Source organism: Artibeus jamaicensis, unplaced genomic scaffold (genome assembly GCF_021234435.1).
Source record: "Artibeus jamaicensis isolate MK-2021 breed Jamaican fruit bat unplaced genomic scaffold, CSHL_Jam_final contig_781, whole genome shotgun sequence".
Classification (NCBI taxonomy): Eukaryota; Metazoa; Chordata; class Mammalia; order Chiroptera; family Phyllostomidae; genus Artibeus; species Artibeus jamaicensis.
The window spans coordinates 471,208-543,296 of record NW_026521968.1 but is presented as its reverse complement, the minus strand read 5'-3'; the positions used below and the strand labels follow the sequence as shown (position 1 = coordinate 543,296).

At 42.6% G+C, this 72,089-nt stretch overlaps 1 protein-coding gene across 3 annotated transcripts; it reads right to left on the bottom strand.

Moving 5' to 3' along the window:
* Positions 1–35,713: 35,713 nt before the first annotated feature.
* PMP22 (peripheral myelin protein 22) lies at positions 35,714–65,897 on the bottom strand. Of its 3 annotated transcripts, none has more exons than XM_037154700.2 (5): positions 65,759–65,897; positions 61,336–61,447; positions 59,966–60,065; positions 44,009–44,149; positions 35,714–37,039 (listed from the first exon to the last, which is right to left on the bottom strand). In XM_037154700.2, the coding sequence occupies exons 2-5, from the start codon at positions 61,411–61,413 to the stop codon at positions 36,876–36,878; spliced, it is 483 nt and encodes a 160-aa protein (XP_037010595.1). In that variant the 5' UTR covers positions 61,414–61,447; positions 65,759–65,897; the 3' UTR covers positions 35,714–36,875. The 3 variants fall into 3 exon arrangements, with proteins under 3 accessions (XP_037010595.1, XP_037010593.1, XP_037010594.1); XM_037154698.2 differs by lacking the exon at positions 65,759–65,897 and adding an exon at positions 63,155–63,330; XM_037154699.2 differs by lacking the exon at positions 65,759–65,897 and adding an exon at positions 61,840–62,041.
* Between the last annotated feature and the right edge of the window lie 6,192 nt (positions 65,898–72,089).

The window sequence follows — 72,089 nt, the reverse complement described above, 5'->3', positions numbered from 1 at the left end:
CCAGTGCATCGAGCACAGAGCACAGACCTGCCCCCGTTCTATGGGAAAGCTCCAGGTCCTCTGCCCAACCTCGGTTCACTGCCAGGCTGGGTGTGGTGCCCACCGGGCAGTTGTGTCTATTGGATTCAGAACCCCACACTGTACCTATCAGATCTCCAGGGCTGGCAAGCACAGAGCCCTCAGCACCGTCTCTGAACTGTAGCAAACAAGTTTCTCCTGGCACCTAACCTTGCTTGGCCAGAAAGGGAGGGAGTTGAGGATCTCAACTCTTTCCCTAGGACCCCCTGGCAGGCCCATGGCTTCCAGATAGTCTTAGGGAGATGAACTGAAAGCTGAGAGCCAATCTGAGGGCTGGGCGCCTGTGAAACACTGTGCGCACGCAGATCCAGGTGCGCTGCAGGTTGTGTACTGATCCCCCGAACTGTGTGCCGGCTGAAGTCCCTTTTGCTCCTGTCTTTGTTTGGGTCCCTGGCAGGCCAGGCCACAAAATCCTAGGGAGGGAGCAGGATGGGGGAATGGGGGACTGTCCTGGGTGCTGAACGTTGGCCCAAGCGCACCCGGCAATCGCCCAGACACACTGCACACCAGGCACTGGACCCCCGACCTGTGCCTTGGCTGAAATCCCTTCTGCCCCTGTCTTTATTTGGGTCCCTTGGCAGGCCCTGGCGGAAAAATCCTAGGGAGGGAGCAGCTTGACTGACACAAGCGTGCCAGCAATCGCCCAGATACACTGCTCACTGGCGCTGGCCCCCCAACCATGCACCAGCTGAAATCTCTTCAGCTCCTGTCTTTGTTTAGGGAGGCAGCAGCCTCCAGACAATCCAAAATAGGGGTTTGCACGGGTCACTGTTCCAGAACACTGGGCGCTCTTCAAGGGGTTCCATGCACCAAGCACTGGTCCCTGGACTGTGCACCCCCCCCCCGAATTCCCTGCTGTTTCTCTCTTTGCTCCCTCCCGAGACTCTACTGTACCGCTGGTGTCTCCCTACCATCTGGTTCCTCCGTGACCCTCGAGATTTCTGGTCCCTTATTTTTTTTTCATAATTAATTTTATTTAGTTATTTTTCAAGTACAGTTTTTTGTCTATTTTTCCCATCCCAGCCTCCTCCACCCCTTGCTCCCCACCTCCCTCCCATTTCCACCCCCCTTAGTTCTGGTCCCTGTGTCCTTCCTATTTGTTCCTCCAAATCCCTCCCCCTTTTTCCCCTTAACTTACCTTCCTTCTCCCCTCTGGTCACTATCCCCTTGTTCTCTGTTTCAGTGTCTTTGTGTTTTTTTCTGTTTGCTTGTTTGTTTTGTTGTTTAGCTTCCTGTTAAAGGTGAGATCATATGGTATTTGTCTTTCAGCACCTGGCCTATTTCACTCAGCATAATGCTTTCCAGTTCCATCCATGTTGTTGGTCCCTTATTTTCATATATGCTGGGCAACTGCTGGCTTGCTGGCTTCTCCGCCGCCCACAGGTTTCTCTCCCTTGTGTACAAAGAACTGGAATCTGCTCCGTCCTACTCTGTCGCCATCTTGTCTCCTGTATCTCCTCTCTGTTTTTTTCTTTATAAGTCTGGTTAATTGTTTGTCAATCTGGTTTATTTTCAAAGAACTACCACTTGATTTCATTGATCTTTTCTTAGACTCCATTTCATTTATTTCTGCTTGTATCTTTACTATTCCTTTTTTTAAACACACTTTCAGCTTTGTTCTTTTCAAGTTCCTTAAGTGTAAAGTTAAATTGCTTTTTTTGAGATTTTCTTGTTTTTGTTTTTGAGGTGGGCCTGTAAGGCTATGAATTTCCCTGTTAGGACAGCTTTTGCTGTGTTTCATAGATTTTAGGTTGCTGTGTTCTCATTTTCATTTGTTTCCAGGTATCTTTTGATATTTTCTTTGATATCATCATTAATGCATTCATTGTTTAGTAACACTTTATTTAGCTTCCATGTGTTTCTGTGTTTTTCCCTTGTTTTCTTGTGATTGATTTTTAGTTTCATACCATTATGATTAGAGAAAATTCCTGATATGATTTCAATCTTCTTAAAATTAGTAAGACTTGTTTTGTGTCCTAATATGTGTTCCATCCTATAAAATATTCTATGTGCACTTGGAAAGAATATATATTCTACTGTTTTGTGGTGAAATGCTTGAAGTTATCAATTAAACTAATTTAATCTAGAGTATCATTTAAGGTCATCATTTCTTTGTTGATTTTCTGTCTGATAGATCTATTCATTGATGTGAGTGCAGTTTGAAAATCCCCTACTATGACTGTATATACTATCAATATGTCCCTTTATGCCTTTTAAGATTTGGTTACATATTTAGGTGCTCTTATTTTGGATGCATTTACAAGGGTTATATACTCTTGTGGATTGCTCCCTGTGTCATTATGTGGCCCTTTATCTCTTATTGTAGCTTGAGATTAAAGTCCATATTTTGTAAGTATTGCTACCCCAGATTTCTTTCCATTTGTGTGAAATATCTTTCTATATCCCTTTACTTTTAGTCTGTGTGTATCTTTCATTCCAAGGTAGGTCTTTTGTGGACCTATATGGGTCTTTTTCCTTATCTATTTAGCTACTTTGTCTTTTGATTGGAGCACTGAAGCCATTAACATGTAAAGTGATTATTGATTGGTACATATTTGTTGCCACTTTATTATTTTAACTATGTTCCCTTGTTGTTGTTTTTTATTTTTCTTCTTAAATCTTACTCTTTAGCATTTCTTATAATGCTGGTTAGGTATTAACAAAATTCTTTAGCTTTTTCTTCTCTGGCAAACTATTTGTCCTTCAATTTTAAATGATAGCTTTGTTAGGTAAAGTAGACTTGTTTAAGTCCTTTTTTTTTTAATCAGTTTGGATATTTCATGCCAATCCCTTTGGCCTGAAATGCTTTCGTTAAGAAATCAGCTAACACTATTATAAGAGCTTCCTTGTAGGTAACTCACTGCTTTTCTCTAGCTGCTTTTAAAATTCTTCTTTTGTCTCTAACCTTTGCCATTTTAAATTTGATGGCTTGGCATGGGCCTTTCGGATTCATCATGTTTAGTATGCACTGCTCTTTGTGGACTTGTGTGTCTTTTTCCTTCAGGTTAGGGGAGTTTGGTCATGATCTCTTCAAATAATCCATTGTTCTCTCTCTTATCATTCTGGTACCACTATGATGCAGATGTTGTTATACTTCCTATTGTCCCAAAGGTCCCTTAAACTATCCTTTTTTTAAATTATTTTTTTTCTTTTTGCTGTTCTGATTGTGTTTTTTTTTCTACTTTGTCTTCCCAATCTCTGATTTGATTCTTTGCTTCACCCAGCCTGCTATTTCTTCCTTCCAGTGTATTCTTTATTTCAGATATTGTATTCTTCATTTCTGATTGGCACTTTTTTGTGATCTCTCTGTCTTTTTTTTTTTCATGCTGTTAAGAATCCATGTAACCATTACTCTGAGGTCTATATCTGATAAATTGCTTGCCTCTGTTTTATTTTGCTCTTTCTGGAGATTTCTTCCATTTTTTCATTTTGGGCCCTTTTTGGTCTCCATATTTTGGCTGCCTGTTTGTATTTGTTTCTATGTTTTAAGAGAGCTCTGCTATGACTCCAAGTCTTTGTAGGATAACCTTATATATTCAGTGTCCTCTGGTGTCCATGGTGCAGTGTCTTTGATCACCTGATCTAGGTGCTCCAGGAATGTTCCTTGCGTGGGCTATGTTGCCCTTCTGGTTGTATTTGAGTTGTGATTGATATTGGCCTATTTGTGCCTGGGATTGAACCTCAGGCACAACCACAGCTCAACCACAACCACAGCATGTGATCTGGTGTGCAGGTGCTGATCACACAGAATAGAATTCACCTCAGCAGAGTTTGATGCCTGCTGAGATTTCCTTTTGGTAATGCTGCTAATGAACCTTATTGAATCCTGCCCTGATGTCTGAAGCTGGCGACTGTCTATATGGGTTTCTTTCTTTCTTTCTTTCTTTTTCTTTCTTTCTTTCTTTCTTTCTTTCTTTCTTTCTTTCTTTCTTTCTTTCTCTCTCTCTCTCTCTCTCTCTCTCTCTCTCTCTCTCTCTCTCTCTTTCTTTCTTTCTTTTTTTTGTCATTGGGATGGACTCTGACGCAAGCCAGTGTCAGACACTGACTATGACTGGTCCTGGGCAACCTATTTGGAGCTACAAAATGATCTACAGTTTGTGGTTGCCTTTTCTGGGCCTGGGTGTGTGTGGGAAGGACCAAGCTGTTGACCATGGCCTGCTTTTACAATTACCAGGCCAGAGGTAGATCAGCAAATGTCCCAATGCTCTCCGAGATCCACCTCCACTTGCTTCTACCTGCCAGCTACCTGTTAGGCTCAGTCACTGAAAGAGCTTCTACTGGTACTTGATTTGCATAAGGTAAGTTCACATTCAGTCACCAGGTAGGGGTGAGTGGTTGTTCTATGAGTAAGAGATGCTTGTTAGGTTTTGGGGAAGGTGTGATGTGTTTTCCCCCTCCCAGAACCACATGACTCAGTCTGTTCTAAATTTTGATTCAATCTTGGCAGCAAGTAACCATTAGAAATTAGGTGGGTGGGAACCCAGAGTGTGGAGGGTGTATCTGCCAGAAGCCCAAAGGGTGGTTCTAGTGGATCTCCTGTGGAGGGGAAGTACCAATCAGTTTCACAGGAAAGTGAGGAAATTACCCCCATTCCAAAGTCACTCAACTCAGTCAATGACATTTTGTGTTTTCCCAGACCTTTACAAATTGACTAAGAAGCTGACTCCTAGCAGGTTGTAAGATCTGCAGTGTGGGGCACAAGAAAGTCTGGAGTGTGAGGCTATTACTTTCCCAAGGCTGATGTCATAGGTGGAGGTGTGCTCCACCCAAGAAGGTATCTGCACTATGGGAGGGTGACTCAGCACAGGGATCCTGATAGCTGTCCTTTCAGCCCTCTCCCCAGAACCACAAACCCCAGACTTTCACAGCTCTAGTCTTCTGAATCTTCCCTTCGCCAAAGCCCAGCATGAGTAGCTGCAAACAAAATTTTGTGTGTTGGCCCTGTAAGAGGTAATCCATGTCTCTTGCAGACTCCTGTCTCTCCCTGGTGGACATAAACCCTGCTACTTTTTCACAGCCAGACATTATGTATCTATTCCTGGCTCTAGTGTTGTGAGCTGGGGAGCCCAGCTTGGAGTTGAGACCTCATGTGCTTCTCAGGGGAACCCCACAGCTCAGATATCTCTCTGGAACTTCAGCTGCTTTGTGTAGGTGTGGGGCCAGCCCTTTTTGCATTTCCACCCTTTCTATCAGTCTTGATGTGGCTTTTTCCATAAATCTTTGGTCATAAGGCTTTTCTTCAACTAGTCTTTGTTGGGATCATTCTGCCTGGTTTCAGAAGCTGTAATCCCACCAACCAGTGAAAAGGCCTCATGGCTAAGGACCTTGGGACCATAAGCCACTAAGGAGACAAAACTTATCCTACCATCAGAAGCACAGCCTCTGCTCCCTTTACTTCACCCTGCTTGACCCCTGAAGGATGGCTAGATAGTTAATGATGGGAAAGATTCCTCAAGGGACGAATAAACTAAGACAGGAACAGTCATGAAGGGACCATCAGGGAAGGACTTAGGGGACTATAGAAAAGGGGTGATGGACCTTTACCCCTTGGCTTTGTTATAACCTGAGTCCTCATTCTATCTGTAAGAAGTCTCCTAATTTCTTGGCTGCCTTGCTTCCCCCACCTGATTCAGGCCTGAAACAATGTTAAAGAGAGATGCAGCCCTGTGCCAGAACCAGCGGTTCCTGGCAGGGGCAGGAGGTGGGCAATCATGCCTAAGAAAGAATGCATAAAGTCCTATGAAACCTGCTTTGCTAAGAATGTTCCCAATTTAAATGTTAAGGGTCCAAGCACAAAATAAGTTTGTTTTCCAGGGGTTTACAGCTGATTGGCATCACCTTGTCTACCAGACCCTAACTCAAAAAGGACCCCCACGATCCCAGAAATGTTATCTATAAACCCTACCTCCTTTCTTTGATATGCATCCCTATGCAAGCTAAACTCAATAAAAGCCCATTGAAAGAGAGTCTCAAGAACTTTCTCCTCTGAGAGACTGGTCAGCCTTTCCTCCCCAAGCAGATCATGTCTTGGTAGACTTATTCTCATCTTCAGAAGCCAGGGGAGCTCTGCTGGAAAAAAGCTCCTCCACAAGTCTTCAGTTGGTTAATTAGGGTGATTGTCCTATAATTTAGTTGTAATTCCAGTTTGGTCCTGGGAGGAGGTGAGTATAGCTTCCACCTACTTCTCTGCCATCTTGGATTCTAGCTGAATAGCTATGTCTTCTCAAATCATCGTGATTTGTGTCAGTTTTTTCCAACCTGTCAAAGAGTGTTGACCTAGTATTTGGAATAGATATATTTTTTCCATGGATTTTCTTTGAAATATTTAATTCTTCCCTGAGAAAGCAACTGTTTAAATTTACTTTACTGTCACTTTGTCAGGTCAGAGACCCAACAGTGTGGAAAGAATAAGGGAATTTATCCCTTCGTTATGGAATTCCTCTTTTAATTTCTTGTGACCAGTGGGAAGTTACCTGGCCAGCAATCCCAAACTCTCAAAAATACATCTTTTTGTTAGGACCAATTTGTGATATCACCCCTGCTTTATGTTAACCAAGACCATCTGCACCCATTGCATGGCAGGAGTGAACACCACAAAAAAATTTCACTAGATGATTTTCCTAGGGGTGCAGGTAATATTTTCATTCCAACTCATCCTCCATGACCACAACGCCAATGCTCACCTTCTTTGCCAGCCATCTCTGATCTAAATTAGAAGGTATAAAAGGATGTTTGCACCTATTTCTTCAATGAACTGCTCCTCACATTTAAAATATATATCAGTGGAATATTCTCTTAGAGCAATTAGATATTGAACAAATGTACTTTGCAGTCTCTATTATGTGGTTTCATGCTAACTAGATATACACAATTTTAAGTAAATTTGAAAATCCAAGAAATTGAGACTTAAAGATACACATAAAAATGAAATATGTGTGACCAAGCCACCATCTTTGCTCAGTTATGATCTATAGTGCACATGTGATTTTGTCTGACCTCTTAGTCAGGAAACCACTCCTTCATTCTTTTTCTTTATCCTCTCCTGAGCGTATGTATATTGATTTTGGAGAGAGAGGGAGAGAGAGAAAAAGAAACATTGATCAGTTGCTTCCTGTACATGGCTCTACCAGGGGTCAAACCCTCAACCTGTGTATGTGCCCTGATTGAGGATTGAACCCACACCCTTTTGGTGTACTGGATGATGCTCAAACCAACTGAGTCACAAGGCCAGGGCCACTTCTTTATTTTTTATCCATGTAGTTTAGTGCAGCTAACTTCATTCCCACTAATACAGAAGTGAATACATGGTTCAGGCCTGGCCAATTAGTTTTTTCAGTCCCAACCCACACTGCTTTAGAGATAAACACATAATCCAAGCTTGGCCAAACATAGTCCTCCACAGATCTTGGCCTTGTAAGAGTTATCAAAAAGGATGATCCTCTTTTTCTGGGGTCAGGGGCTCTATGGACCATATGGACTGGAAGATGCCAGAGTCTATCTTGTCACCATGTGGAGGAAATCTATCTGAGAAAGTATCCAGTTATGGGCAAGAAGTTCCAGGAGATGAAGAGAAAGAGAGACGAAGAGAAAGAGAGACAGATATTGCTGATGTTGTTAAAGCTCCATTACCATATGTGCTTATGTTGAAAAAAACTTCAGTCTTTCCTTATGTGTGTCCTTTACTCTCTCGTTACCACAACAATAACAACACTTATAAAACCACATGTGTGGGAGTTTCCCACACCCAGCAGTCTTCTGTGACACCAGCTGGGTGTCCTACACTTTAACTCAAGTCTGATAGTATCTAACTGGAGAGAGCATCAGATCCTGCAGGTTAAGGCCCAAGTATTACCAGATTGTCCCTGGCTTCAGATGACACTTGCAAATTTTAGGTCCCCACATGACTCACAACTTTAATCTGACTTGGCTACAAATCAGAGTGTCCCATGACTCCTGCTTCAGGTTCAATTAATTTACTGGAGCAGCTCACACAACTCAGGGAAATGCTTACATTTACCAGTTTATTAGGCTCCATAATAAAGGACATAGATGAACAGATAAGGAGGTACATAGGGCAAGGTCTGAGAAGGTCCCGAGCAAGCACAGGGGCTTCTGTCTCCATGGAGTTGGGGTGCATCACTTCCCCAACATGGATGTGTTCACTGATCTGGAAGCTCTCTGAACACTCAATTGGGATTTTATGGAGGCTTTCTCATGTAGGCATGAGTAATCATTAACTCCATTTCCAACCCATCTCCTGTCTCTGGAGAATATGCAGTGGGGCTGTAAGTGGGGCCTGGTCCTTCCTGTGACCACCTTTCATCGAGGAACCTACCTAGAGTTGACTCATTAGAACAATAGATCTTTGTATCACCCAGGAAACTACAAAGGTTTTAGGAGCTCTGTGTCAGGAACTAGGGGCAGAAAAAAAATTTTTTTTTCATTACCTCACAGTTCCTGATGCCAGATCTGCTTTGTGGACTTTCCAGTTACAAATGCTAATAGATTTCCAGTTTTATTTAAGCTATGATTAATCTAGTTTTCTAACATTCATAGTCAAAGTAGTCTGACCATTATATAAGCTGACCTGTCTACTTCAAATTTTTCCTATCATTGCTAAACATTTTATTTTTTATTATAAACATTTTTTAAAAAATTTTATTTATTTATCTTTAGAGGGGAAGAGAAGGAGAGAGGGAGAGAAATATCAATGTATGGTTGCCTCTTGTGCATCCCCTGCTGGGAAATGGCCTGCAACCCAGGCATGTGCCCTGACTGGGAATCAAACCGCAGTTTTTTGACTTGCAGGCCCGTGCTCAATCCACTGAGCTGCACCAGCCATGGACATTGCTAAACATTTTCATAAAATAACCTTTTATACATTGTCTGAGTTGTGTGGATGATATTCTGTACTCCGTATTTCCTATTTTTTATCTCTCAATCACTATGAATAATTAGTAAGACTATGAGAAGTGGAGAGCTGAATGAAATTAATATTTACTAAGCACATATTATGTGTCAGGACCCATACCAAGCCCTTTATATCAGGAATATAATTAAATTTTTGCAACCATTTTTCACTATTACATTTAATCCTCACAGTGACTCTTAAGGTTGATATTATTTTTACTGTGTTACAGATAAAGACTCCTACCCCAGAGTCTCTAAAATGAATTCTAAAGCCCTTTAACCACCATCACTTGCCCCCTTCTCTCTCTCCTCCACCATTTACTTTACATCACAGGAATGAGAATAGAGTGAAGTCAGATTAACACAACAGGGTGAAAAACACTGCACCACCACCTCTGGGTATCATGAAAATCCCTGACTTTCATAACATTTTAATACAGATTTTCTTTAACATATTTTTTTTGCATTTCAAAACTTTTATAATTGTACTCTACCATTGATGTCACATTTAATGAACAAATTTATTTTTCTTGAGAAGTTTTTATTAAAGAAATAGCACAACCTACATTAAAGGCATGTGAAAATTAAAGAAACAAGGTAATAAATTTCCCTCTACTTCAGCCAGACTATGTCATTTGTTTATTTCTAGAGTGTTAGTTTATTTGATGGGTTTCACAGCTTGCAGTCAATTGAGGCTAGTCACAGGAGGCTTGGGAGAGAAGGAGAAGTGAGAGTAACAGACTTGCCACCTCAAAATAGACCATGATGACATACTGATTGTTTTGACATGGAGACACTTAAAAAAAAACAAAAATACAGGGAGAAGACTTTTCTGAACCTTTTTTTTTATCTGCCTAAAGACAGATCCTCCAACAAGAACTCAGTTGTCATAGATCCCCTCCCCAGAATTTCATCACCAGGGAGGATTGGCTCATCAGAAAAGAGGAGGCTGGAACTTTAACTCACTCTATCACAAACTGTCATGCCTCCCTCCTATTCTTCCAAGGGCCCATTCGTGTTTCCTAAAGATAATTTACTTTCTCCTGAGAAGCCTACATTTCTTTCCCCTTTCCCTATTAAGATGATGTTTAGGTCTAAATTCTAAGCCACCTCAGAGAGTTATTCTTTTCTTCCTGGGTTTTCCCCATGTATACATAAGGTATCCATGTTAATGAACTTCAGCTTGTTTTTTCTTGTTAATCTGTCTTTTGTTGCAGGAGTTTCAGCTAAAAACTGAGAAGAATTAGAAAAAAAATATTTTTCTTCTCCTACAAGAGTGATGCATCCCCTAGCCAGATCATTGTCAAAGAAATTATGGCATAGAGTCCCCTGAAAGTGTCAGGATACTGAGAACTCAGAAGATGGAGAAGGCAGAGGGATCTAGAAAGTGAACAAAAGTGCTAGAAAGGCAGAGAAAAACAGAAGATGATGTACCTACTAGATCAGCATGACTCAAGGGCAGCCCTGCCTCCAATTTCTTTTCTTGCATGCTACCTGATATTCTCAGGAAAAGAGACAGGATCTGGGGCTTACAGCACCTCAACCTTCTTTCATATACAGCATTGACCATCATTTACAGACTCAGGCTTCTAAAAAGGAATAAAACATTAAATCTGATAAATTAATGTAAAGACCATTTTTGTTGCTCTCCAGTTTTATTACATAGAGTTACCAAGAGATGCTTCTGCTTCTTGGGCATAGTGCATTGCAGAATGCCATGGCCTTATATCACCATTGACTCATTGACTCTTAAATCAACATATAATACTACTTTAAAATAATGTGCTTTCACATATCTCATTTGCTTCTTACTGTTCTGTTGTGAGATACAGAAGGCAAATTTGATTATTCCCCTTTCTCAGCTGAATCCCCTAGAGTAGATCCTTAATAAGTATTTATTGAATAGATAAAAATGAGGACATCATGATTCACAGAGTGTATGTGTATGTATACGATTTGCCCTCAGTCATCAGAAGCAGAATTCAAGGTTTCTCGTGTCTAGCCAGGATATTTTACCTGAGTCTTCCTGGCAAAGCATCAAAGTGAACCCCAGATATGACCAGGGATAATTCCAAAGTGAGAGTTTTAGCAATTCAGTGGAGGAGCTAGTATGTTCTTTTAGATCCCTGGGCCCTTGAGGTAAAGTCCTACCTTGGGCCAGCCTGTGACCTGGGTAATGACTCTCAAGCAGATCACCAAGCAGATAAGCCAAAGGGCCAGAGGAGCCTTCTCTCTGGAGAGCATGATCACTTGATCTTCTGGGAGATAATACTTTTAATTTTCATCAGCACAAGACTACATTCCAAACCAGAAGGGGTTTGCCTAATTCATTATGCTCCCTGGCCACACAATGGGACCCCTGACAGGCAGAACATTGGGGAATAAGAGAAATGGACATCATGAATGCTCATGAATTGCAAATGCTTCTTCATTAAAGGATGCTATCTTGCTTAAGACCATCTGCTTGGTATAACTGGGCCTAGGTCCTCAGGCTAGAAACATCTGCTGCTTTAATAATTTTACCTCTTAATTAAAGCACCACCAAAAGGAGGCCAAACATAGCTATGACCCTGGACATATCAGATTTTAGCCACACAGAGTGGAGAACACATCTGCCTTGGTTAGGCATCAATAGGAACACATAGGTATGCAGTTCATCCAATAGATGTGATAAAGCAAATTTGGGCAAATGAATCCTTTTTCCCCACTGACTTTGTGCATCATTTCAAAGATACTTTGTCTTCAAATTTAATTGATCTTCCACTGGTAGGGCCACCTGACCAGTTGTCTTTTCCTTGCTCTGCCCTGAGGCATCTTGGTCAAGCAGTTAATGATCTATAAATAAACACTTTAATACACTCAGGGAGTAGCTATTTAAAGGAACCCTACACTAATCCTTTTGTACCACAAAGAATTCTTTTGTAATACAGATAGTCACCCTTTAATTGACCTGTTTTGTAAGTTCAGATTTTCATATCAATTTCACATGCATCATCAAAGAAACTATGTGTGGCAATGCTCCCATGCTACACAAGAAAACACTACCTAAACAGTAGGTGACACTTTTATTTCTCACTTTGGGATGCAACCACATCCTTTTGAACTTTGGTCAAATTGTAAGTATGCCACAGAGATTTGGGTATACATCCTGCATCTGTCTACCCCCACCCTATTAGTCTGTAATCTCCTAAGAGCCTAGACATTTCTATTTCTTCTCTGTTTTTCATATTTGCCTTTATACTGAGTTCTGTACTCCAATAGTGGATGCTGCCAATGTGATTAAATGAGAAACAGGTCACATCATATGTTTATCATTCACTCACTCAACAAATATCTATTAAGCATCATTTTATGTCCTTAGAATATTGCCATAAATAGAAAAAGGTGATGACTTTATTGAGCTTTGTTTATTATTTATATAATAAATACAGAGTACTCAGTAAAAGTCAGCAATAAAGGTTATCAATGAAACAGATGGAGTCACTATTTTAAATAGTTTTTATTACAGAAACTTGCTTAGGAGGTGACACGGCATGCAGCTGAGAAGAATGCTGGGGCCTGCCACCAAACATGTGGATGGAACAGCAAGTCAAGCAGCCCTGAGGCAGAAGTGCGTGTTATATTTGGGGGAAACAGTAATACCACAGGACAGAAGGAGTAAGAGAGGTGGTACTGGAAAGTGATGTGTAAGAGGCGCAAGGCCCAGACCACATACAGCCTTGTATGGATAGTAAAGTCCTAGTCCTCAGAGGTGTTTGTACAGTAGAGAAAGGATGAATGTCATGTTGCTTTGGAGAGCTTGTTATATTCTGTTTCACTCTTTCTCCTCTGGAGGCGGAGAATGAAGTAGAATATTATGAAAAGCATAACCACATTAAGAGCCTCTAAAAATCCACTAAAACCTCTAAGACTCTTCAAAGTTTCTAAAATCACAACTGTGTCCATGAGGACCTGAAAGGCCCAAGATCCTTATGTGACAGTTATGACCTAAATAAATTCTGGCATTCTCTATGATCCAGGCCCAAGAAAAAGTCTAGCAACCAAGAGTAGTTAAAAAGTTGTTCAAATATTTATTTGGAGAGCTGTAAGGTACATGAAATGTACAATTGACACAAGATTGTACCTCTTCTTTTCTCTCACACTCCATTGCTGCTTTATTACAGTTTCTCCTTTCCTGGTTCTCTCAGCTTTCTCCACACAAATCTCACAGATATCCTTAATTTGCAGGCTCAATTCCTTCGTCCTTCACTTATATATCTCACACTACCCCTCAACTAGGAGCAACTCCTGATCCCAAAAAGTACTTTTGCCCCCACCTGCCAGCTGCCTAATGTCATAATAGCCCAAAGGACCCTTGAGTCCCACACCTCAATCCTCCTTTGCACGGCACTTCCTAGAGAATGTAGCTCTTTTCTCATTCCATCTGATTTTCTCAGGAGAATACCTTTCAGAGGACTTCTGGTCTGGCTCACCATTTACATATATATTGAAGTAGCTTGTCTGATGATCAAGACTAAAATGCTCCTGTACGTTTAATGTAGCAAAGCACAAAAAACAGGATGGATGAAAAACAACAGATATGTCAGAATCTATGCTAGGCATTTACACAGGCATTGTCTCATTTAGTCTCCACAGAGAAAATTTAGGCTCAGAAAGAATCATTTTATATTCCCATGACACCCTGCTATCATGTCCAGAGCCTGGATTTGAAGAGCCTGGATTCGAAGCCATGTGTACTGAGTTCTAATCAAGTTCTTTCATTTGGATTTCTACCATATTTTGCCATGTATAATGCACACCCACATTTTTGTGCACATTATACAGGGGATTATTATGCCCATTATTATACCCATTGTATATACTCACTGCACCCATGTATAATGCACATCCTTATTTTTCCCTCAAAAATTTGGCACAAAAGGTGTGCATTATACAAAGGGGAAATGTGAAAATTTCAAACCCCGTAGGCTCTCTCAACAGAGACAAAAAAAATGGCATTCACCATCTTCAAGTTTTAAACAAACTGAAAAATTGCTCATTTTTTTCTTTTGAGGACAGAATTTGAGGAATTAGAAGCAATTATCTTCTTTGTGCACCACTCATGTTACATAGTTTTTGTGTGTTTGGAATTGTTCCTTCAAATAAGCAGTTCAGGCAGGTACAATATTCAAAGAGTGTGAAAGGGCCAAGGCAAAATGTCAGCATCCCTTCTCACCCTACAGTTATCTAGGCTCCCTACTATGCATTTTCCTAGAAATGTCCTGTGCATTTACAAACAGTAGACTGATATGCCAATGCTACACTACTAAACTGATGTTCATGGTGTTGTCCCACAAACCACATACTATTTCACATGCCATGTTATATATAATAGCATATCTCAACTCCATTTTTAGGTTAGTACACCAAGATCTTTCTCATGCTTTATTAGGACGAAAGAGTATACAATTGTGTGAATGGACCATGACTTATTTAAAGTCCTCTACATTGATGGGCATATATACTACTGTCACTCTTCACTGTTACACACCAGGCTGCCACATTTAATTTTACAACATTGCTCATATGTTTTATTGTATCTAGTATAGTCAAGTAATTTTACATAACTTGAAATTACTGTATCAAGTTGACATACATAGAACCTGTAGCAACATATACAGCAATTAGTAAAGTATGAGCAGGTAATAATATTTTTATCCTTTATTAAAAATCTCTTTACTCTAGGACACCAAATTATCTTATTAGCCAAGTGCAGAAGAGCTGATTTCAGGTTAAGCCTTAGAAAAACCTAATCATTTTGGCTAATCTTCTAAAAAAATAAACAAAAACATAAGCACTTTTCTTTATAAAACATTGTAATTATAAAAAATGACAAGTGCAGTACTATCTAATTTCTAAGGAACTCATCAATTCTAGAATTTTAAGAGATGACAGACATTAATAGATAATATTACCTCTTCCTAATGAAATAAGACTGAAATTTTTTAACTTTGATGATGACTATAAAGCCACAAATCCAAGAATCTCAATAAATTCAAGAACAATATAAAGTAGACAAAACTGAAAATTATAACATAATGAAGTTGCTCAAAACCAGTGAGAAAGAGAATACCTTAATAAGCAGCTGGGGATGGGGTGGGCATAGACATGTGTCCTACAGAGAACAAAAATAAGGCTGACAGCAGAATTCTTATCGGATACGATGAAAGTGCAAAGATAATGAAGCAATGTCTTTAAAGCGACAAAAGAAATTGTTAACTTAGAATTCTGTACACAGGATAATTGTCTTTCAGAACAAAAATGAAATGAAAAATTATGAAGAAATGGAAAGTTGAAAGAATTCATCTCCAGCTATAGAAAATATTATCAGAAGTCCTTAGTCAGAAAAAATTTATACTAGATAGAAGACAAATTGAGAAAAAAATGAAGAGTACTAGTAAGTACATAAATAACATACAGGATGGGACAAAAGCAAGTTTACAGTTATGACTACAGAAAAAAGGTTTATTTTTACATCATTACTTATTAATTATTGTATTTTTTCCATTTGAAAAACTGTAAACCCACTTTTGCCCCACCGTATACAAATACAATAATTAAAATATTTTCTTATAATTTAAATATCTTTAGAAGGTAATTCATGGTTTCCTTTCTAGACAAAATGGCATAGATTGTGTCTTTTCCTGTTCCTTCTTGCTAATCACAATGATAATATAAATGCTGGTAGTAATACAAAAGACAACAAAAGGAGAATTCTGACAGGTAGAAAGAAAGGCATACTAGTTTGGAGCTTAAAGACTAGAGGGACAGAAGTTCTGGCCAATATGGAGGCATTGGTAGAAACCCTTCACTTCCTTACACAAGCAAAAGGAGGATAACGACCAATCTAAAATCAATAAACAACCAGAAGTGCCAGAAAATCAAACTGCATGGAACTCCAACAACCAAGGAATTAAAGGAAAAATCAACCAGAATAACTAGACTGGTAAGAACCTGTGATGAGGCGGGGGACCATGTGGGCAGGGCTGGCTGAAGGCGAAACTGAGACTCAGAGGTGACTGTGGACTACGGCACTTGCTGCAGTGAGAGAAACTCAAGAGTTTGTTGGAAAGTGGGCTAGAGAGGAGCAGGCAAGCTGTACTGTTCCCTCTCTGGCCCTTGCCCCACAGGCAGCATCAATGCCCAGCAAAGAGGTTTGCCCCGCTCTGGTGAATACCTAAGGCCCTGCCCCCTTACAACTTAACAGGGGCCCCAAACAAGGAAATAGGGCCAAAATGAAAGTACAGAGCAAAGCCACAGAAAGAAAGCTAAGCAATGAAGAGATAGCCAACCTGTCTGATGGAGAGTTTAAAGCCCTGCTAATCAAACTGCCCACAGAACTGATTGAGCTTGGCCAAAAAATAAAAATAAACAAATGAAAGATACCCAAAATGAAATAAAGCAAAATATTCAGGGAACTAACAGTGACAGGGAAAAAACAGGACTCCAATCAACAACTTAGAACAAAAGGAAGAAATGAACATCCAGCCAGAACAGAATGAAGAAAAAAGAATTTAAAAAAGTGAAGTGAGTCTTACAAACCTCTGAGACAACCTGAAATGCTCCAATATCTGAATCATAGGGGTGCCAGAAGGAGAAGAACAAACAGCAAGAAATTGAAAACATATTTAAACAAATAATGAAGGAAAACTTCCCCAACCTGGCAAAAGAAATAGACTTTCAGGAAGTCCAGGAAGCCCAGAGAGTCCTGAAGAAGTTGAACCCAAGGAGGAACACACCAAGGCACATCATCATTAAATTACCCAAGATTAAAGACAAGAAGAGAATCTTAAAAGCAGCAAGAGAAAAGGAGAGACAGTTACCTACAAAGGAGCACCCATTAGACTATCAACTGATTTCTCAAAAGAAACCTTGCAGGCAAGAAGGAGCTGGAAGGAAGTATTTGAAGTCATGAAAGGCAAGGACCTATGTCCAAGATGACTCTATCCAGCAAAGCTATCATTTAAAATGGAAGGACAGATAAAGTGCTTCCCAGATAATGTCAAGTTAAAGGAGTTCATCATCACCAAGCCAATATTATATGAAATGTTAAAGGGACTTATTTAAGAAAAGGAAGATAAAAAATATGAACAGTAAAATGACAACAAACTCACAACTATCAACAAATGAACCTAAAATATAAAATAAAGAAAAACAATGAAAACAAAAACTAAGCAAACAACTAGAACAGGAACAGAATCAGAGAAATGGATCTCACATGGAGGGTTTTCAGTGGAGAGGGAGAGGGGAGGAATGGGGGGAAAGGTACAGGGAAAAAGAAGCATAATTGGTAGGCATGAAATAGACCAGGAGAGGTCAAAAATGGTATAGGAAACAGAGGACTCAAAGAATTTCTATGTACAACCTATGGACATGAACTAAGGGGAACATGCTGGAGGTTTGGGGGTTACAAGTGCAAGGGGAATAAGAAGCATAAATTAGGAAAACTATAATAACATAATCAATAAAATATGTTTTAAAACGTTTTCTTATGGTTGGTAATTGTATTATCATATTGCTTGTTTTAATGATTTACAAATAACTTGTTTTAAAATAAATGATGGGTAAGCACATCACTAAAAAAAAGAAGACTAGAAGAACAGTGTAGTGCAGGGTGTCATATGACCCTTCCTCCCCAAAGTGCTGCACACAACAGAATAAAAACACAGCATTTCACAGTCATCAACCTGGATCCCTAAATCCCAGGTAGATTATATTTTTCCCCCAGATCAGAAGGGAATCCCAACAACAATGCCAGGATATAGCCTGGCAGAACTGGGAGGAGAACCAATCAGAAGTCCCTACACCCCCAATAATGAGCAGCCAGTGTGGGGGCCCTTCTTCCCTGCTGGATCTGAGACTATTCCCTCATCCAAAGACACTGTGCAACTGGAAACACCAACAAAGGGGAAAGTGCACTTCAAATTGCCCAGTTCAAGAAGCACTCTCCTTCCATACCAGACCTGAGACTCCCTGCACCAAGTGATGTGGCATGGCCAGGGGATAGAGTGAAAGGAATCCCACCACAATAAGCACCCAGCCTCTGAAGTGCTTTGTGGGCCCAAAGGTCAGAGTGTCCCACTTAGACACCCCTAGAGGCCTGGTCTGGGGAACCCCTTTTGCCTCCTCAGGCAGTACCAGCAGTGACCAGTGGGAGCCATAGCAGCATCAGATAAACAGAGCAGACAAAGATAGCACCACAAAGCCTTTTACAACTAAATAGGCTACAAAATAAGCCTGGATGTGTTTGTTAACCTTAAACGGTGTGGTGGCAACTTTGCCTGCAAAGTCCCACCGTTCGCCATGGATGAAAGTAAACACTACCAAGACCTGATCTGCTTGGGGAAGAAAGATGGCCGATCCCTCAAAGGGGAAGAGCCAAGAGCCCATGGCTCAAGAGGCTTTTATTGGGTTCATTTGCACAAAAATGCAGGTAAGGATCAAATAATAGATACCATTCAAAGAACTATGAGGGCTTATTCTCAGTCAGGGTCAGATAGCTAACAAGCCATAAAACTTTGAGGAACAAACTTTTGCTTGGACCCTTATCATTTAAATGAGAGCATTCTAAACAAAGCAGGTTTCACAGGATTTTTACATATTCTTTCTTATGCCTGATTTACCCTGGATACCTGCCCTTTCCAGCACAGGGCTGCACCGCCTTCCCCATCATCAGTTTTTAGGCTTAAGTAGATTAGAGCTAGGCAGTGCTTCTCCCAGATGGAAACGGGGACTCCGATTATGTCACAATAGCCAGGGGGACAAGGGTCCATCGTTCCATCTTTGTCATAGTCCCCCGAGTCCTTCCATGATGGCCTCCCAAGTGATCATGTCTGGCCTAGGTTGCCCATCTCGGAGGAGTCATACCCACCATGTACATCAACCATGCTTTGGGGGCAGGGGAAGAAGCAGAAGCAGCACTCGCTGCCAGAGACAAGCTTTGTCTCCTGTGGCCCACATTCCACAGGTCCCTCACTTAGCCATGGGAGGCAGTTACAATTTCTGAAACCAGGCAGGGTGGTTCCCAACACCAAGGCATGCCTTTCCGACATAATTTAAGCAGTTAGAGATTCTCCTAACTTAATGGCCAACATGTCTAATAATTCAAAAATTCCTGTCATAGCAAGAGCCAGGAAAATCACAATTTGAATGAGAAAAGACAGTCAACACCAATGTGAAGCTTAGTTGGTTGTTGGAATTATCTAACCAGGATTTCAAAACAGCCATTATAAAAATGTTTCAACAAGTGAGTACAAATTCTTTTATAACAAATGAGAAAAGAAAATCTTATTAAAGAAATAAAAATGTTAAAAGAACCCAAATTATAGAGCTGAAACATAATATCAGAAATCAAAAACTTGATGATAGGCTCAGTAATAGAGTGAAAATGATAGAGAATAAAATCATTAAGCTTGAAGACAAAATAACATAACCAACATCATCACCATCTGAACAATATAAAGAAAATAGACCATGAAAGAATAATCAACCTCAGGGACCTGTGGAGCAATAGCAAAAAAAATCCAACATTTGTATCATTGCAGTCCTAAAAGGAGAGGAGAAAGAGAGTGGACTGAAAAACTTAAAAAAAGAATGGGAGAAAACTTCCCAAATTTGACAAAAGACCTAAGCCTTCAGATTCAAGAAGCTAAACAAACCGCAAATAGAATTAATCCAAAGAAATTCATGCCAAGATACATAATTATTATTCTTTAAATATATTTTATTGATTATGCTATTACAGTTGCCCCATTTCCCCCTCTTTATTCTCCTCCACCCTGCAAACTCCCTCCCACCTGCACTCCTCGCCTTTAGTTCATGTTCATGTGTCGTACATATAAGTTTTTTGGCTTCTCCATTTCCCACACTATTCTTAACCTTCCCCTGTCCATTTTGTACCTACCATTTATGCTACTTATTCTTTCTACTTTTCCTCATCTCTCCCCCTCCCCCTTCCTTAGATTCAACCAACTGAAGACTAAAAACAATATTTTTTATCTGTGATTGGGAGTCCACGGCTGTGGAGGGCGACTATATGCATTGTTCTATGTCATTTTATATAAGGGGCTTGAGTATCCTAAGAATTTGTTTTCCTGGGGTCTTGGAACCAATCCCGTGTGGTCAGATACTGAGGGACAACTGTAGTTGAGTTTTCCGGGAGTTAAAACTTATATAGGAATTTTGACTGTGTGGGGGATGTTTGGGAGGGTGAATGGAGTGGGGTCAGCACCCCAATCCTTGCACTGTTCAAGGTTCAACTGTATTTAATTTTTGTTTTCAAAATAAAAGGGTTTTCTTAACTATAGGGTATAGCAAATAAATTCTTCTGAGAACTATCAGAAAATCTGGATAAAAATTTTTCAGGGGATGCTGGGAAGATGGCAACGGAGTAAGATGGAGCTGATACTAGCTCCTGTACTCATGGGTGAAAATCCTGGCAGATCTACAGAGAAACAGCACAATAAACCATCGGTTACCCAGCATTTATGAAATTAAAAGACCAGAGATTGTGACCGACACTGAAACACCAGACGGCGGCAGAGTCAGCTACTGGAGCTGGGTCTCACGCGGCCCCTGTGCTGCCACCAGAGCAACAGGCCTGGGAGCCGGGGAGTCAGGTACGGAAGCCGGACACTCCAAGCCCCTGTGACGGTCCTGGGAGACAGAGGAGTCAGGAACCGGAGCGGGGACACCCTTGTGCCGATGCCTTAGCTACCGGCCTGGGCAACGGAAGGGTCAGTTGCAGGAGCTGGGACACCAAAGGCCCCTGTGACACCACCATAGAGACAGGCCTGGACCCTGAGGAGCAAGCTACGGGAGCCGGGACGTTCGCGCACTGCCATAGCAACGGGACTGGACACCAGGGAGTTGGGTACGGAAGCCGGGACTGTCCAAACCCCTGTGACGCAGCGGAGGAGCCAGCTACGGGAGCCCGGAGGCTCTCATATCCTGTGCCGCTGCCACAGCGACGGGACTGGACACCAGGGAGTCAGGTACGGAAGCCTGGACACTCCAAACCCCTGAGACAGCCCTGGGTGGCAGAGGATCCCTCTACGGGAACTGGGACTGTCTCAGCCCCTGTTCTGCTGCCATAGCGAAGGGACTGGACACTGGGGAATCAGGTACGGGAGTTGGGACTTTCTAAGCCTCTGTGCCACTGCCATAGAGACAGGACTAGACGCCGGGGAGTCAGGTACGGAAACCGGGACACTCCAAGCCCCTGTGACGGCCCTGGGCAGCAGAGAGAGCCAGATACGGGAGCCGGGGCATTCCCAGACTCTGTGCCACTGCCGTAGTAACGGGCCTGGGTGCTTGAGGAGGCGGCTACTAGAGCCAGGACATTCAGCAGTGGTAGGGGACCAACGCAGGGACCAGCGCGAGAACCAGCGTGAGTGTAGGTGGAGAAGAAGAACATCAAGAAACTTCAAGGAGTCTGCACCACTGAACTTCACAAGGATCATACCACAGAAGTTTACACCATAAAACCAGTGTTTCAGAACAGATCAATTTTGGAAGCAGAGACTAACAAGAAGAGTCTCAAACAATGGGAAGACAAAGAAACAATCCCCAAATGAAAGAAAAAGCAGAAACTTCAGAAAGAATGTTAGATGAAATAGACGCTGATCAACTATCAGACAGTGAATTCAAAGCACTGGTTATTACGAACTTCAAAGAGCTCACAGTGAACTACCAGAAACTACAGGGGAACTATAATGATCTCTCTGCAAACTACAGCAACATCAAAAAGGAAATGGAAATTATCAGCAAGAGACAAGAGGAAATGAAGAATACAATTTCCGAATTGAAGTACACAGTAGAAAGTTTCCAAAGTAGGATAGATGAAGCAGAGGATAGGATTAGTGAGTTGGAGGACAAGGTAGAAAGCATCTCACAGAAAGAGCAAGAAAATGAAAAGAGGCTCAGAAAGAATGAAGAGGGATTAAGAAAAATGCAAGACAATATGAAACGTAATAATATCCGAATAATAGGAATACCAGAAGGAGAAGAAGAACAAGGGATAGAAAACATATTTGAAAGAGTAATGAGAGAAAATTTTCCTAATTTGATAAGAGAAAAAGTCTCACAAATCCAGGAATCACAGAGAGTCCCAACCAAGAGGAACCCAAGGAGGCCCACTTCAAGACACATCATCATCAAAATGGCAAAATTCCAAGACAAAGAGAGAATCTTAAAGGCAGCAAGGGAGAAAAAAGAAATAACATACAAGGGAGCCCCAATAAGGTTAGCTACTGACTTCTCAATGGAAACACTTCAAGCAAGAAGAGAATGGCAAGAAATATTTCAAGTAATGAGAACCAGAGGCCTACAACCAAGGCTACTTTACCCAGCAAGGCTCTCAATCAAGATAGAAGAGCAAATAAAGAGCTTCCAAGACAAAAGAAGTCTAAAAGAATATGCCTCCACCAAACCAGCTCTACAAGAAATACTAAAAGGACTGCTTTAAAGGAAGGAAGGATAAGAGGGAGACAGAGAGGAACACAGGTACAAAAATGGCAATGAATAAGTACCTATCAATAATAACCTTAAACGTAAATGGATTAAATTCTCCAATCAAAAGACACAGAATAGCTCAATGGATAAGAAAGCATGACCCACACATATGCTGCCTACAAGAGACTCACCTCAGGACAAAAGACCATCACAGACTAAAAGTGAAAGGCTGGAAACAAGTTTTCCAAGAAAATGGACAAGAAAAAAAGCTGGGGTAGCAATTCTCATATCAGACAAAATAGACTTCAAAAAAAAGGCTATAAAGAGAGACCAAGAAGGTCATTTCATTATACTCAAGGGAAGAATCCACCAAGAAGATATTAACATTGTAAACATATATGCACCAAACATAGGGGCACCCAAATATATCAAGAAAATCTTAGAGGACTTCAAGAAAGATATTGACAGCAACACAATCATAGTAGGGGATTTGAACACCCCACTATCAAAAATGGACAGATCTTCCAAACAAATTACCAACAAAGATATTGTGGCATTAAACAACACCCTAGATGAAATGGACTTAACTGATATATATAGAGCCCTTCATCCCAAAGAACCTAAATACACATTCTTTTCAAATGCACATGGAACAGAGATAGACCACATGATAGGACACAAAACGAGCCTCAAAAAATTCAAGAAAATTGAAATCATACCAAGCATCTTCTCTGACCACAAGGGACTGAAATTAGAAACCGACCCCAAAGAAAAAAACCCAAAGCACCCAAAAACATGGAGACTGAATGGTATGCTATTAAACAACGAATGGGTCAAGAATGAAATTAGGGAACAAATCAAAAAGTTTTTTGGAAACAAATGAAAATGATCTCACAACAACCCAAAACTTATGGGACACAGCGAAGGCAGTCCTGAGAGGGAAGTTTATAGCAATACAGGCCTACCTAAAGAAAATAGAATCATTTCAAACAAACAACCTAACCCTACGCCTGCAAGAACTCGAGGAACAACAACAAAGACCGCCCAGAGCAAGCAGAAGGAAGGAAATAACCAAGATCAGAGCAGAATTAAATGACATAGAAACTAAAAGCACAATTTTACGGATCAGTGAATCCAGGAGTTGGTTCTTTGAGAAGATAAACAAAATAGACAAGCCTTTAAGTAAGCTCATCAAGAAAAGAAGAGAGAGGACACAAATAAACACAATCAGAAATGAAAAAGGAGAGATAACAACTGATACCACAGAAATAGAAGAGATTGTAAGAAATTACTATGAAGAACTGTATGCCAAGAAATTTGAAAACCTAGGGGAAATGGACACATTTCTGGAAAAATACAATCTTCCAAAACTCAGTGAAAAAGAAGCAGAAAATCTAAATATACCAATAACAGCGAAAGAAATTGAAGCAGTAATCAAAAAACTCCCATCACACAAAAGCCCTGGACCAGATGGTTTCACAGGAGAATTGTATAAAGCATTTAAGGAAGAGTTAACCCCTATTCTCCACAGACTATTTCAAAAAATGCAGAAGGATGGAAAACTCCCATATTCTTTTTATGAAGCCAGCATCATCTTAATTCCAAAACCAGATAGAGACACAACAAAGAAAGAAAACTTCAGGCCAATATCGCTGATGAACATAGATGCTAAAATCCTCAACAAAATATTGGCAAATCGCATCCAACAATATATCAAAAAGATCATACACCATTATCAAGTAGGATTCATCCCAGGGATGCAAGGATGGTTCAATATTCGCAAATCAGTAAATGTAATACATCACATAAACAAAAGCAAAGACAAAAATCACATGATCATATCAGTAGATGCAGAAAAAGCTTTCGATAAGGTACAACATCCATTTATGATAAAAACACTCAGCAAAGTGGGAATACAGGGAGCATTTCTCAAAATAATAAAGGCCATATATGAGAGACCTACAGCCAATGTCATACTCAATGGGAAAAAACTAAAAGCTTTTCCACTAAGATCAGGAACAAGACAAGGATGTCCACTTTCACCACTTCTATTCAATATAGTATTGGAAGTTTTAGCCACAGCGATCAGGCAAGAAAAGGAAATAAAAGGCATCCAAATAGGAAAGGAGGAAGCAAAACTGTCACTGTTTGCAGATGACATGATAGTGTACATGGAAAATCCTATAGATTCGACCCCAAAACTGCTCCACCTAATAAATGAATTTGGCAAAACAGCAGGATACAAAGTCAATATTCAGACATCGAAGGCATTTTTTAATACTAACAATGAATCAGCAGAAGCAGAAATCAAGAAAAAAATACCATTCAATATAGCAAAAAGAAAAATAAAATATCTGGGAATAAACCTAACCAATGAGGTAAAAGACCTATATGCAGAAAACTACACAGTACTGAAGAAAGAAATCAGGGAAGACACAAACAAATGGAAACATACCTTGTTCATAGATTGGAAGAATTAACATCATCAAAATGTCCATACTACCCAAAGCAAAATACACATTCAATGCAATACCTATTAAAGTACCAATGGCATATTTCACAGACATAGAACAAACACTTCGAAAATTTATGTGGAACCATAAACGAGCCCGAATAGCAGCTGCTCTTTTGAGAAAGAAGAACAAAGTAGGGGGGATCACAATACCTGATATCAAACTGTATTACAAGGTCACTGTAATCAAAACAGCCTGGTACTGGCATAAAAACAGGCACATAGACCAATGGAACAGAACAGAGAGCCCAGAAATCAACCCAACTCTCTACAGTCAATTAATATTCGACAAAGGGGGCAGTAACATAAAATGGAGTAAAGATAGCCTCTTCAACAAATGGTGTTGGGAGAACTGGACAGCTACATGCAAAAAAATGAAACTTGAGCACAGACTTACACCATACACCAAAATAAATTCAAGGTGGATAAAAGACTTAAATGTAAGTCAAAACACCATTAAAGTCGTAGAGGAGAACATTGGCAAGAAAATCTCAGATATTTCACGCAGCAACTTCTTTACTGATATGTCCCCTAGAGTAAGGAATGTAAAGGAAAGAATAAACAAATGGGATCTCATCAAAATAAAAAGCTTCTGCATGGCTAAAGAAAACAGTATTAAATTAGCAAGACAACCAACTGTATGGGAAAACATATTTGCCAATGATACCTCAGACAAAGGTTTAATCTCTAAAATATACAAAGAACTTACACGACTCCACTCTAAGAAGACACCCAACCCAATTAGAAAATGGGAAAAGGACTTGAGCAAATACTTCTCCAAGGAGGACATACAGAACATTCAGAGACACATGAAGAGATGCTCAATATCATTAGCTATCAGAGAGATGCAAATTAAAACCACAATGAGATACCACTTTACACCAGTCAGGATGGTTATCATAAACAAAGCAACAAACAACAAATGTTGGAGGGGTTGTGGGGAAAAGGGGTCCTTAGTTCACTGTTGGTGGGATTGCAGACTGGTACAACCATTATGGAAAACAGTATGGAATTTTCTCAGAAAAATAAAAATCGACCTGCCTTTTGACCCAGCAATTCCACTGCTGGGATTATATCCTAAGAATCCTAAAACATCAATATCAAAGAACCTATGCACCACAATGTTCATAGCAGCACAATTTACAATAGCCAAGAGTTGGAAGCAACCTAGGTGCCCATCAGTAAATGAATGGATCCAAAAATTGTGGTACATATACACAATGGAATTCTATGCTGCAGAGAGAAAGAAGGAGCTACTACCCTTTGCAACAACATGGATGGAACTGGAAAGCATTATGTTGAGTGAAATAGTCCAGGTGTTGAAAGACAAATACCATATGATCTCACCTTTAACAGGAAGCTAAACAACAAAACAAACAAACAAGCAGAAAAAAAAAAAAAAACAAAGACACTGAAATAGAGAATAAGGGATAGTGACCAGAGGGGAGAAGGAAGGGAAGTTAAGGGGAAAATGGGGGAGGGATTTGGAGGAACAAATAGGAAGGACACAGGGACGAGAACTAAGGGGGGTGGAAATGGGAGGGAGGTGGGGAACAAGGGGCGGGGGAGGCTGGGATGGGAAAAATAGACAAAAAACTGTACTTGAAAAATAACTAAATAAAATTTAAAAAAAATTTCAAAAGTTGTTTGAAAGCATCAAGAGATGCCAAAGCCACCAAAACTTGAGGAGCCAGCAAATCAGAGAGAAAGAAACCCTTTGAGGTGAGCCCAACACTAACTCTAAGTTTCCCCTTAAGGAATTTGCCAATTAATAATACATCAGACCAAGAAGTTGAAAGTTTGTCCAGAAAGCAGATGTGAGGTGCAGAAAGGTTGAGGCTTGAAGAGCTGGGGAGACATAAGAGTTCAGTTACTAAGGCATGAGGGTGCAAGATCTGGTGAGAAGAGAAACACAAAGAAGCAGGCCTGATGCCTGAGCTGCTATTCCCCATGGCTGTGAGCAGAGAGCACAGGCCCGAGTCTGAACTCAGAGCAGACAGCAGCTGCTAAGAGGGCAACTTCTAATCAAAACTCCATTTCTATAAATTTCTGATGTTGAACTATTTTTCAGAAGAGCCCTAGGACAAGAAACAAATGTTATCAAACTAATCCCCTGGGAAAACTCCAGCTTCTGTTAATGAAAAAAGAAATATGTTAATTGTTCATCTACAATACCTTTCTTGTTTTGCTTTGTATTGCTCAGAAGGAGAAAATCCTCCTCCTCAAAACTAATGAAAACCACAAAAATAAAAGGTGCATTACTTTTCAAAAAGAAATAATATATTTAGTGAGAGAATAAGAAGAAACTGGCTCAAACAGCTTCTTAAGAGCTTTACTGTGAAATAATTCTCATACTATACAATTGACTCACTTAATGTATATAATTTTTTAGTATATTTACATCTATGACAGTATGTGCAACCATGACCACAGCGGATTTGAGGACATTTTCATCACCTCAATAGGAAACGTTGAACCCATTAGCTACTACAGCCCTAGTCCCATAGCCCTTCCCCAATCCTAAATAACCTCTAAGTTATTTTTGGTCCCTAGACATTTCCCTGCTCTGAACTGTCATAGAAATTGGATCATAATATATAGACTTTCATTTAGCACAAATTTTCAAGGTTTATTCATGTTGTAGTATAGAGTAGTATGTCATTTCTTTTTATGGACAAATAATATTGTAGCACATGAATCAACTACATTCTGCTTCTCTGTTTTATCAGTTGGTAGACATTTGGGTTGTATGAAATGTTGGCTACAATGAATAATTCTTCTACAAACATTGATGTGTAGGTTTCTATGTGGACATATGTGTTCATGTCTAGTGAGTATATACCTGGGAGAGGAATTGCCCCATTAGATGGTCTTAGCACCCTTGTCAAAAATAAGTTGGCCACAGTTATGTGGGTTTATTTCTGGGCTTTCAGTGTTTATTTTTGTGTATTGATACTGTACCCCACTACTTTGCTAAATTCATTTATTAATTCTAATATGTTTTAGTGGATTCTGTAGGATTTTCTATATACAAAAATCACATTTTCTATTAATAAATATAGTTTTAGTCTTTCTTTTCAATATTAATTTCTTCTATTTCTTTTCTTGGCCTAATTCTCTGACTAGAACCTTTAGTATAATATGAAATAGAGGTGGTAAGAACAGACATCCTTGTCTTCCTTCCTATCATCAGGGGAAGTCAGCAGTAATTTACCAGTAAATATAGTGTTGAGTGTGGGTTTTTATTAGGTTGTGGATGATCTTTTTTTTTCCCTAGTTTGTTAAGTGTTTTTATCATGAAAGAGTTGCATTTTGCCAAATGTGTTTTGTTTCTGAGTCTATTGAACTGTCTGTCATGTGCTTTTGGGTTTTTTAAAAGATTTTATTTATTTATTTTTAGAGAAAGTCGGGGAAAGAGGAAGAGAGAAAGGGAGAGAAACATCGATGTGCGAGAGAAATATCAATCAGCAATCGCTTGCACATGACCCCAACTGGGGATGACACCAGCAACCCAGGCATGTGCCTTGACCAAGAATTGAACCAGAGACATTTTACTTTGTGGGACAATGTTCAACAAACTGAACCACACTGGTCAGGGTATGATTTTTATTTTCTATTCAGTAGATGTGATGTATGACATTGATTTTCAGATGTTGACCCAATCTTGTGTTTCTAGGATAAATCCCACTAGTTTGTGACACATAATGTTTTCTTTTAATGTAGCTAGGCTTGCTTTGCTAGTATCTTTGAGAATATTTTAGTTCATATTCATAAGATTTATTGGTCTGTAGTTTTCATTTCTTGTAATGCTTTTGGTTTTGGTATGAGGGTAACATTGGTCTCATATAAAGAGTTGGGAAGCATTCTTTCATTCTTCATTTTTTTGAAAGAGCTTGTGAAAAATTGGTATTAATACTTTTAAAAATATTTGGTAGAATTTGAAGCCATCTTGGCTGGGCCTTTATTTTTGTGAGTAGATGTTTCTTTAAATAACTACTTGAATCTCTTCACTTGTTATAAATCTGTTCAGATTATTTCTTTTTGAGTCAGTTTAAGTAATTGTATCTTTCTAGGAGTTTACCATTTCATCTAATTTATTTAATTATTGACATACAAATTTTCATGGTATTCCTTCACAATCTCTTTTCTTTTTAAAATTTATTTAGGGCCAGTGTATTATTCCTCTATCATTTCTGTGATTTGGGTCTTACTTTTTTATTGGTGTGTGTGTGTGTGTCATTAAGGGAAAACTATTTTTCTATTCACAAATTACAACATTTCTGACATCAAGTGCCTAAATGCATAGGGTTTTCCAAACCAAGAAATTCTCCAGTTCTATGCAGATGCCAATGGGAAACCCTACAATTTAATTCAGTTCTGACATTAACTACCCAGAATTAGTGCAAACCCCACAGGTTAATTAAAGGCTGTCCCACAGGATTGTTGCCACTTCAGATGACTGTTGCAAGTAGTGAATCCCCAGGTTACTTATGCTTTTGTCCAACTTGGATCCAAGTCAGAAGTTCCCATGACACCCTCCTCAGATTCACTAGTTTGCTTTATTTTTTTAATTATTTTTACTGATTATACTATTATACTTGTCCTAATTTTTGCCCCTTTGTCTCCCTCCACCCAGCAACCCCCACTCCTTCAACCCATCCCCACACAATTATTCATATATGCATGCATCATGCATATAGGTTTTTTGGCTTCTCCATTTCCTATACTGTATTTTATATCCCCATTGCTATTTTGTAACTACCTATTTGTACTTAAGCCCCTTACCTCTTCACCCATTCCCCTATACCCAGCTACCATCTGGCAACCATCAAAACTCTCCATATCCATGATTTTACCTCTGTTTTTGTATGCTTAGTTTGTTTTTTAGATTCAGTTGTTGATAGATATGTATTTATTGCCATTTAATTATTCATAGTTTTTATCTTCTTTTTCTTAAATAAGTCCCTTTAACATTTTGTATAATAGTGGTTTGGTGATGATGAACTTCTTTAGTTTTTTTTTTTCCTCTGGGAAGCACCTTATTTGCCCTTTGATTCTAAATGATAGCTTTGCTGGATAAAGCAATATTGGCTGTAGGTCTCTGCTTTTCATGACTTTGAATATTTCTTCCTAATTTCTTCTATCCTGGAAATTTTCTTTTGAAATATCAGCTGACAATCTTATGGGGACACCCCGTAGATAACTAACTGCTTTTCTCCTACTGAATTTAAGATTCTCTCTCTATCACTAATGTTTGGCATTTTAATGATGATGTTTCTTGGAGTGGGCCTCTTTGCATCCATCCTGTTTGGGACTATGCTTTCTGGACTTGCATGTTTATTTCCTCATCAAATTAGAGAAGTTTCCTTTCACTATTTTTTTCAGATAGGCTTCTAATTTCTTGCTCTTTCTCTTTTCCTTCTGGTACCCCTATGATACAAATGTTGGAATGCTTGAAGTTGTCCCAGAGGCTGCTCACACTATTCTCATTTTGGGGGGTTCTTTTTCCTTCTCTTGGTTCTGATTTTTTTGTTTGTTTGTTTCTCATGTTCCAAATCATTGATTTGATTGAGTTTTATCCACTCTATTGTTGTTTTCCTGTAGGTCATGCTTCCAAGACAGGGAGTCATAGCAGCTTTACCTAATACATAGAAACAAATGCAGGGAAGCTACCAAAATGAGCAGACAAAAAACATGGCCCAAAGGAAGAATAGATCAAAACTCCAAAAGAAAAAGAGCTAACCAAAATGGTGATAAGCAATATATCACATGCAGAGTTAAAAACACTGGTTGTAGGGATACTCAAGGAACTTAGTATTAGTCCCTTGAGGAATACTCAACAGCATTAAAAAGATCTAGTCAGAAATGAAGGATACATCAGTTGAAATAAAGAATAATTTATAGGGAAAAGCACTAATTTGATTTAATGGCTCACAGAAATCCAGAAAACACTTTCCTCACACTGGTTTATCATAAAGGATATGATAAGGATACTGGTGAACAGCCAGATGAAGAGGTACATGGGGTGAGGTCTGGGATAGTCCCAAGTGCAGGAGCTTCTGTCCTCCCTGTATGGAGTATATGGAGTTTGAAGTCATCACCCTCCCTGCACGTGAATGTGTCCACCAACCTGGAAGCTCTCTAGGTCTCCTTTATTAGGGTTTTTGTAGAGATTACTACATAGGCATGACTGATAGATCATTGGCCAAGGTGATTAACTAAATCTCCAGCACTTCTCCCCTGTCTGAAAATCAGGTGGTGGGGCTGAAGTTCCAACTCTCCAGTTGCATAGTTGATTCCTCTGGCAACCAGCTCTCATCCTCCAAACATCACCTCATTGGCCTGAACCTAGTGTGATTGAAAGGGTCATATTATGAACAACAAAAAGTCTTCACACACTCTCTTCACTAAGGAAATTACAAGGATTTTAGAAGTTCTGTGCCTTGAATCAAGGAGAAAGATGTTATGTAATTTCTTATTATGTCACAATATCACAATAAATCTAGCTAAAGTTTTGTCAATTTTGTTCTTTTTAAAAAATAGTTTTTGGTTTCATTGCTTTTCTGTATTTTTTCTACTTTCCATTTTATTTATTTCTGCCTTGATCTTTATTGTTTTCTTCCTTCTACATGCTATAGGTTTGATACGCTTTGCTTTTTCAGTGTTGTAAGGTGGAAGACTAGATTGTTAATATGAGATCTTTCTTAATATAGGCATGTGCAGCTATAAATTTCACTTTAACCACTGCTTTTGCTTCATCACCTAAGTTTTGATATGTTATGTCTTTATTTTCATCCATCTCAAAATATTTTCTCATTTTTATTTTGATTATTTTCTTTAACCCACTGGTTATTTAGCAGTGTGTTGTTTAATTTCCACGTTTCTTTTTTTAAGTATGTTTAATTGATTATGCTATTACAGTTTTCCCAATTTTCAACTTTTACCCCCTCTACCCTGCACCTCCAAACCCTCCAGCATATCCCCCTTAGTTCATGTCCATAGGTTGTACATAGAAATTCTTTGAGTCCTCTGTTTCCTATACCATTTTTGACCTCTCCTGGTCTATTTCATGCCTACCAATTATGCTTCTTTTTCCCTGTACCTTTCCCCCCATTCCTCCCCTCTCCCTCTCCACTGAAAACCCTCCATGTGAGATCCATTTCTCTGATTCTGTTCCTGTTCTAGTTGTTTGCTTAGTTTTTGTTTTCATTGTTTTTCTTTATTTTATATTTTAGGTTCATTTGTTGATAGTTGTGAGTTTGTTGTCATTTTACTGTTCATATTTTTTATCTTCCTTTTCTTAAATAAGTCCCTTTAACATTTCATATAATATTGGCTTGGTGATGATGAACTCCTTTAACTTGACATTATCTGGGAAGCACTTTATCTGTCCTTCCATTTTAAATGATAGCTTTGCTGGATAGAGTCATCTTGGACATAGGTCCTTGCCTTTCATGACTTCAAATACTTCCTTCCAGCTCCTTCTTGCCTGCAAGGTTTCTTTTGAGAAATCAGTTGATAGTCTAATGGGTGCTCCTTTGTAGGTAACTGTCTCTCCTTTTCTCTTGCTGCTTTTAAGATTCTCTTCTTGTCTTTAATCTTGGGTAATTTAATGATGATGTGCCTTGGTGTGTTCCTCCTTGGGTTCAACTTCTTCAGGACTCTCTGGGCTTCCTGGACTTCCTGAAAGTCTATTTCTTTTGCCAGGTTGGGGAAGTTTTCCTTCATTATTTGTTTAAATATGTTTTCAATTTCTTGCTGTTTGTTCTTCTCCTTCTGGCACCCCTATGATTCAGATATTGGAGCATTTCAGGTTGTCTCAGAGGTTTGTAAGACTCACTTCACTTTTTTAAATTCTTTTTTCTTCATTCTGTTCTGGCTGGATGTTCATTTCTTCCTTTTGTTCTAAGTTGTTGATTGGAGTCCTGTTTTTTCCCTGTCACTGTTAGTTCCCTGAATATTTTGCTTTATTTCATTTTGGGTATCTTTCATTTGTTTATTTTTATTTTTTGGCCAAGCTCAATCAGTTCTGTGGGCAGTTTGATTAGCAGGGCTTTAAACTCTCCATCAGACAGGTTGGCTATCTCTTCATTGCTTAGCTTTCTTTCTGTGGCTTTGCTCTGTACTTTCATTTTGGCCCTATTTCCTTGTTTGGGGCCCCTGTTAAGTTGTAAGGGGGCAGGGCCTTAGGTATTCACCAGAGCGGGGCAAACCTCTTTGCTGGGCATTGATGCTGCCTGTGGGGCAAGGGCCAGAGAGGGAACAGTACAGCTTGCCTGCTCCTCTCTAGCCCACTTTCCAACAAACTCTTGAGTTTCTCTCACTGCAGCAAGTGCCGTAGTCCACAGTCACCTCTGAGTCTCAGTTTCGCCTTCAGCCAGCCCTGCCCACATGGTCCCCCGCCTCATCACAGGTTCTTACCAGTCTAGTTATTCTGGTTGATTTTTCCTTTAATTCCTTGGTTGTTGGAGTTCCATGCAGTTTGATTTTCTGGCACTTCTGGTTGTTTATTGATTTTAGATTGGTCGTTATCCTCCTTTTGCTTGTGTAAGGAAGTGAAGGGTTTCTACCAATGCCTCCATCTTGGCTGGAACTCTAATTTCCACATGTTTGTTAATTTTTTCTTGCTATTGATTCCTATTTTTATTCTATTGTGGTCAAAGAACATACTTTGTGTTATTTTTATTTTTTTAAATTTATTGAGATTTATTTTATGACCTTGCATATGAGATATCTTGGAGGCTGCAAATGTGTGCACTTGAGAAGATGTATATTTTGTTGTTATGTGGAATGTTCTATAGGTTTCCCTTAGGCCTAGGTGGTTTATAGGGTTTTTCAAGTATTTTATTTCTTTGTTGATTTTCTGTTCAGTTGTCTTATCAATGATTGAAAGTGGGCATTATTACTATTTAATTACCTATTTTTGCTTCATTTTTGCCAGCTTTTGCTTCATATACTATGGTGCTCTAATATTAGGTGCATATTTGTTTATAAGTGTTTTACCTTCCTGGCATATTGACCCATTTATCATTATAAAGTGTTCCTCTTTATCTCTAGTATTGTTTGTATTAATTTTCAATTTTTAATTAAAATTATAAAAGAAAGTTTATGAAATACAAGTGTAGGCAGACATAACTTTATTGAACTTCCTTTTATTGCATTTCACAGATGTTGTGTTTTTTACAAATTGAAGTCAAAAGCCTCTGCCAGCAGAAGGGTTGTGACTTCAGTTATGGAAGTGGTCTGGAGCTGACTCAGAATATCTCTGAAGTTTGCCTGTACAAGCTTGTGAATTCAAGTTCCCACTTTCTTCAGTGACCTGTGTCTCATGTGTACTTCATGACCACTTGTGCCACCCTGACCAGGGGATCCGAGTTGGAGGCAGAGTAAACTGGCCACTCTTGAAAACCTCAGAAGTAAGAAGCCCTTTGATCATAGATGTCCGAAGGCACCAAGCATGAGGAGTCTGAAGAGTGTCTTTATTCTAGGTCCTCATTACTCTAGGTCCTTGCTACTCAAGGTGTGAACAGCAGCACCAATGTCATTCAGGCACTAACCAGAAATATAGAACCCAAATATCCAGCCCAGGAGCCAGAGTCTGGATCTTACAGGTGATACATTAAAATTTAATAAGCAATGGAAAGTTCCAAGGCTGTCAGCCCTGGTTGTGCACTGTATTCTCCAGTAGCATTCTTTATACCCACCAAGGCAGGTGGGTCCCACCACAGACACAAGAAATCCAAATCTTGGGTGGCCCTGGCATAGGAGATTCTAGTGTGCAGTCTGTATGTCCTTGAGATTCCCCAGGACAATTAGTATCTCCTTCTACTACACCTCTGTCCTATCATTTGTGATAAACACTATTTTATAGAATGCTTCCTATGCCAACCATTTTACACTTATCTCCTTTTTACCTCTTAAATATCATAAATGTGGCATTGGCATCTTCATCTTGCAGAAGAGGAAACTGAAGCTTCCTTGAAGTTCAAGTACATGTCCAATCTCATAGAGCCCTCCTCCTCTGTTGGGACTGTGTTAAGAGCTCAGTTGATGCCAACCGATCTTTAATCTGAAAGTCTGACGTCAAATCGCCATCATGCACATTTTGCACCATAGCATATCTCCATTCTCTCTTCTTTAAAAAATTATTTATTTATTTATTTATTTATTTATTTATTTTTAGAGAGAGGAAGGGAGGGAGAAACAGGAGAGAAACATCAATGTGTGGTTGCCTCTCATGCACCCCTCACCTCAACTGAGGATCTGGCCTGCAATCCAGGCACGTGCCCTGACTTGGAATTGAACTGGCAACCCTTTGGTTCACAGGTCAGCAACAATCCACTGAGCCACACCAGCCAGGAAAAACTCCCTTCCTTCTGAAGGTTAGGGATCTGTGCTGCTCATGCTAACATTCCCCATGTATTAGGTGGCTGCATTGATACTTCTGTGGTTCCTCATGCCAGTCAGTGGAAAGCAGAGCACAAGAAGAGGCCCTTTCTGGTCCATTTACAATTTCCATTTCAGCTTCAGTTCTTGGGCCCTTCCAGCTAGTGGACATTGCAGACTTCTCAAAGGCCTGCGCAAAATCTAGGCTTGTGCTCCCTTCACACCAAACTGTAAACCAGATCATCCATTCAATCTGGCTTCCCATGGAAGTGCTCCCCTCTACTTGGACACATACCTCACCCTCACACCCAGGTCCCCTCAAAAACCCAACAGAGATCAGTGAGTTACTCTGATGTTTATTTTGATGCATCTTAGTCCACACAGTTGGTATAAAATCAGGAAAAGTGAAGCACACACACAAATAAAAAGGTCTGGAGTCTTAGCATCAGAAGGGCACCATATATACATCTACAGTTGGTGGCCAATACAAGTCATTGCCAGACAGTCCTTGGAGACAGAGAACAGCCTAGACCCAAGTGAGCCCTGGAAACTCATGGCCCCAGGGGGTCTAGAGACTCATCCTGATGCTCCGACCACAAGAAGAATATGGGAGCGCTAAAGGCTGTGTTTATTATTTATTTATCATAGTGATAATAGCAGCCTAGCTGGGTACAAAAGCAGTTATAAACCATTTATATTACACAGAATTATTCAGGTCTCCATTCTACTTCATGGTATAAAACTGTTAACTGAATTTCCAGTGAGTAGTTTAGAAGATTAGTGATAATAAGGAATGGTAAATACATAGCACCATTTCACAGGCTTTTTTTTTTTGTCACCAATTTCTCATCTAGATCCGTGACCAGGTCACCTACCCTCAAGGGCAAGTGGTCAAAGCCACAAGCTGTGATTTTTTGCCAAGGGCTCCAGTTTTAGGGTTTTGCCTATGCATGAACAAGGCTTCCCATGGGCTGTGGGCAGTGAATGTCCCTGTGAGAACACTAAGTCACCCACAATAAGAGCTTTTAGCCAGTTGGGGTTGCTACCCACACTTCAGTTTTCTAAATGAGGTGGAGTAGGAGGGAGGTATCTTCTTTCAGATGAAGGGGAAGGGGCAAGATGGAGTTATTTTATTTCTGGGGAAAAATGAAAAACAAAACAAAAATACCAAGCTTGATTATATAGTTAGGATGTAAAGTTCCTTAGCTATTTCTTTAAGGTTTCAACACAAAGGCTGATGGTCAACATACAAAGCAAACAATACTATGTACATATATGTAAAAAGTGTTATAAATAGGCTTTATAAACCATAGATATTATATACATCTTCAATCAATACTAACCCCAACCCCCAACTACTTTCTGTTTGGTTTGGTTTGAGTTTGGGTTTTTTGGCTAGCTTTTAGGGGTTTCCGTGGGTTTTTTAAACTCTGTTTTCAGGTTTCCTTCCTCTCTTCCCTGTGTCTGCTCAGAGCCTCAGACAGACTGTCTGGGCCCCTCATTCGCGTTTTCGCAAGATCACATAGATGACACCACTGAGGAGAGCCAGTGGGAAGGCCACCCAGGCCAGGATGTAGGCAAATCCATAGGAGTAATCAGAGTTGAGGTGCCATTCTGAGTGTCTCACGGTGTAGATGGATGCTGCGCTCATCACACACAGACCTGGGGAAAAAGAGGGACAATCTGAGTGAGGGAGAGATCACAGTGGGGACCCCTCCCCAACACCCCCAGGGCAGGATCCACAGGACCCTGGGTGCCTGCTCACATCACCTGCTGCTTCAGACCACACACCCCCAAGCTGCCCAGGAGGGATGTAGGGAGGGCAGACCATGCTGTGTGAGAAGAGCATGGATAGCTTTGCAAGGAGTCTGCTGACAGATCAGAATCAAGAGAAGGAGACATGAAGATACAGGAATACTACACTTCCAATCCATGTGACCCCAAGCATCATCTCTGCCATCTTTTCTGTCCCATTTCTCTTGCTTTAACTGTCACCAATTCCCACTTGACACAAGGTAGTCAGTGAGAATTCGGATTGCAAGAGAAACCTTCCTATCTCTTTACAAGAATGACTGGGTGTGGGAGCTCCCCAATACCTGTGAGCCACTATGCAGACACATGAGGGACTATCTAGAGCCAGTGAAGATGAAATGGCCCTTTACTACCATCAGAGTGGTGTCATGGGCACAGTGCTGGGCTCCAGGCAGAACACAGGGACAGACACCCCCATGAGTCTCCTTAGCAGGATGGCCACATAGAAGACAGAGCAGGAAATGCTGACAGGCACTCCCAGGCAGACAGCAGGACACACAGAGATGAACAAGTGAGCAGGAAGCCAGGACAAAGGCTGGAGTCTGAGTGGGATGCAAAGCTTCAGAGGAAGGAGACCACTAGGGCAAGCTCATAGCATGTAGTCCCTTTCAACAGTTCTTGGTGCCCCCAAGGTTGGATTCAGAGCTCAAAGAGGGGTAGAACAATAGCATATACACAGGTAGGATAGGCCACGCTCCCTTGCCCTCCATGGCAGCTCTTTGATGTGAGAAGAAAAATCTCTGCTTTGGTCCCTGTGAAGCAGACACGTTCAAGCATGACAGTCCATGCCCACCATGACCATCAGAATCCCCTGCAGTGGTAGTGGGGGGGTCTGGTGGTGTCAGCACCCAGCCTGCAGCTGCACAAAGCCTGCTCTGTTCCCTCCTGAAAGTAGCATCTTTGAAAGGCTCTGAGTGACTCTATTATGAAACCAGAAGGCCTTGTGGGATTCCTGTGGTACCCACGCTCCCGATGATCTGGACCACCTACAGCTAACCTCACTGCTATTCAGGCTGCTATTTGCCAGGACACTGCAACTTTGTTTGAATAAAGTGCAGAATTGGAATGTCACATTCACTCCTCTGATAAGATTGTCCTTCTGCAAATCAGAGCAGAAAACTCCTACTCAACCGGCCCCTCCTCAGAAAGCAACACAATAGTCTTAGAACTGCAGTGGGACCAGATCCAGAACCCTGCTACTTACAGAAAGTCAGAGAGACAGTGAAGACATCTGTGTCAGAAGGAAAACTGCAGCTGGCCAGCCTTTGTTTGAGAAATATAGTTTTGATCTGCTATAAACACACTCAATTTGTCTGGTGGTCCATGATCCCCAGTGGTCTCCCCCATAGCACATGGCTCCCCTCTCAGAAGTGCTCATCCTTATCTTTAAGAAACCTTGACATGGTCTCTTGGGCTATATCTGAGCTAAAGGAAAGAGGTAGGTATAAAGGCTAAAAGGCCAGGACAATACCTCTTGTGTATGTGAGGGCTTCCAAATGGGATGTGTCTAACCGGCAATGGCATGAAAAATGCCGTTGTAGCCACAGAGGCCAGCTGTGCCCAGATTTCACCAGTGAAGAAAATATCAGAGAAAAACTTCCCATCTTTGACCAAGATGGGCAGAGGGATCAGAATGCACAGTGCCCTGGAGAAGCCTGACTAGGAGACAGTGCTTGGCCCAAGACAAAAGGTGTGCAAGAGTTAGCCAGGTGAAAAAAAGGTTCCCAGGAAGGGAATCTAGGTAGAAGGAAGAATACAACCAAGGCAAGGAAAACCGAGAACTTGGTGGAAACCACCAGCAGGTCATGGTAAGAGTGTCTGGTGACCCAGGGCAAGCAGCATACAATGAAGCTGAGAGCTCACTCAGGCCAGGAAAGAGTGGGTCTTAATGCATGTTGTAGAAGCTGTGGGGGAAGTACAGCTTCAGCAGAGGAGAAAGCAGGATCAGATGTATGTTTTAGAAAGATCATCCTGGTCTATGGCCATACCACCCTGAGTACACCCAATCTGGTCTAGAAAGATCATCCCAACAGCAGTGTAGGAATCACATTTAGGAGTGGGGACAAGGCAGGGAACAGAAAGGCACATGAGTTGGCTTTGCACAGCTATAATGCTATCAGTGAGTAAAAGAAAAGAAATGGATTCAATGTCTCTGCAGGAGGCTGGACAATGGCAGGACTGGTGGACTACATATGGGAGGTGAGAGGGGAAAAATGGTAAAATTTGGAAGCTGAGGAAATAAACAGTTTCAATTACTGGATAGTCAACAGTATTGAGAGGAGTGGAAGAATTCAGCAAATGACTTAAATGTAGACCTTGGTAACCAAGCAGTGCCTCCAAGAGCCTGCAGCAGAATCCAGAGTGAAGTTGACAGTGAGTGACCACCAGGAAAGACCACTGGGCAAGCCCATGGGAGGTGCCTAGGTGCCACTGGTGTGATGAGTGAGAGAATATCTTTGTCTCCCCCACCTCATTTTTGGAGTGGTAAGAGGGGGCGGGAAGAGGCTTTAAGGTCTGTTATCCTGAAAGTACTGGGCTCTACATCTATGAGACACACAGCCTTCTTCTCTGTCATGCTGGCCAGTTTCCATTTTCAGCATCCAAATGACCCTTCAGCCTAGAAAAGTCACCCACAACATTCAAGATTCTGACCTGACCTGGGTGTGGCCAGGGCAATATCTGGAATGACTCTCATGAGAGGGTTTCCAAATGTGGCATCCAACTGAGGGTGCCCCTAAAGTATTCCATACAGGGAAGGCACTATGCTTTTATTTAGCCCCCCAACTTACTTTATTCTAAAGTTCCATTATCTATAGCTAAATAAATCTGTTTGACAAAAGAAATGGAAACAGTAAAACGCACTTAGGCATCTCTTTCTCCCATGTTTCCTGTCCTTAATTACAATGAACAATAACTACACATGGGCCCTAAGTTTGATGCTGCTGAGAGAACATGATTCCACAACCATTTGACAAGTGGGTGGCCTAGGGCCTTCTCTTACGTGGCACACACAGAGCTCGCTGCCAGGTGTCAGTAGGGAAATAAATCAAACATGCATAGTTTTCTCTTACATCTGCATCTATTAGAATTTCTCAATGTTTTCCCATCTAGTACAACCCAACCCAACCTATCCCAACCCAACAGAGTGAGGGCAAGGTAACTGCTGTCTGGGGATAGGTGTCTACAGGCTCTGACCATAGAAACCCAATAGGATTGGGATAGCTCTTCCCTGGGAAGGGAACTGAGGAGAATCGATGGCTCAAGAATAGGATGAGCAGCCTGTGGAGAAATGTCCTAGAACTGATGGTGGGATTGGGGGCAGTTTAAGGGCTACACCAGTGGTTCCCGACCTGGAATGGATCAGAGCCAGCCAGGGAGTGGCCCCACCGAAGAGCTCAGAAGCAGGACTCTCCAGGGGTGAAGGCGGAGCATTTGGCCTTTTTAAAAAGCACCCTATCTTTTGAAAAGTAATTGTGATGCACAGCTAAGATCAAAAAGCACTTAACTAGATGAAGCCATCTCTTAATATGTCTTCAGGAAGCAGCCAACCTACGAAGTATGGAATTAAGGAAAGATAATTCTTAAATGTGAGACTTGAGGCTTATGATGAAATGGAGAAGAGATGACTCAGCAAAGTAGGTGGGCCTATAACCACATGCAGAGCTGTAATTTGGAGCAAGGCAGAGACAGATCCTACATCTCTAGTTAGTCCCAAGAGCTCCATCCCTCCCTCAACCTTTCACCTGCCTTTCCTCCACCCCTAGGTGTAAGATCTGCAAAGGTCACAGCTAGGTCCCCCAAAGAAAAACTATCCCTGCCACTGTCACTGGGAAGACTCAGAGGAGATTCTGATGGCTTCTACTTCAAGTGCTTTAGGCTCTGAGGATGCTCCAACCCTTCATGGACCCTCTCTGCATGGACCCTTTTGGCAGGAACACTTACATTTTACATCCCATGATTGTGGAGCTGCTTTCTTCTTCTTTCTGCCCGCTCTCCCTCCCCCCTCCATTCCTTTCATCTTTTTGTTTTTTGTTTGTTGCTTTCCTGATTTGTTCCTCAATGTGAAGCTGTAACATCTCAGGCTGTCACCAGTTCTCAACTCCAGCAACCTTTCCCTAACTTTATCTCTAGTTACTGGCTTCTTAATGGGTTGTGACCTGGGAAACACATATGACAAATTTGATTTAGAACTGTCAGCTGTTAAGAGTCAGGAAACCTGTAAGTCAAATTCCTAACCCTTCTAGTTCTCAATTTTAATGGAAAAGACTCTATAGCAAGTTCAAATGCAACACTGCAGAGACCTGAGGTTTCTAGAATTAACATACTGACTGGAATTAACAATTAAGAGCAGAACATTCTTAGGACTAACAAATTACAACTGCTATTTTGGCTCAACAGTTCTTATCCAAGATAAAGTCCTGTTCAAATATGAACAGTTAAACTGACACACTGATAATGGAAAAGTAGGTCTTGTGAGAGATAAGCAGCTAGATTTGAAGGGCATAAAGGAAGAACAACTTATGTGCTTTTAAATTCAGAGGTTTTTATAGCAGAGTTCTAAAAGGCTTGTATTGAGTTCAGAGAGGAATCAAAACAGTGAAATGAACATGGAGAGGAAATGTCAACACCTAAGAGTTTGTTGTTGAACAAAATACTTTAACACATGATACAGTGACAACATGGCATTTGTGACTCAATGGTTCTTATCTCTGGACTTTGGGTTTTGACTTAAAATGATGTTGTTAAAGAGGCATTGTTATAGGATTTAATGCTGAAATATCTAGTGGGGAAAATGAGGAGGAAAGTGCTGTCTGCTCCAGGAGCCCTTTCAATAGTAACTTAGCTCTTTTCAGTCCACTACTTTCAGTTCAGTTTTAATGGTGCAGGCTCTTATTCCTCACAGTTGTGTGGGAACTTAGGGATGATATAATGAGGCAGACTGGCATTGAGCTTGCACTGTAAGTCAGATTCAATGAAAAATAATACAAAAATCAGAGTTTCTACCTTGGGTCTTCCATTCCTTAAAGATTTGGGTGTGTTTTGTATCTTTAAGTATAAAGAGGTACCTAGCTGGGCTGAGTGCCTGTGCGGTGAGAGGGCATGGAAGCATTCAGTTTTTCGCTGTGTGACCTTACGCATTCAATTCATTCTTTCCCAATGCCAGTTTATTTATCAGTAAGGTAACAAGCTCATAAAAATCAAATATAAATATTTCATGAAACTCTGCTTCCTAAGTCTATATTACTTTATCTTGGGGATACATCTATTGATACCATAGATATGATCATCTGCATTTATATCAAACTTCAATGATGAGCCAAAGAAACCCCAGAATACATTTTAGTTTTTATATTACTCTGCTTGAAAATGGAGTGAATAATGATAACTCTGCTTCTAACAAACCTAGCAATGATCTCTTACTGCATAATTAGCAATTTAACAAAGCTCATGACAACCCACAAGCTGGGTTTGGTATAATAAAACTATGCAAGGAGTGAAGCACTATTTTGTTTTGAAATTCTAAAACTGTGCATATTGAAATGTTATATTTAAGCATTTAATGAAAAAAATGGGTCTCCAGGTTACTTCTTTTTCCCAAGAAAGGTAACACTCTGGCTTCTACAGAAGGTTATCAACATCCAACCTCAGGCTGCATCTTTATGATATAGCCCTGTGTAAGCCATTATATCCACCATCCCTCCATCTACCCATCCATCTACCCATCCACCCATCCATCCATCCAGGACACATCACATGAGCTATTTTCAACCCTCCAAATGACTGTTACTAAGCATAAGATGGTGACTCAGCACCATGGACATTCTGACAACCAACTAAAACAAGAGGTGCTATGCCATTTGCCTACTCAGACAGCCAGAATCTAGAACATCTCATGGTACCCAAATGTACTCTAGTCCACATGGAGTTAGTGACTTATTAACTTGGACTATAGAATCCACCACTACTTTTTTCTCTTACTTCTCACCAATGTCCCGCTGACCCAGAAAATTAGCAGTCAGTGGAAAAACGGATGAGTTGATGGAGTAAGACATTGGCCAGAATCTAAAGACAAAGTTGGGAGATGTTGTCCTCTATGGTAGAAGCTTCTAAGACTTTTCACATCATATATATGGACAACCTGTCCAATGGGGGAACCTGAAGACAGAATAGGGAGGAGATAAATATCTCTTGTGTGCTGTCAGGCTCCCAGATTTGGAAATGATGGCAGGTTACACAATGATAACAAAATGAAGACATCTGCCAATGCCAACAGTAAATCAAAGCCTATTGGGACTAAGGAGCTGGAGCAAAAGGAAATAAGATGTTGTCAGTGTGGCTTCAGCACTGCTTAGAGTGACAGACACATACTTAGAACAACCTTGGCAGCTCTTAGTGGCACATCAGGTCATTTTTTATGCTGACATGGTGACATAATGTGTAGGAATCCATCCTCAATTTTAGCTTCTGCTGAACTGATATCCTCAGCATTTACCTTTGATTAAGTGTCCAGATTGTAGCTTCCTTCCAGGTGGTAGGTCTGGCTTAGTTAGGGACCTTTCTCCCAGATCCCCCAACCCCTATTTCCTGTGCACATCATTCCATGAAGAAATGGCTTGTTCCCAAATTTTAAGGCATATGCACACACACACACACACACACACACACACACACACATACACACACAGTACTTTATGAAATCCACCCAATGGGCAGACCCAGTAAAAGCAATCATTCTGGGGCCACATCCTTCTACTAATTGATCATTCCGCAGTCTTGGATGGGCCCAGCTTCCATGTGGACTCTATCATTTCCACTTACCAGCTAGGATTTGGAAGATTCCAGTGAGGTAAAAGCGGCCCCCCTTGGTAAGGGTGAAGAGCTGGCAGAAGAACAGGAACAGGGACATGACACTGAAGATGATGGACAGGATCATGGTGGCCTGGACAGACTGTAGCCATTCTGGAGGGAAGAGACACTGGGTTAGGGCAAGCCTGACACAGCCAGGGTACTGCTGTTGTGAGGAGCACAGCCTGGTGCACCATGACCCTGGAGACCCACAGCCCTGCCAGGAAGCACCAGCCCTCTTTTATGAGCAAAATCAGACAATTCACTTTTGTACTCTTAAAAGTCAACTGTGGGCATTTTAAGAAAGGACTATAAAAAATATCTACAGTAAACATCACTAGCAGTTAAAATATATTGAATTGCCTTCCAGTCTTTTTGCCAAATATGTTACTTACACATATATGCATCTATTAAAAAGGGTCTGAGCCCATATACTGCCTTCTCTTTTCTTGTCCTCAGAGGTTTTTGAAGGGCTTATTGGATCCCATTTGTGACAGAAATAGTTTAAGACCACTGTTCAAAATGTTAGCATCCCCCAAAGAGATATAGATATCTTGGGGATGGATCAAAATAAGAAAATGGTAGAAAATTGGAAGAAAATGGTGGTAGAGAGGAGCTATGAAAATCCATTTGCTCAGCCAAGCTCTATCTTTTATTGGTCAACCTTGATTTTTATCATCAAACTCAGCACAGAGCAATTTGCGCTTGGTCAAATCATGTGCCTGGTGATTATGAATTCCACTTCCACTTCTTCACTGAAGCCCCCAGCCTTAGATCACATTTCCAGGCCTCCATCTGAAATTCAGGCAAGGAAGTGAATGCTGTCATTCACCATCTACTGTAAAACTATGTCATTTGCACAAGGACAGAGAACAGGACACAGGCTGGGTTCAGCACTTCAGAGGGAAACCTACAGTGCCTACTTAGGAGAGCTGCATGTGGCCTTGCCCACCTATTACCTGTGTCCTTTCCTCCAAATGCCAAAAGAGTGCTAGTGCAGGCACTGCTCTAAACAAGGAAAAGCAACTAGAGGAGCCACACTGCCCAGTAACTGGCTAATGTGTACAGGCTTATAGAAAAACCCATCAATGCTTAACATAGCATTCAAAGCTATGACATAGATGGTTTATAATCATAACGGAATACAATAAACCTGGTTTGAGTTACCAGCAGTAGCCCATGGCAGCATTTTCAAGGTGCTGATTACATTAACTGTTACTAGAGCATCACGTAAGATTTTCCAGACACAGGCTAGAAGCATTTTATAGTTGGAAGAAATATGAGAGATCAACTAATTCAGCAACTTTGTAGTGAAAGAGATTTCCAGGGATATCTGGAGGAGCCCAATTGGCACAGCCAAACAAGGAGGCCCTTGACTGTAGTCTAGTACTCTTTTCACTGTGAGAGAACATATACTTTTTAAAATTTGTTCAATTTCTTTGTCAATTAAGAAACTGATGTCTAATGAGTTGTGAGCCATCCTGACTTCATTTTTATATATCCCTAATTAAATGTGTTTGTCTGTATCCAGCATAGCAGTTCTCCTTGAATAACAGTGTGCAATAAAGTTAATGTTGCCATAATATTATTTTTCAAAAGTAAAACAATTATCCAGTGCTCCAGTAAGTGAAGCTAGAAACATAGATCTGAGACACAAATCCACAACTGGAACAAACAGTGACCCCTGCTTGGCTGGGGAATGTCCTCCATTTGCACCAGCAGCAGAAGTATGACTAGTGCAGATGACACTGGGACTTCCTCAGTCTTTACCTCCACTGCTATATTTAGAGAAAACTCAAAATCTCACATGTTAAATCTACACAAACAGAGAAAGTCCTTTAGACTAAATAATGCAACTAAATCCTTCTTGAAACTTCATTTACCAATCACTGAAACTTTAGTCTCAACCCCACTACAACTAAGATATTTTGCCAGCAATTGCTTCTCAAATCAGATCAGAATTAGAGGATCAAGGAAGTATTTATTTGATGAGCACTGGTTGAGCACCTGCTGTTGTGAGCCAGGCCCTTTGGTTGGTTCTGGGGATCCCAAGTTGAAAAAGAAGGTTTTTAATCATAATTGCAATAAGTGAAACACATAAATGAAAACAGTAAGTCCAATTATATCATCAGTTCTGACATATGGGAATGGACTGAAGTCACTGGTCATATGATGTAGAATTTTATCTTGAATTACATAATTCTTAACTACAGTCTCATATAAGGGATATACCTATGTCAAACAAGTCAAAAAGCAAAGATTTAAAAAAGAGACACCAGGCAAATATTAACAGAAAGGAAGCAGGTATGGTATAATAGCATTAAACAAAACAGAATTTAAATTGAAAAGGATAAAAGTGGCCCAAGAGGGATGTTTCATAATGAGGAAAAATCGAGTTTACCAAAAAGAAATAATAGTCAGAAACCTTTATGCATATAACATGGCCTGGAAAAAGTATAAAACAAAAAAATAAATAAAGCATGAGAAAAAATTGATAAAGTTATAACAACAGTGGAAGACTTTAGCATACCTCTCAGAATAGATAAATCATGTAGATCAAATATACAGTAGGATATAGGTTATTTACATAACTGGATTAACCAATTCAATTTGATAGACATATAGAAAATTTGTGTCCATGTAACAAGGACTGTAAATTATTCTCAAACATGCATGGGAAAGTCTTACAAACTATATTTTAGGCAATAAGAAAATCTCAATAAATCTCAAAGATAACAGACATAATATAAACACAACTATAAGAAAATGAGAAGTAGAAATTAAACATGAGCTAGCCAAAATAAATTTGGACATTTAAAAATAGTATTCCAGATAATCCCTTGGATAAAGACATCAAGATGAGAAGTAAAAATTTCTTCAGAAAGAAACAATCCCACTAATTAAACTGTGGACCGTGGCTGGTGAAGAGGAATCAGGAGAGCCACACAGGGCAGTCACTAGACAGTACTGAAAAAGGATGAATGAAACTTCGAACTCAAGAAGTTAGAAAAGAAATAATTAAATCCAAAATCAATAGACAATATTAATAGAAGCAGAGATTAATAAATAGAAAAATATGACAAAATATTATTGATTAAAGAATCTGGATTTGGGGGTATCAATAAAGTAGATAAATTTTATTAAAGTACATAAGAAAAGTGCTAAGAAATGAATACACATTTCCAGAAGAAATACTATAAGTTGTAAAGATGCCCCTTTTCTACAAAATAATCTATAAAATTCAATGTTATCTTAATGAATACCTCAACTAAACCTTGACAAATGTGTCAAAAATTCATCTAAAAACAATGAGCACTAATAGCCTAGAAAAAATTTGAACCAACCACAACGGCAGAGACCAAAAACAGACAAATAAACAAACATAACCAATGAGTCAGGATGTCACCTGCCAGATGTCAGGCATATAGATACACAAAGTGTATATTGTATTTATTTGATAAAGTCTCAGCAATTCCAACAATGTGGTATTAGTCATGAAATAAAAAATAATGAGACAGAATGAATACTTTGGAAGTATACATGTGAGTTTAGTAAACAATAAACACAGCATAGAAATTATTGGGAAAAGAACAAAACAAACAAATAACTAGTGTTGGTGATCTATTTCTCAAAAAATAAAATTAGGTCTGTAGCTCACATCATTGACAAAATTCAACTCCAAATGCATCAAAGAGCTAAGTGTAGAATTACAAAGTCATGTAGACATGTGATTCACAAAAGAGAAATATGAATAGCCAACAGACATATTTAAAGGTACTCAGCCTCACTAGTAACCAAGAAAATGCAAGTAAAATCCACAAGGAATGTGGTATCAATGTTTATCCACCAAAAATTGACAAAAGAATTGATATCAACAGAGTAGCGTGTGTGACAGATACCTCTATATACTGTTCACACAAATTATAATATAATGATCTTTTTGAAATCAGCAAGTTGACAAAATATATTTAAAATTTTAAACTCCCATGACTCCACAATTTAATCACTGTATTTTGGATAAATACTTACACATAGACTCAAAGAGAAATGAATAAGAATATTCATTGTAATATCATTCCTATGAGTGAAAATAAATTAGGGTATATTTTTACAGTGGTTAAAAAATCATGAGTTAGAAAATGAACAACCTTTGAAAGATTTCCAAGACAATGAAAAGAGGAAGGCATACACACACAACATAATGTCATTATGTAAATACACAACAAATAACTCTATGTGTATATACACATACACATGCATGAATGTGTGTATGTGCATTCAACAAAGAGCCAAAGGCATGCTACATTAACATCAAGGGCTACCACCAGGAACTGGAGCTGGAATGAAGGAGAGTTTGGTTCAGAAGGCCTTTCCTTAGATCTACAGTATTTGATTAATTTGTAATAAGGGAAATATTTTCATTTCTTAGTCAAACAATTACAGCCAATTTAAAAGACTACAAAGTAAAGAAGATATGGCAGTGAACAATAAGTTAGGATTCCAAAACTCAATGAACTACTGGAATTTGGGCAGGACTGGGTTTCACATGCAAAGAGTAGAGGGTTCTTCTTTCCCTTAACTGCTGTCCATTCAAAAGCTACACAGGGCAGAGAGGGAAAAGCAGGGAGAGCCAGGAGGAAGCTGCTGCCAGTCCAGCCCCAAGTGGCTGGCTTAATATCCCACAGCCCAGTTGGTATTGTTCCAAAGGGAAGCCCACAAGGCCCCAGAACATATCGAGGTTCAGAGGACACTGTTCCAGAGCCAGAATCTCGCATCCAAGTTGGAATAGACCCAGGCAAACAGCAATGAAGGAGAGACACCCCACACTCCAGGTGTGGCAGGTGATCCCACGCGAGAGTATGTGAACCTGCCTTGGCTTTGGCTACCTAGTTCTGCTGATCCCACTTTTAACTTGCTACTTAATGCATTTCTAGCCTTGACCCCCTCTTCTCTAGCAGGAGATACTATGTCACAGGGTTGTTGTCTTAGTCAAATAGGGGAGTTGTTGTGAGAGCTCTGTTGAAGGACGATATGGGTCTGACTGGTGTTCAGGGCCAGGGTAAACGGCATTTACAGACTGTTCCAAGGTATGGCTTTTGGGGCCTCTCCCTGTAGGCCACTCCAAGTGATGGAAGAATAGGGATGCCATGTTTACATAAACCATATTATTAGGACACCAACCAGAATCCCAAAAGTATTTTGGTACTTTTACATCAATTCATATTTAATCTTCACCATAGCAGTGGGCAAATTATTTGTGAAGAGTCAGACTGTAAATATTTTAGGCTTGGCAGATAACATGGTCTCAGGCAGCATTCAACTTTGCTATTTTAGCACAAAATTGCCTTATATGTAAATGAATGGGTATGGTCCATCCATTTAATAAAATCTTATTTATAAAATCAGGCTGCAGGCTACAATTTGCCAACCTCTGCTATACCCCAACAAATCAGACAAGCAGAAAAGAATTATTAGAGTCAGATGCCATGGAGACACTGTCAATCCCAAACCTGTTTGATAAGAGCAAACTTAATGTGAAGCCAACAGCCCAAGCCCCAGGGATAAGTTTGCAGTTACCAGCAGGGCCCATGGCCAGTGCCTACTCCTCCAGGCTCCACTCAGGGCAGTGTTTTCATCCCCAACCTTGGTGCTGAGCACAGGAATGAAAAGCCCTACAACTCTTTACAGACCCATTGTTCCAATGAGAATGTCAGGAGAAAGAGATGCTGCCAGCTTCTGCACAGGCCGTGGCTGCAGGCAGACCCAGCTCCCCAGAGGATAAGGGGAAGGTTGAGTGACACAATGATCCAAGCTCACTTCAAGGTCAGATTCCCGTTGCTGGCAGCTAGGCAATGAAAGAAATATATCTGCCCCCTCAGCTGTATTCTTAGCCTGGGGCTTATACTCTAGTAAATTAAGGACCCAGAAAAGATGAGGCACCTTTAAATGTACCAGTTCAGTTCTTCCAGATCCTTCTGTGTCTTTCCTCACTGGCATGGAGCCACCCCCCGCCCTTGCTCTTGAAGCGCCTCCCGTCCCATTCTGGTCAATTCCTGAAAGCTTTACGACTCAATTAAGGGAATGGGTTTTCTTGAAAGTAAAAGAGAGGAGGTTACAGAACAGTCAGAAAATAAGTTTGAAGGGGCCATGGGGGAAACAAGCCCTGAGGAGAGAGGCCACAAGAGGGGATGAGCCCAGCTGCAAGAGGCAGAACTGCATGTATGCAAATGCTGGGCTGTCCTCAGAAGCACATGACTCACCAGGCTTGGCCAGTAACCTCACCCTCTCTACCCACTGCCCTCCCACAGATCCCCATATTCCTTACTTCTCAGTGGGAATGTCATTCCAGACATAGTTGGCTGGCCGAGAGGCCTCCACCCTAAACAATGTGGCCTCTACACTTGGCTTCGCCCACCAGCTGGAACATGTGCAGGGCCCAGCATGCTTTTCCCTCAGGACTTGCAGCTTCCTCCCCATCCAGACCAGCTGCTGGCTTTGAAATAGGATTCAAGTCTCAAGCCAGCTTTGCTGGGGCCCTTGCAGAATGCAAGCTCCCATGGAAAGCTACAATATCGGTGTGCCTTCAGCCCACAGGCATGGACCTGGAGCTCACAATGATAGGGAAGCCACACAAGAGGCTCTGTTACCACATCACCATGGGGGCCATTTGAACTAGCACAAAACTTGTGGCTGGCAGCTTGCAAACACAAACTGCTCAGTAGGTGGAAGGCATCTTCATGTCCAGATGTTTCGGCTAAACCTGATATAATCATCCAATTAACTGTACTCAGTTAAGAGTCTTCCTGTTAGGCACAGGAATCAGTTTTTCAGAGTCTAATTTGTATTTGTGGTTTGACACCAACAGTCTTGTTCTGATAACTAATCCTTGAACTCGAAACTGAAATATAATGCCACCACTGAGATACCTGAAGTTACTTGATAATTAAGACTTATTTTATTCCCTGTTGGAAAATTCTATAGTAACAGAAAGATCAGGTTAGGTTGTGTTTCCCAAAGAACTGTTGTTGGAGGACAAACAGAGGGAGTGGGTTCCGTGGTCAAGTGTCTTTGGACATTACAATGAACAATGAAATAATAAAGCAGTTTTGCCATTGGGCGGAGGTGGGAGAGCCTGCTTAACTTTTACATTTATCAGATTTTTTTTTAGAATAGCTCACTTGGAAATGCTGGGTTTGACCACAGAAAATGACAGTGAAGACATGAAAGACACTTAATTGCCCAGCAACAGGCTGTACTAATGCAGAATGCACAGGGGGTTATGAGATGCTTTCAAGATGTTTGTGTTTAGAAGGCCTTCTCCATATAAAATTAATCAGAAGCCCCCTCTTCTTTTCCTAATGTATGAAAAAGGCCAAGCACCATGCAAACTAAGAGCTAGAATTAATACAGCCCCATCAACCAGTCACAGTAAACCCCTGACATGTTCCTCCCCAAGCACAACCAACACCTTTCTCTCCTCCCCACACCTAAGCTGTACTCAATTTCCATGGCCCAGCTCAATGGCTGCCTCCACAAAGGATCCCCGAGTGTCCCAACTACATCCTGAATGGGAAGAGACCCCAGGACTCATGGGTGTGAGCACCAACTCCAGGTCCTACCTCCAAGCCCATTCTTTTAGGCTGCCAGCGCTCCTGCCCTAGTTTCCCAGTTTTTTCAGAAGCAGCCCCAGTGCAGAATGGGCATGAGGACATTGGACTTCTCATGCCCAGTCTACTGGGGTTTCCACTACAACACACTGCGGGTACTGAGAAGTTCAACAGTATGTTTGAAATCTAATAAACTAAATGATGCTACTGACTTTCTTGATGCTTAGAATCCACAAAAGGTAGAGAGTGAAGAGGAAAAAAGGTGTGCTCAAGGAAAAGAGATAACCCAATTCCCTGCTTATCAACTTGCCAAGCCAACCAGCCTCAGCTCAGAGGGGTGGGGCATGCTCCTGCCTGCCCTCCAGAGGCAAGCCCTACACAGCAGGCCTTCAGAAGAATCTCAGCAGCTCTGGAGAAGCCTTTCGGGAAGGAGGCACCATCTAGACAAAGGAAGACCCCTGGAAGATAAAACTGGAGTCTCCACACATTTGAAGAAATAGTGCAGGGACACTAAAGAGTTGTTAATTCATTAAGGACAAGCCATGTACCCAAGTAAAGCCCTGGTCTGGTGCATCAGACATGAACAAAGACAACCAGAAGTGGCTGGACCAAAGAGGGGACAGACTGAGTTAAACAAAGACATCTCTGAACTGACAACATCTCTTGGCATTCCACCCACATCACTGGCCACTTGTTCCTGATCTCACCTGCTCACCTGTTCCCGTAGCCCGTGAACTACTGGAGCAGCACAAGACTCCACTCTGGACCATACTCCGTTCATCCTGCTCTCTCCTCTCATGGGCTCCCCTACTCATTTTCTTCAGTACCATGACATGCAACACCCCCTATACAGACTAGGGGTTCCTGTATTTGAATTTCCGGCCCAGACCTCTGCCTTGAGCTACAAATGTCTAATCCAAGTGTGTGGCTCACATCCCACACTCTCAACATAACTGCCAGAATAAGCTTGCAAAACACAAGCCAAATCAGGCCACTCTTCTGCTTGAAACCCTTCAATGGAGCCCCAGTTGTGCCTCTCAGCAACAAAGCCTGTGGACCCTAGCAATCACCCCCTCCCTCTCCGGCTACCCCCACACCGCCCTCCAGCCAGCACAGTCACCCACCAGCCCTGCCACTGAGACACATCAGCTCTTTCCTTCTTCACAGCTTCAGCCCTTCGATCACCCCCCACCACCACCACCCAGCAGTCTTCATCCTGTGGCTCTTCACATGACAGTCCCCCTCTGTCTTTTAAGTCTCAACCCATATGACTATGAAAGGGGGAGACTAGCTGCTCCCTCCCCAGGGGCAACTTTCTACTCCGTCACCCTATTTACGTCCTGAGGAGCATTTTCTACCACCCCTATAATTTTTGTATATTCTCATTTTCCCCCAAGTCACTGAGCTCCACAAGAACAGGGTCTTTTAGTTTTGTGTGCCCAATTTGAAAAATAAGTGAATAGACCACATTGTTAGCTCTTTGCATGAAAGGGGTTCTCTTGAAAGGTAGTGAGTTCCCCAGCCTTGGTGAGATAAACACGTGGTAGGCATACTGCAGAAGGGTCAAATGGTGGGTAGGATAGAACAAAAGGATGGACCCTGAGACCTGCCAGGGTCATGTCTTCATTAGGAGTCCGTGTGTGTGTCAATAACTGGACTACTCAGAGGCTTCCTGTCAGACGTCCTTCTCACTGAAAACTGATATCTCCCCCTCAGGCTGTATCATGGCCAGTCCCTGCTCCTGAAATCACACAAGGGGTGCTTTCTCGACTCTGATGAAATCCTAGGAATGCCATTTAAGTTTTTTGAAAAGCAAAGTCTGTGAGCTTCAAGGGCCTTCTGGTTCAGGCACAGGTCTGAATGAGCATGCCAAATTAGCTTCTGGCTACAGCACCGGATGGGAAAGTCAAAGGGTTGAAACATCAACCTTACAACACCACATTCCACCTCTGGACCTTGTCACTGACGACGAGGGCCTGTGAATCAAGAGCCTCTACTTGGGCAGAGACTGTGGGCTGGCCCATGGTGCCAGAGATTTTTAAGTTGCAAAACACAAACCATAAATGCAAACGGCCTTCCATGTTTTCTAAAACCTGACCAAAAGCTGAGCCACAGATGAGGAAATGGTCTCTTGATGTCCTTGATGAAATGACAGTTCCATTGGAGGAACAAACGAGATAAGTCTGGAATTGTAGGAGACAGACACCAGGCCACCACTAAGCACTAGAGCTGGGGGCTCCTGAGACTGGCAAGATTTTTTTTTTATAATTTTCAGTCCAAAGCATAGATTTGATACTGCCCACAGCCTGCTGATGGCCATGAGCTTGTCATTGTTGTTTACATGGAAGGACTGGCAATGAGGGCTCCCTTTCTGGGCCCCTGACCCTGGCTCTGTCCCATGGTCTGTGGCAGAATGGACCTGCCTGCTACTGCTGGGATATGGGGGTGCATGTGTACAGCTGCCTTTAGACACAAGAGGCGGCAAAGGATCGGGACAGACTGGAGGAAGGCCCAGTTTTTTCCTTCATGCTTTTGTGTTGCACACAAGCCTCCTCTATAAAAATGAAAATGGTTCAAGAATTAGGCACATTTCATGTGCCTAATATCTCAGTATGAAAAAGTTTAACTCTCTTCTGAGACAAGAGAGGACTTTGTAAGCGGGGACAGGGAATGGAAGATGGGTTTTACTGAAGACAAACTCTATCTGGGCCCTGCCTCCCTTTGATCCTCTGAAGTCAAGCAAGGCCAGGCTGAGGGGCAGACCAACGTCAGGGCTGTGCCTTCCAACTCCAGGCTTTCAAGTGAAGGCAGCCGGACTCCAGCCCTCTGATCATTCTGAGACATACCACGCCCACATGGATAAAATATGGAATGGGAGAATGCTTATGTACACTTGGATTTAAAATGTGGATAATTCTGAGACTATGAAACCAAAACATTAGTTCATTCAGGGCAAGGCAAATGTTTGTTAACTCCTGGGGCAGTGAATCTGAAACTCACCTGTGGTGTAGGGACACCAGTAAGATGGGCTCCTTCCTTCAGGACTTGAGGAAAAGGCTTGGTGCACCCCATTTCACAGATCCCAGACAGAGCTTCTTAGATCTTACTAGTTTGAAAACCAAGGCTGCAGGGACTGGCCTTACCTGTCTCTGGAGGGATGTCCACTGTGGATGCTACCTAATGGGCCCCACCTGCCATGCCCTGACAGTCCACTTTCTCAACTAAGGCAAAGAGAACCTGTTACTCAGTACTCACCTCTTAACCTAAAACTGCTCATAGCTATTTTCTGACTGTGAAAAGAAAAGATTTTAATGAGGAGAATGAGTAAGGCAGCAGATTAAAAGAACACAACCAAAGTGCCAAGAATCCATGACCTAGGATAATCACTGGAACTATGTTGGTGAGATTCTAGTTTGTAAAATTTCTCATATATTCTGCCTTGTAAGTGGTCTGAACTATTATTCTAGCTTAGACCAAAACAGAGAGTTAAGAGACACATATAAGAGAGAGCAGGTCAAGTGAAATCCATATGCACCAAACTCCTTACTTGGGTATAGAAGGCCATAGGGGCTAGCCCAATATCCTATCCCTCACTCTCTGCTTCCATGATTCCAGCCTGTCCTCAGCTCCTCAACTCGGCCAGGTGCCATCCCTACCCAGGGACCTTGCTTTTGGGGGTCCCTCTGCCTGGACCATCTCTTAGATGCTCCTAAGGCCGACTTCTGATCCTTTAGGGGCCACTCTTCCAAGAGGCCTCCCTCCCTGCCCCACCCCAGTCCCACTTTATCACATTACCCTGTTTTATTCTCTTTGTAGTTCCTATAAATGCCCTAAATTACCCATGTTTATTGGCAGTTTCACCCAGGAAAATATAAACCCTTATTCACTCTTGTATCCTCCATATCTACAAATGGTATCTTGTATATGATAGATGTTCAGTGAGTAGTTCTGAACAAAAGAACAGAGGCAGAGAAGGAATCCTGAGGCAGGAAGTTCATGACCCAGGAACTTAGATAAGGCTGAAATTCCAAGATGAAAGGAAGGAGAGAGAGATGTGATTTCATGGTAAACAGGAACAGATCATTCAGGTAGATTTCTATAGGCTGTGTAAAGATTTTCATCTGAAGATTAAAACCACTTAGGGGTCTCTGAAAGGTTTTAATTTAAGAGTAATAGATTCAGGTTTGGATTTTTAAAAACATCACCATCAATTCAAATGAAAAATGAGCTACAAGGGAGCATGCAGGTTAGGAGACCACACAGTAGCTCTGACCAGTGAGGAGGGCTGGCAACTGACATGGGCCTGTGGGACCTATGGTGGCTCTGAGAAGCGGGACAGGAGTCACATCAAGGCGGACTAGCTGGCCAGTGCAGCAGCACTCAATAACATATGAGGAATGGTCAAAGGGTGAGTTTGGTGGAGGACGTTGGATACTGATCAGCCTGGGGTACCCCTGAGATATCCCAGTGGATCTGTCTAGTAGGTCATTGGCTATATGGGTCTGGAGTTCAGAAGACAATGTGGATTGTAAGAAAACAAAGATTCAAGAGACAACATGAAATAATAAGACTGTATTAATGTCTAGGGAGGTGGGGGTTGGGAGACAGAAAGACAGAGAAACATCTAAGGATGCTACAGTTTCTGATATGGGTCACTGTGAACGTGGTGCTGCTATGGAGCCCCAGATGCAGTAAAATATTTGAGAATCACAAATCTGCTCTGAAATTGCATGGGACCCATCAGAGCTACTGTAAAAAAGTATGACTGAATATGGGGAGGGGTTGTCAAAGCCTAGGAGGGATGTGTGTCAAGCAGCTTACTGGGAGGTGCAAGCTGTTACATTTGTGTGAATTGAGAAGCCATGCATCTCACAAGGCCAAATGACTTCATTCTCAGCCTCCCTGGTAACTAGGCATGGCTGTGTGACTAAGTTCTAGTACGAGATAAAAACAAGTGTGTGGTCCATCTGGACATATTTCTTTAAAAGGGAAGGAGAGGCATTCTTCTCCTCCTCCTCCTTTCTCCACCTTATTACTTGAAGCAAGAATTAAATGGCTGGAGCTCTAGCAGCTTTTAGGTCCATGAGGATGAGGGCCAAACCCATGAGATGACAAAGAAATAAGCAAGAAAGCACCTGACAACTTCATGAAACTGCCTCACTCACCTCTCTTGGGATTGCCTCCTTCCAGGCTTCTTTTAAATGAGAGAAAAATAAACCATCTTATTTAAACCACTGTCATTTGAAGATGTTCTGTTGTGTGCAATGAATCCTAGTGGGAATGCTAGCTGGCTGGTTAATCACATCTCCTGCATTGCTTTCCCTTGCTCTAGGCCACACCATTGCCTTGATAGGGAATATCCTCCTCTTTGCCTGTATTTATTTAAACTCTACCCATGCTTTGGAGGATGGACCAAATTCCACCTCCGACACAAGACTTCCCTTCCACTTCTTCCCTGAACTCTGGCACTGCCTGCATTCCCCCACTCCTTGGGCATTTGGCTTAAGCTGCCTTCACAGTGATTTATCCCTCACTATGGACCTCCTGACTGATCCAAGATGCTCAGAACCATCAAGGGCAACATGCCTGTTTCCTAGGTCCTTGGATTCCCTAGGCCTGCAAGGCATTCCAATACAAGGTCACCATGCTTGTGCATCTAGTAAACCTCTTTTGCCTCTACTGGCAGCCAGAATCAGGATGGGAGCAGAAAGTAAGTAAAGTCTAAATATGGAAGAGCAGGCAGAGTTGAGGGCAGTTCATAAGAAATCTAAAACCACTTCCAATAAAGAGGCAAGTTGGGGAAAAGATCTGGTATGGCTCCTTCCGACAATATAACATAGCTGTTTGCTTGCCATATGGTTAACCTAGCAAGGGGTGCATTTCACATAAAAACAAAGTGATGGCAGCTCCCAGAGAGGTGCTGTGCCATGGCCCCACAGAATGAGCCCTTCAGAAAAAATAATAAGTCATATAAACCTATGTATTTTCACAGAACATACCAGCAACATGTTCTCCATAAATCATTATCAGTAAAATCAAAATTACTTTTGATTTTAGTTAAAAAAAATCATGTTGCAAATATTGCAAGAGCAAGTTCAGACCAAGGTAAATGGTTTGCAACTGATACAGTTCATTTCTAAAGACAGTCAAATTTTTTAAAATTATATATTTTTCACCCTATTGTCTGCCACAGAAATGGTTAAACCCAATCAAAAAGGCAATAAAAGCCCAGAGGATTCACCCCCACCAGAGTTTGTAACACATGCTGAAGCATCAGCAAGATGTCATCAGAGATAATGAGGACCGGGGACACTGAAATAGAAACTTCTAATTTAGTATATGAGCCCAAGCCCAAATACTACCAGTCTATTTAAGGGTGTGTCCAGAGTTCCTCAATATGCCCTGCCCTAAGAATACAGATGAGGAGAATCCACACTCCAGGACCCCCACAGAAAGTAACCATGCTAGAAACACCAAAGTCCTCATAAATAAACCCGAGAAGATGTGTTTAGCACATAAAGAGCCAATTGAGAGATAAGAAGCATCTCTGAGAGATGCTTCTAGCATGGAATAATGACTATTTAAAACTGCAGATGTCGAATGCGGGTCAGTAACAGGCCATGAGGCAAATTCTGCTTTCCTTCCTGCAGACAGTTTAAGCACAATTTAAATGGCTGCTCCTCCGCCACCTCATTTCTGCTGAAACCAGCTGGGCTTCAACCCAGCTGCCTGCCCAACCTGCCTCCTTCCAGGCCTAAGTGTCCAGGATTCAATATCGGCCCCTCACAGCCAAGTGCCACGTTGAAACTGCTGGTGGACAGGGCTTGGCCTCAGGGAAAGCCTGCCTTCCAGACTGTGTCACCACCTGTGACCACCAGGTGTCAGTAGCGAGCTAGTAGATACCCCTGAAGGGGGGAGACACTGCTTCTAGTGGTTTTAGGGACAAGCAGTACTATCTCAGACTCTCAGGCCCTTGTGACTTTTGCAACTCACCATGCAACCTCACTATGCAATTTGTAGGATGGTTTAATTCAATAGCCTTCATGCTCTTAGACAAAAGATGAAGGACTTTTTCTTTCAATATGTACCAGGGTCTTGCTTTTCTTCCCCTGGGAAAGTAGAAACATAAAAGCAGAGTTTTCTACTCCTTGCCTATTCTCCCCATATAAACTACCAAATGACTATTCCAGCAGTTTCTCTTTATATTGAGGTTTAGGAAGGCTTCAGCGACAGCTTTGCCTCCTATAGGAGGCAAAGTCCAGCAAAGAAACTGGATTGTGCAAAGCCTGACATAAGGGCTACTTCACTGCCTGTTTTGAGGAACTGGAGCCAAGTTGGTTTCTTCCACTGAGTGTAAAAGAAATGGAATAATATCTTCAACAGAAACATTGGATTTATGAGTCACTGCAGCCATATCGAAACCTATATGTTACTGGTCTTTTAAACCCTGGGTGTCAGCAAAGCACTGTCATATCTGTACCTACTGCCTTCTCCAGGATGAGGACACTTCCTTTGGAACACCGGTGTATGCCAAGTCAGGCTCACTGTGCCCTCAGCACCAAGCATTGCAGCTCCTTCCAGGGTCCATGTCGCCACTAAACATTGCCCAGCCACCATGAAGGAATGTGTCCTATTTACCTCAGCCTTTCCCCATCCCTCCATAAGGCCCCCTGCTGAGCACTCCTCTCCCCTCTGAGAACTTGAGGCATCCAGCAGGTTTTTCCACTGCCAATTAGCCCCTTAACTTGAATCCAAGAGAGCCTGATTTCCAATATCTCACAAGCAATGATGCTGAGGACAGACGAGAAACCCTCTCATCTTCTGGGTAAATAACCCTCCTGGGTTCAGCTGAGGGTTTGCAAATAGCTCAGTAATGAACTGAGTCTAAGACTTAGAGAGGCAGTTTGGTACCCAGGGGACCAAAGCTGGCCCTACTATTCTTGGGACAGCCCCACTGTCACCACAACAGGAAGAGAAAGGACATTTCTGCAGTGAGACAGCCACCAAACCAAAGTCTCAAGGGGTTACTCCAGTGTTTGCTATCATGCCTCCTTTATCGTTTATCTGTGTCCACAGATCTTGACTCACAAGAAGCATTACCCTAAGCAATAATGGGGAGCACAAGGCCATTCTATAGGTACTGAGAATGAATAATAATACCAAGGAACTTAGCTTAGCCAGTGAAACTACTGCCCCTCTCCTTTTGTCTTCATTCATGGCCCCAGTCACATTCCACCCAAGCCCAGCAACAACTTTCAAGCTTATGTCTTCCAAACACACAGGCTGATAAGGACAAGCCTGTGGAGCAAAGTGCCAGTCTCACCATTTGTTGATGATGAGAAACAGTGGCGGACACTGCCTGAGGAAGAAGTGCTACAGTTCTGCCAGAGGTCAGTCGCATGTCCATTGCCCACGATCCATTCCTGGAAAGAACCAGACATTCATACATCAGCTGAGGCAGTGAGGAGTGACAGAAAGGGGAGGGAGAGGACGAAGGCAAAGCAAAGAGCAGCCTCATCAACCTGTCCACCCGGCCTGCCCTTGCCGTGCCCTTGCCCTGCCCAGTGCTGCCCAGCCAGAGGCCACAGTCATGCTGGAGAAAGGAGAGAGGTGTTGGCCTGGCTCAAACATCATGTCGGGGAGGAGGACAGTTTTTGCAAGTAAAAAGCACTTTGTCAATGGAAAAGTACCACACACAAATGCATAACTTACCATTATGTGCAGAGGTGTGTACTATAGTAGGAGTCACTCAGGGCCCCTGTACTCGAGCCATCTCTCCTCCCTGGGTCTTCCGGGTGTCATTCCCCACCCACCACCTCTCTGAGCCTATTTCCTTTTTTATAATCCCTACCAATCTGACAAGATTGTCAGCCACAATTAGAATGTTGTAAAATGCTTATAAATGGTAAACTCGGATGCTTATAAAATTCACAAATCTGGGACATAATTATTTTTCATGGACTGAATTATTTCTCAACCTTTTAAACAGATAAGAATATCAGGCCTGGAATTCACCTCATATGAAGAAGTTAAAGCCGCAGCACCTAACTGCCCAGGGTTGTTTCATCTTCACAGCCAAGAAAATAAGTTTACAATCCAATCTACTTGATGCTGCTGGCTTTGTAACTGAGTTATCCTCTTGACCTGCCCATGCGCAGTCGAAGTTTGTCTAAGAAGGTGCTTTGACCACATAAAAAAAAGCAGACCTGGGACTGTGACTTCTTTTCTGAAAAAGCTTATTTTAACTTCCCAACTTTAAGTCCTAAAGGCTGTTTTGTGCACTAAACCGCCCATCTGACCTGTGCCACTTGGAAAAAGCAAACCTTCATAAATACTCTACTTCCTCAACAAACCTGCATCAAGAAAAAACGCTAAGCAACTATACCAAATAAAGGTTTGGGGCCCTTACCTCCACTGCAATTACTGGACTTAGAAGGAGGCCTGGGCAGCTAACCCGGTCCAGTGATTGCTTCCTTCCTACCCCTTAATCTGTTCCGGTTTTCTCAAAACAACTGAAAAGGCACAGATTGCCAGAAACTGCAAAATGCCCTGGGACATCTGAGCCTTCTTGTCTGCAAATAACCACGCTGTCCTGAGCTAGACGGGGCACCAGTGGGATCAGGGCTTCCGGAGGCCCCAGCACTGGGTGAGCGAGGGATGCCCGGCCGCCCCCGCTGTCCTACTGGCACTCACGCTGACGATGGTGGAGACGAACAGCAGCACCAGAACTGCGACGTGGAGAACAATGATACTCAGCAACAGGAGGAGCATTTTGGCGGCAAGTTCTGCTCAGCGAAGTTTCTGCCTGCCAGGAGAGAGCCGAAGCTAGATGTGAGAGGCCCAACCAACTGGCACCCATGAGCCAGGGCGACGGGCAGTGAGGGGGAAGGTCCCTGCGTTTCCCTCGCCTGGCTCCACGCCCGCCCTCCTTCCTCCCCACTGCAGGCCGAGAGGCGGCAGCCGCGGACCACTGGATACTTGCCCAGCACTCAGCAGGGCGGCGGGGGGGTGGGGGTGCCGGGGGAAGGTCCCCTTGCGACAGAACAACTTTTGCTTTTGGAAAAAAAATGTGGTAAGTCAGTGCAGGAGAGGTTTTTCCAGAATGGCGAGCAGTGGCCACAGCCCGCCTCCACCCACCCGGTCGCTTCCCAAAGACAGCCCAACTTGGGGAAGCAGACAGAGCGCCCGATCCCTTACGCAGTGAAGGTGGGGTGAGGGGCTAGGCGCCCAGATGCCTGCAAGAGGCCTGGGAACACCTGGGGTCGGGTCTGAGGGAGAGCGCGCCGCAGGGAGTTGGTTTCCCAGATCCCCGCGCGCTCATCATTCCACGAGTCTCCAAGTTTCCACTCGGTCCTGCCAACGCCGGGGAGCCGTCCTGGCCCCAGCTCAGCCACCGAGAGATGCTGGAGGCTCCGGAGAGCGCGCAGCCCAGTGTGAGGAGGAAAGAATGGTCGGAGAGAAGTACTGGGACCCTGCGCCTCCCGCCCACAGTCCGAGACCTCCCGCAACCCCTGTGGGCGGGGCCCACACTGCCTGCTTGGCGCAGCACATTTATTTGCCCGCGAGGCTTCACAGGGCCGGCTGCTGGAGGAGCCGGGATACTGCTACCCGGTCCAGGAGACCTGGGACTAGGAACTCTTTTATGAAAAAGCCAATTTTAACCTTACAGTTTTAAGTCCTAAAGGGTATCTTGTGAACTAAGCCTTCCATATGGATGGAACGGAGCAAATGTCCGGTGGGAAGGAGAGGCGGAGGGTGGAGGGTGGAGGGTTGATTCCCAGAATTGCAGTGGGCCGCAGTCTGCAAAACATCAATCCGGGGTTGTGCGGTCCTCGCCCCTCATTTTACAGACCTTGGGGAACGGAAGACCGTAATGGCCTGTTAGACTGTGTGTAAAGCTGGGAGACGAGCTGCGTCTTGGGGGACCATTTCAGGATGGAGTCTTGGGCCAGGGAGATGTTTCATAATTCTGTTTTTAAAGTACCCAGTCCCATGCCCCACCGTTCTCCTCCACAAGCAACACATTCAAAGAAGTCCAGGAATGTACAAGAAGACATAAGCACGGTTTTCTGATGTCTCCCAGAAGGTTTAAATTAAGTCCGGTGGCTTCTAGTGCCCGGGCGCGGCAAGAGAAGAGTGGTCGGGCATAGAGCTGGAAAGTGGGGAAGTACAGTACCCCAGGAGGTCTAGGGAGAGCACTGGTTTGCCAATGAGTCCCCGAGTAGCCTCCATTCCAGCGAGGCGAAAACTGCTCCTCCCCTGCCCCGTATTCTGACCCAACACCCGCGCCCCTTACGTTCTACACACCCCAGGGCACCCCACTCTGTATCCCTACAAACCCCATTGGAACCACACGGGGCAGACCGTGTTCTCTTCGCCCGCACCCGATACAGAAAGCTCAGGGACCTGGCCAGCCTCAAGCCTGCGCCTGCTCCACGCTTTCTGGCACCATTAACAGAAGATGCCCATGTTTCTCCCCCACCTCCTCCACTTTTCGAACCGAAGCACTTACAGCCCAGAGAGATAGCTGTCCCCAATCCTCAGAGTGGCCTCAGGTACAAACTCGATGCGTTCTCTAGGCTGCTCGTGTCCCCAGGGACAGCTGCGCCGCAGGGCTGCGATCGCAAAGCGAGGGGCCAGAGGAAGGCTCCTGCCGATCCCCTTTAACGGGAACAACGCCCTGTCTGCGTCGCTGCAATAGGGTGTGTCCCTGGGTCAGCGTGTGCAGGAGGGCGGGACTCAGGGAGGAGAAAGGGCAGAAAGTGGCGGGTGGGGGCAGGAGACAGTTACTTGGTCTTTAATGCGCCACAGGAGAAAGTTGATCTCTGCAAAACTGCTGCGACTTTTACTCAAAACAAACTAGGAGACAGCTGAGTTTTCTCACCTCCACTTCCCCTCGCTCCGCTGAGTTCGTGAAAACCAAGTATTGACCAATAAACTGGCCCCTCTGGCCCCTCAGCCCACGTGGGAAATCTAGCCAGAGTTCGCCCCCACGGGTGCCCAGCGCTGGGCTTCGGGGGGGAGGGGGCTCAGGCAGACTGAATTCCCTTGGGGGCCTAGGTTGGATTTCTCTTATACAGGGGGAAGAAGGGGAAGGGCGCTGACACTTCAGCCCTAGAAGATGTCCCAGTCCTCTTAGGGCCTGGAGCACCCGGCCTGCCCAGTCTCCTTCGCAGTGCACATCTGCACCGCGCGGCTGTTACGAGTGTCTACAAGCAGGCCTTGCGTCGGGTTCAGTGCATCGCGTTCCTAGGATTGGCACGGAAAGGATCTAGCGGGCACTTTTTGGATAAGAATAAGTCGGCGGAAGGAGAGTCCTGGCAACTATGAGACAGCCTGTCCTGGGGTCCAGCTCCTCCTAGCCTGGGCAAAACCAGAACACAACCTGGTAAGCTCCTGGCAAAGTTTGCCTGGCTTGGCTCCCAGGCTGGGCTGGAGTCCCTGCCAGGAGGTGGGGAGTTGGCCATTGGAGGTGGGGGAAGAGCAGCCAGGGAAATCAGCTGATTCATAGCTGCCTGAACTTGGTCTGCCCAGCGTCACAGGGAGAGAGGCTAGCCTTTCCGGGCGTGGCGAAGATGCATTCAAATAAAACACTCCGGAAGGCCAGCCTGGATGCACGAATATGCTTGTTAAACGTCTTTGCCTACTAATGCACTTCACACACACACACACACACACACACACACACACACACACACAAAACACATCTACCTGTTAGTGAACTGTGTCATAAAACTTCATTACTCTAAAGGATTCAAGTCACATTCACGTTATTTTACTATTTGAAAGTAGCTGCTAATTGCATATTCTCTAAATGAAAATAAGTTATTTCAAAAATTTTTTCCAATGTGGTATTTTAAAAAAAATATTATATTACCAAATTATAAATAAGAATCTTAGTAAAAATTGTGTTCAGTGCCCATGATGTGACAGGCACATTAACAGGACTTTACACTGGGTTTGTGAGAGGTGGTGTGGTCCAGTTATTAGGCCCTGCGCTTAGCAGGGCCTGATTACCCTGCTTCCTCAGGGTTTATGAATTTGGGCAATCAGCTAAAGTTCACTGAGCTTCTCTGTTCTCTCTGCAAACAACAAAAAGTGCCTATTTTAAAAGATGTGAAGCAGCAAGCATAGTGTCTGAAACATAATAGGGAACCAGTGTCCAGTAACTTGTCACCATCCTTATTATGATATCACATTTAACCATCACAACAAGCTCAGGAGCAAGTCTGACTGCCCCTAGACCAAAACAGCTCCAAACTCCCATTGGTTGAAAGTGCACATGCAAGTGGCATGACTAAAAACAGAAGTGTTTGTTCTTCTCCCCGGGTCATTTTATAGTGAGGTTTGCCCTAAGCATTACTGCTTTGCTTTATGCCATTTAGACTTTTATTTACTTTATTTAACAAACATTTATGTGGTCGATATGTACCCAGTACTACTCTAAGCACTTTACAAATGTTAGCATATTTAACTCAGGATTTTTCCCCCAACTAAATTTTTAAATGAAGTATATACACCTACAACAGTGTACATATTGTAAGGCATGGCTCATATCTTGCTTTCTTTTGAATCCAACGTTTTAATCAATGCCAGGTCAAAGCCACAGTATGAGCTGCAGAACCTGTGAACCCCTCCATCCCTCATAGCTCTCCCGTCTCCCCAAAGTTGTGGGGAGCAAAATGCTGTTGTTCAGTGTAGTGCACTGGGTGTAAGCTCTGCCACACCCATGGTGAGCCAGGGCTCAGCTGCAGGAGAAAGCTTCTCTTTGACTTGCTTACCACTGTGAGATCACCTGCGAGGCGTATATGCAAAGCTGTGTTTCTCAGCAGGGAAGGAGCATCTAGTCCCCGTTATCCCTTCAGATCTGATGTATGGGTCTTTCTAGATGCCCTCAGACATTCTCAACACATATCCAGCTTATCCAGCTCCTAACCTAGGATTTTAAAAAATTCTCTGACTCCCCAGTCAATTTCAACACAAACATACTGTCTCCACTGCAATTCCATTTGTGGTTTGCGCGGGGTGGGGGGGGGCGAGGGGGGGGTTGGGCAACAAATACTCTGTGAAGCATAAATACACACCACCCAGAGGCACAGTTTGCAATAAAACTCACCAGGCCAAACAGTGTTACCCCTTCCTCCTCGCAGTGTTGTTTGTAGTCAAATGCAAAAGATGCAAAATCAAGGCTCTCCCCACAGGGCAGCAGAGAGGCCAGCAACTGGCAGACCAAACCCTGCTGCTTCCAACCAGGCTGCCCAAGATGTTCCCTGGTAGTGCTCCCTGTCACTGAAAGCCAAACCAGGCGTCCTTCCAGTTATTCAGGGGCTGGTTCAACACTGGAATATGTCATGGTGGCCTGAGAGTGTCTCAGCCTCTACTATTTAAAGGGACAGTGCCCAGCTTTGTGCACTTTCCAGAACTCAGTGATCCCAAGAGGCCCTGCAGGGAATGTAGAAACTGAAATCAAGAAGGAAATGAACTTTGGGTATGCCTTAACTTGCAATGCTGAGGCTGTTCTTGCTGGAGGTGCCAGCCTGTGTAATAGCAAAGAGGTCTCCTAAGTTCTCTGTGCCCACCCCCCACTCCCAGTGAATTCTGCAAAGATGAAATATACTATGTGAAGGGTCTGCATCCATAGTGTTATATGTGTACAGGCAGATACTTTTAATCAACAGCATCATTTTACGGGGCTCAGACATTGTGAAGATTATCTCTCATAACAACACTCCACAGAACCAAATGTCTCTGCCACCCAGTCATTATTTAATGTTGATCTTCTGTGGGGGCGACTACTTTTGCAAGGTCCCCCCCCCCCGTGCCACAGACACGTGTGAATGAGTAAATGGTGACCCCGAATATGGTTGAGACAAGATGAGATCTGTTTGGGAATGGATGAGTGGGCTGTGGCCAGTTTCTCTGAGGAGAAAAAGGCTTCGAGCGCCTTCTTCCATAGCCTTTTATTGGGTTGTAATACACAGGAATACAGGGCAGCAAGGATCAAACAGTAGACAACATTTCAAAGAGGTCTGAGGGTTTCAGTCTGAGTGAGTGTCTGTCAGGAAGAGAGTTGCAGAAACTTTGGAAGACATACTCATTTCCTCTCAGACCCTTATCATATGAATGAAAGCACTCTTAACAGAGCAGATTTCACAGGTTTATCAGGAAGTCTTTGTGATGCCAGATTTTCCCCAGGACACACTCTGGCCAGGCAAGGAGCTGCACCTTTCTCCATCATATATTCAGGCTTAAGGGGATTAGAGCCAGGAAGTGCTCCTCCCAGAGGACTTGGGGACTCAGGCTTTGACAAAGCTGGGGGGCAAGAGTCCATTGCTCTTTGTTGCAGCCCCTGAGTCCTTCCATGAAGGCCTCCCAAGTGATCAAGTCTGGCTTAGGTTGCCCCCCACTGTGAGGGATCTTACCTGTCATTGACTTCTGACCAAGCTTTGGGGGCAGGGAAAGGAACTGAGGCAGCATTTGCTACCAGAGACAAGCTTTGTCTCCTGTGGCTCACATTCCAAAGGTCGTCTCTCGCCCTTAGCCACAAGGAGTAGAGATACAATTCCTAAAATCAGCCAGAGTGGTCTACAACAATCTTCATGAGATAATCCAACTCAAGTAAGCAATCCTCTATTGAAAACATTCTAACCGTTCTGGCAGGATAGACTAGGAGAACAACTAAGAAGTCATGGAGAGGTGGACAAGTGAAGACATGGTATTCCTTAGACCCTTTGTAGTTTATACTCCTTCAGGCTCTCAAAAAGAGTCCTCCATCTTTTGCAAGTTCTTCTGGGTAGAAACTCCAAGACAAGGGGAGTTGGTTTTATTAAACAAGTTTCTGGAAACTCTGGCAATTTCCCCACCTCTTATGTTAGGGACTCCCACTTTGGGGTGTCCTGTAGAGTTTGAAGAAGTGCCCTCAGCCACAGACTCTGTTTTATTGGGCTGCTCAGGCAGTTGGAGTAGGTGGGGGTTCCAAATGTTCTTCTCCCCTGTACTGCTCCCAGCCAGCTTTCTCAGCCCCAGTGAAATAAGTTGACCTCTTCCCTTTGGGTAAGTCACTTTTATTTTTGCCAACAGTGGTTCTCAGGCCTTAACAGCCCTTTAGAATCTCACAAGAGCTTTGCAGATGGCCTCTCCTGGGCCTGTGCCCCTATCAGGTACCACTCTGGCCTGAGTTGGGGCTCAGGTGTGGTTAACATTCCCCAGGATGGTCCAGTGTCCAGCCAGATTGTCATATGGTATCACATGGTTTCTGGTTTCCTTCCAACTGCCTTCTGTTGTGAAGCCCAAATTGAGGCCAGCCCAGTATGGGGTGCAGTGTTCTGTAAGTTATAGTTCACAGTCCTGCTAGGCAAATCAAGGGTATGTGCACATTTGGGGTGTGTGTGAGTTTGAGAGAGGAGAGAGTAGCCTCCTTCAATCCTACCCTGACATGGAAGAGACCTGTGAGCATGGTTTGGGGGCCTCCCCAGATAACTGCTTCCTACAGTGCCTCCCACAATGAGATGCTGAGGGCTGCTGCCTTGCAGGTCAGGATTAAGCCTGGAGACCTTTGAGAAGATCAGTTCTGGTCAGAGGAAGAAGGGTGGAGTAGAGTGGGGGTGGCATGCATGCCTTTTGCTTCTGATGAGCTCTTCCTCCTTTCATGAACCCCATGTTTCAGGAACTCCTTCAACTGCCCATCTCTGGCAGCGAAGCCCTTGGAGAACCTGCTGGCTTTGGCTATGGTCTGTCTGATGTCTTGGGACATTAATCTCCTGCAAAAAGGAGGCCCCTTAAATCTGTTCTGGAAGGGATCCTAGCAGAACAATTCCCGCAATGCACCACTGTGCCCGTGGTCCCTTGAGCACACCTCTGAGCTAGAGGAACAGCAGTTGCAGATGTTTTTTTCATCTCTGAGTCCCTAAACCACTCATCAAGTATGAAACCTCAGCCAAAGCCAGGAAAGTTCACAGACAAAAGCCAAATCCTTTTGAGAGGTTCAAAGCAACACTGGACAAAGTTTCAGGTACATTTACTTTTTATTGTTAAAAACTAGGAAATACCTGCCCCAACCCATGTAGCTCAGTGGGTTGGGTGATGTTCCACGATGCAAAAGGTTGCTAGTTCCATTGCCATTCAGGGAACATGCCTCAGTTGCAACTCAGAGAGACAACCAATCAATGTTTGTCTCTTACATAGATGTTTCTGCCCCTTTCTTTCTTCCTCCCTACCTCCCTATCTAAACATATTAAATAAATAGAATCTTTTTTAAAAAAGAACTAGGAAATACCAACCAGGAGACTTCAGTGGTAACCATGGACCTCATGGCACAATTACCTTAGAACTTTGACTCAAAATTAAAATTTTAGAAACGTATCTTAAAATACTCATGGATATTTGAAAATGTGGCTCTAAAGGTATTTATTGCAGCACTCTTTATGATGAAGAAAATATGAACATTCTAAATCCTAAGCAATAGGAAAATGATTGGGTAACTTTTAGGATAGTGATAAGATGAAATGTTATGTAGATATTAAAAATAATGTTGAAGATAATTTAGCGAAATGAGAACATCAACAATGTGGTTATTTGGGAAAATGTTACAGATTACTATACCTGTGATCTACCAACACTCCCCAGGCACTGTGCTCAGTCTCTCATTTATCACTGACAGCATCCCAGATTGTGGAGCCAAATGTAAGCTTTGACATCTGAGGCCAAGACCCTGTCTTCTTAACCACTGAACTCCACTATGAGCTGTACCCAAGTTCCAGTGACAAAAATTAAAGCAGAACCTGAAAGGCTGCACAGCTTGGAGGGTACTGCATAAAATAATTTTTTAAATACTTGTTTTCAACATAAAAGGGGAAAATTAATTTGCAGGGAATTGAACTTATCATGGGGCTAATCGGGATTAATAATCACACCTGTTAGCCTCATGCCTGCATCATGATGAATCTGTGACTTTCTGGTATAAGTGGAGGAAAGGGACACAGGACCTGCCCCGTGGAGGGGCCGGGCAGTCACAAGCCAGGCCTTGCTTCATTGCTTCATCTTTTGTGCTGTCTCCAAGTGGAGTCACACGTCCAGGCCAGGACTGAATTAAGCTGTCCATTCTATAATGTTGTTGGTAAAATGTAAGCACTTACATGGATCATGAGTTTGGTAACCTTATTTTATGCTTATTTAAATGCACCAGAAGACTTGGAGGAGAGGGAGTAGCCTAGACCTTTACTGATTTTGAGGAACCCTGACTGAGCCAACAGTTCATTGGCAGAGTTATGTGACTTTGAATCTGAGAATCCCTACAACCCACACCACAAGCATGATGGTACATAGTACAGAAGAGTCATGGTGCACTGAAAATTATGGTCCATTTGACCTGTGGGGAGACTCTGCATGATTGTCAATGATCTATCACCTACCACATTATTCTCACAGTTGATCTCTCCTCTTGCTCCCTCTCTTTCTCACCTCATTCAATGTTCAAGCATAACGAAGTCAAAATACCATTAATATCTGAATTTCACTGCCTTGTGAACTCCTCAATGATAGGGGAACCTCGAGACTTTTTTGAATTTTCCTTCCCAGCATGGTTTTTCAACAGTTTTCCCATGGATGGTTTACTCGAGATGGTCTCACCTCTCACTCCTGGGTCATTGAATGTGTGCCTGTCTTGTGGACCCCTAAGAGGGGACTAGATTATGAATCATTTTCTAAATTTATTGGATGAGGAAACTTTTGTTCTCAGATTCTCTCCAAGACTTCATTTCCATGAAACTCCCCATTGAAAACATGGGCACTTCCTGTGACTTTTCTGGCCCCAACAGTCTAGTCTCTATTGATGAAGGCAAATGGAAAAAAATGACATTTATTCAAACTGACCATAGACACCTCAGGAAATGAAAAGGCATATGTGAAGGCAGGAGCCAGCTAAGGGGCTCCAGGTCAGGTAACATTTCCCAGGTAGGAAGAGATTTGTTACTGTGATCCCAAGTAAGGATTTGGGTGGGTATGGTCTGAGGTCGCACTGTGCCATATCCTTCCCAAGGGCCACTCAAGCTCTCCCTTGCTAAATGTTTATTCTCCTTGTGGGAGGACTACAGAGATTCAGCTCAGGGTGTGCCTCATCATGGTCTTTGGAAGAACACCTCCAACTCATTATACAGCTACATAAATGGTTCAAAGGTGGTCTCTGTGTACTGGTCTGGGCATTGTTTTATTTCTTCACTGCAGGCTGAGACCCGTAACATTAAAAGCGATTGTGACCGACGCTGAAACACCAGACAGCGGCAGAGTCAGCTACTGGAGCTGGGTCGCACGTGGCCCCTGTGCTGCCACCAGAGCAACAGGCCTGGGAGCCGGGGAGTCAGGTACGGGAGCCGGACACTCCAAGCCCCTGTGACGGTCCTGGGAGACAGAGGAGTCAGGAACCAGAGCAGGGACATTCTCAGCCCTTGTGCTGATGCCATAGCTACCGGCCTGGGCAACGGAAGGGTAGGTTGCAGGAGCTGGGACACCAAAGGCCCCTGTGATGCCGCCATAGAGACAGGCCTGGGCCCTGAGGAGCCAGCTACGGGAGGCGGGATGTTCTCAGATCCTGTGCCGCTGCCATAGCGACGGGACTGGACGCCGGGCAGTCAGGTACGGAAGCCTGGACACTCCAAACCCCTGAGACGGCCCTGGGCGGCAGAGGAGCCCTCTACAGGAACTGGGATGTTCTCAGCCCCTGTGCCACTGCCATAGCGACAGGTTTGGACACTGGGGAATCAGGTACGGGAGTTGGGACATTCTAAGCCTCTGTGCCACTGCCATAGAGACAGGACTAGACGCCAGGGAGTCAGGTACGGAAGCCGGGACACTCCAAACCCCTGTGACGGGCCTGGGTGGCAGAGAGAGCTGGATACGGGAGCCGGGACATTCCCAGCCTCTGTGCCGCTGCCGTAGTAATGGGCCTGGGTGCTTGAGGAGGCAGCTACTAGAGCCGGGACATTCAGCAGTGGTAGGCTACCAATGCAGGGACCAGCACGAGGACCAGCGTGAGTGTAGGTGGAGACGAAGAACATCAAGAAACTTAAAGGAGTCTGCACCACTGAACTTCACAAGGATCATACCACAGAAGTTTACACCATAAAACCAGGGTTTCAGAACAGATCAATTTTAGAAGCAGAGACTAACAAGAAGAGTCTCAAACAATGGGAAGACAAAGAAACAATCCCCAAATGAAAGAAAAAGCAGAAACTTCAGAAAGAATGTTAGATGAAATAGACGCTGATCAACTAGTGAATTGATTAGATATCAGATAGTGAATTCAAAGCACTGGTTATTACGAAGTTCAAAGAGCTCACAGTGAAGTATCAGAAACTACAGGGGAACTACAATGATCTCTCTGCAAACTAAATCAACATGAAAAAGGAAATGGAAACTATCAGCAAGGAAAAAGAGGAAATGAAGAATACAAT

Coding starts and splice junctions, on each gene's coding strand:
- PMP22 (XM_037154700.2), bottom strand. CDS start 61,413: ATGCTCCTCCTGTTGCTGAGTATCATTGTTCTCCACGTCGCAGTTCTG. Junction 44,150..59,965: donor TTTCTCATCATCAACAAATG/GTGAGACTGGCA, acceptor TCTTCCCTCCAG/AATGGCTACAGTCTGTCCAG. Junction 37,040..44,008: donor AATCTTCCAAATCCTAGCTG/GTAAGTGGAAAT, acceptor CTTTTTCCCCAG/GTCTGTGTGTGATGAGCGCA.